General features: G+C 39.0%; 3 protein-coding genes across 5 annotated transcripts in view; 1 reads left to right on the top strand and 2 right to left on the bottom strand.

Annotated features, from left to right (window-relative positions):
• Nucleotides 1-4,973: 4,973 nt before the first annotated feature.
• Nucleotides 4,974-19,596, bottom strand: LOC139709306 (platelet-activating factor acetylhydrolase-like). The gene is made up of 10 exons (XM_071621256.1): nucleotides 19,519-19,596; nucleotides 16,762-16,873; nucleotides 16,284-16,438; nucleotides 15,152-15,317; nucleotides 13,883-14,027; nucleotides 11,375-11,488; nucleotides 10,159-10,250; nucleotides 9,108-9,287; nucleotides 8,077-8,225; nucleotides 4,974-5,684 (listed from the first exon to the last, which is right to left on the bottom strand). Exons 2-10 carry the CDS (start codon nucleotides 16,863-16,865, stop codon nucleotides 5,419-5,421), a joined length of 1,371 nt encoding a protein of 456 aa, XP_071477357.1. The 5' UTR covers nucleotides 16,866-16,873; nucleotides 19,519-19,596; the 3' UTR covers nucleotides 4,974-5,418.
• Nucleotides 19,597-24,631: 5,035 nt separating this feature from the next.
• On the bottom strand, nucleotides 24,632-43,810 carry LOC139709307 (GA-binding protein alpha chain-like). The gene is made up of 11 exons (XM_071621258.1): nucleotides 43,793-43,810; nucleotides 39,427-39,557; nucleotides 38,465-38,612; nucleotides 37,181-37,265; nucleotides 36,428-36,508; nucleotides 34,576-34,695; nucleotides 30,541-30,744; nucleotides 28,961-29,008; nucleotides 28,265-28,387; nucleotides 27,219-27,411; nucleotides 24,632-26,250 (listed from the first exon to the last, which is right to left on the bottom strand). Exons 2-11 carry the CDS (start codon nucleotides 39,501-39,503, stop codon nucleotides 26,058-26,060), a joined length of 1,272 nt encoding a protein of 423 aa, XP_071477359.1. The 5' UTR covers nucleotides 39,504-39,557; nucleotides 43,793-43,810; the 3' UTR covers nucleotides 24,632-26,057.
• A 19,338-nt stretch (nucleotides 43,811-63,148) lies between these two features.
• Nucleotides 63,149-72,089, top strand: part of LOC139709303 (uncharacterized) — a 17,411-nt gene continuing 8,470 nt past the window's right edge. For 2 of the 3 annotated variants that reach the window (XM_071621252.1, XM_071621254.1), the window contains exons 1-2: nucleotides 63,149-63,186; nucleotides 68,969-69,208. In XM_071621252.1, coding sequence (XP_071477353.1) covers nucleotides 69,019-69,208 — 190 coding nt within the window. In that variant the 5' untranslated portion in view covers nucleotides 63,149-63,186; nucleotides 68,969-69,018. Of the gene's footprint in view, nucleotides 63,187-63,613; nucleotides 63,952-68,968; nucleotides 69,209-72,089 lie in introns of those variants that run through there. The other variant, XM_071621253.1, reaches the window with a different exon arrangement.

Here is a 72,089-nt window from a genome sequence, read left to right on the forward strand (position 1 = left end):
ACACTTGAGCAATTTTAACAATACATTTCACTTGACCTTTGACCCCATGGCAATTTTTTTTTCCCTACAGAATCATTTCGCAGTAATGCATGTAGGTTTATACGTAGTTTGATTAAAGGGGATGGCTAGTAACCGATCAGTGGGAATCAGTGGGAATGCTGAGGGATGATTATTCCAATCCTTGTGGGATTCATTTAAGAGTACATTATATATCTACTGTTGTGTGAAAATCATATGCTTCAAACGGTCTCATATTCAAGTAATGTGCAGATTAATGCCCCGTCACTGACCAGGCACGCTAACCTGGAAACATTAAACTGCACATTACTTGAATATGAGACCATTCTGAAGCAGATAATTTTGACACAATAGATATATAGTGTACTCTTAAATGAATCCCACAAGAATTGGAACAACCATCCTCCAGCATTCCCACTGATTCACACTGATCAGTTACTAGCCATCCCCTTTAGTGTTATAAATTGAGAAAGATCCATGGTATGGACAAAAAGTGTAATTTCAGCATGAAATAAAGCACCCTTGACATCTGACCCAATGATCCCCAAAAATCCCAAGAGCATCATCGCCAGGGAGTCTGGGCATTATGTACTAAGTTTCATGAAGATACCTCGAGCCATTTCTGAGATATGGAAAAAAATGAAATTCTAGCATTTATACTTCACCATTTACCTTATGACCTCATGGCCCCCAAAACTTACTCTAAAGAATCTTTATTTGGTTATACATGTATACACTAAGTTTCCAAAGAACCTTGAAGTATTGCATAAATATGGGGGGGGGGGGGGGGATAATGAAGTTTTAAGAATTTTGCCATAACCTGTCACCTTTCACCGTGAGCATTTGCATCCAAAAGTTGATAGGCACGACTTCGTCCACTCATACATGAAAATCAAGACATATCCAAGTTTCATAAAGATACCTGAAACGGTCTTTAAGTCCGCAAAATCTATTACGGACGTAAAGACAGATGGAAGGACGGATGGATGGACAAACGGACAACCCAAAAACATTATGCCTCCGGTGACACCTCGTGGCGGAGGCATAAAAAAGGGATCTCACTATGCATTTAAGATCTTTCCATCTCAAAGACCCAGTATAGCCTTGGGATATAGGTTAACTACATTACTGACCTGTCTGGTTTGTTCTTCATTCACTGCCTACCGGAGTACATTTGAAAACTACGAATATCGCAGTGATCACCGATCATGTTCCACTTCAGTCAAGATTCTCTGCCTGTGAGAGACGCTGATACCTCATCCCCTCCCCCTCCACCCCACCCACCCCCCCCCCCCCCTGCACACACAATCACACTCACACACACACATACACACAAGCTTTCTATTTTCACCGTACAAATGGGTGATGAAGATGTCAAAAATCACAAAATTGATTATGATACATAAAACTGTGCCTTTGACAATCACTTTAAAATAGTACATAATATACTGGTAGGGGAAATGTCAAACATAATAATGGCACTCTATGCTAAATGGTGTTCAAAGAACAATGCGTACTCCTCTCATTTATTCGATACTTGGCAGGTTCAATACGATTGCATATTAAACACTTGTGAAATATGGTCAAAAGTGAATATAACAAGATGTGAAAATATGACTTTGATTGACAATGTATTACACTTTGCCGCTTATAAGTGACAGATGAAAAGACTTAAAAAAGAATAACAATACCAGACACAGACTGATACAGCAAATTTTGCTTTTCTGTACCATCAAACTAAAAAGTAGATCCCTTTCATCAGTACAGTGTAGTTCTTCTCCCAAATCACTGAAGCTGGCCTTCAACTGACATGGAATTCTCACTTTCCACCAAACCCCATCGATGCAGAATAAATATATTTACAAATATTAATTGATGTACAGTAGTAATCGCCTGAAAGTATGAACACGAGTCATACACTTTCTGCTACTTCTCATCTTCTCATTCCACTGTGCTTTAGACAGCACATGTCCATAATAATACTTATCTCAGAACATGAGTCACACAACATGCTCATCATCATATTATTACCATAATTACACCCTGTTAAATTGAATTAAAATCATGTTGGGATTAACATGTGATGTTGTGGCATTTTGACCCTTTGTCATAGTCAAACTTTCAACTCAAAAGGGCTCACAATGATGACAACCGAATACATGGATGTGTGAAAGGGTTCCTAGATTTTTTTTTTTCAATAATACATATTGTATATGTATATAAATTATGCTAAAATATAAAAACCATAATACATGTATGCATACATAAGTACATACACACAAACTAAGCTCATCACATAGCAATTATCTGCATTGCATTGCTCCAGAAAAGTAAATTAATACATGCACATTGTACTAAGTACCTGACCCTTCTCTCTAGTATAACATTACTAACTTAAAAGTTGCACACAACTGTAAATACTGCTAATAATGCTACTGAAATTAACAAAATTGACAAGATAAATGATAAACATAGAATGTGCAAAATTAAAACACCAAAAAGCTGCAAAGGTAATCATGTGATTTATGCATTCAATAATGATATTGGTTAGGACTGGAACTGAGTGAAAGGGACATCAAGGTTTTAATGATGTCGATATAAGAAGTGAGAGATGGGTGAAAGAGATAGTTCTAAGGACCAATACCAACAAAGATGGGAGAGAGATGGTGAAAATGGAGCAACCTGCTAGGAGAAAGAGATGAAGGACGGAGATGAGGTTTAAAGAGACGGGAAGAGAAGACAAAATGGCTCGAGTGGAAGAGAAGGATTGAGAAGAAGGATTGAGAACACGGATTCATGGAAGTGACCCTGAAATTAGAGAAACCATATGAGATATAGATATAACCCGCGGTGCCGTCATAAACCAGGGTACGACGTTGTGTAGCGCAATCTCATGTCCATCATCACACAATTGTGTAATGTTGTCATGGCGACCATTTTCTCATCATCAGCGCCGGTATAAATCGGCGTGGCAATAACGATCTCAATGCCGAACATTTTCCTTCCACATCAACTTGTGTAATCTAATTCGTTACTATTTGCATGCATTAATTGTTACATAATCAAAAAGCAAGAAAACATTTCAACAATAATACTAAAAAAATATTTGTACACATTTTTTGATAAGCCAAGGTACAGCACTGAAAAAAAAAAAGAATAATAATTCAACAAAAATTGTGAATTTTCATTTGGTACCCAAGGGTACCGAATATTGCATCATAATAAAGATATATATGATAATAAAGTAGTTTGAATTTGTTCATCATGATCAAAACTCAGTGATACACAAGTCAGTTACCAGGACTTGGTGATTAACTACCTCTACCATTTCATGATTTCACTGCGCATACTGATACCACAATATGGCTAGTGTAATATATGACCAAGATTCTACAGGGCATGATTGCCATGATTGGTTACAGGATGCTCTGAAGTGCATACTTTGCAAAGATTATCTCTATTAAAAGACCATCTGCTGTTAACCAAAGGAGTAAACACTTGACAGATAATGTGATCGAATGTTTATTTTCCTTACACACCATTATCAGGGATGATATTGAGGTTCGTTGAAAAAATTGGAAGTAAAAATTTTCAGGTGAATTTAATACATGGAAAGAGCAAAATGTGTACGGACTTGAGAAAAAAAAATCTGAAATCAGATTTAAATCTACAGAATATCATGCCTGCATTATTCCAGGATATTGTCTATGTCTCTTTGTATTCAATCTTGTGTAAATCATGTCTAAAAGATATGGTCCATTCCTCTGCAAAGTTATGATCAAAAGGAGGAAAATTCACACTTATAAATACTTTTAGCAAATCATACTAATTTTCCTTGCTCGAGAGAACAAACATGGCATTATAAGAATACAGTTCATGATCATGGGGCCAAAACCACTTTTCCAATAAAACTATACAAGATAACTCATGGTCAATATATAAATGACATCATGGCACATTAAAAGCTTTTTAGGTTTTGATACATATCTACCCTTTAATCCTACTAACATGGCAAGGTGCATCCAACATTACAGTTTCATTTCGTTCAAAACATTGGTCAGTTTAAAAAAAAAAAAAAAAAAAGATAATAATATTGATAATAATAATAATAATTTCCTGAAAACCACAAGGGTGATAACACAGTACAAAGACTGTGGAGTTAGCACCATTCTTGTTTTGGTTAGAAAATATCAAAAGCAGTCTAGTACCGTCCTACTTTGGCATAAGGAAGCAAGTCAATAAAAAAAGTACTTCTAAATCTTATAAATCGGTGGAATGTATTCCGTACTTAATTCCGGCATCACAGCACTGTTATTACCCAAGTGCTTGGAGATCTCTAACCTAAGCGGGTGGCCTGTGCTCAAAATGAGACATTAAAATAGAAAAGGGCAGGTAAAAACTAGTATCACCACTGATATCTCAGCTTCGGATGATATGCCTGTCAATTCTTGTCATCAAAGTAGAGCATTGTAGACATGAGGTATTTTCTTGAAAGAAGGCTGCTTTCTGGAGGAAAAAATAAATAAAAAAAATCAACCTGTCGATTGATATCCCTTCAAACTTTCACAATTGTAAAAGCAGTTACACAGTATGATTCATAACTTTATAAGGCAGTCCACAGACAGGGAAGCTACACCTTTCAATTTCATGGCATCTAGAAAGAAACTATGAAAATTCTGGAACTTTTTCTTTTGTTCAACTAGTTTTCCTACAAGTCTTGAAATTGAAAAAAAACAAACAAACAAGAAATCAACAGCATGTATAGAATCAAGATGTGCCTAATTAAACAGTAAATCTGTGCAAGCATAGAAGGCCAACAGCTCTTAAAACTGTCTTAGTACAACCGCCAAATGTTATGAATTTGTATCTGTTCCACATAATGTTCCAAGGCACAATATAAAGATATCAAAGGGGTCTGACACTCGTGATAAATAGATGTATTTGTTTCACTAAAAACACTGCTCAGTACACACCTCTGTACTGAAAATCTCTTCAAAATAAAAATGGAAGATGGAAAAATAAATTACATACTCTGATACATTTGCACTTTCAATTTAAATTTCATGTCCAATCTCTATTGATATCCATTCCTTCCTTTTCATTGCACACTAATATACATTCTCTTTCTATTCCTCTACATCATTTGATTCACCGACCACTGTAGAAATCCCTTGTGATTGTGAATCTTTGACCTCTTCTACATTTCCTGCTTCCTGCGTGTGAGTTTCGATCCCTCCATCACTCGCTCTTCTTTTCATGAATTTTCCTCCAATAAGAGTTTTGACTTTCACTTGGAAAGTCCTCTCTACGCAGCCAGTTATTCGTCTCCTGTTCCTCTCTCTCTGCCCTTCCGGGCTCTGCTGCATTCACGCAACAGGCTGGGATGTGTCTGCATTCACTTTAGGTTGTGTCTGCAGTCACCTGGGCTGTCTCTGCATTCACCTGGGCTGTGTCTGCATTCATCTCAGCTGTGTCTGCATTCACTTTGGCTGTGTCTGCATTCACTTCAGCTGTGTCTGCATTCACCTGGGCTGTGTCTGCATTCACCTGGGCAGTGTCTGCATTCACCCTGGCCATATCTGCATCCAGTTTTATATTGGTTCCAACCATGATGTGCTCACTGATCGTCGTAAGGGGTGCATCTATATCATCACCAGCAGCAAGTCCTACATTTTATGAGAAAAGAAAGTACTCTGCTTCAAAACAACAAACAAACAAACAGAATTTGAACTAAATGCAGGCATAACCAATATATGACATGTCTTGATACAAAACATTTGGTAAAATCTTACGTAGCCATAACACCATGACCAGTCCAACATATCACATAAAACACATAACACATAAAACACATTGTTACTTTCAACAAAATTGAACACAATTTTTCTTCTCCAGAAAAAGGCTCTTCGTATATGCACACATTCAAATTTTTTGGCTCACACTGATCCCATATTTTATCGCCTAAAAACATTGAAAGCCCATGATATACATCTATACCTAACTGCCATATTTATGTATAAACACACTCGAAATTTATTACCATTTTTTCATAATACCCTAGTAACCAATGACCATATTCACTTATACCCTACCCGTCGTTCCCATGATTTTCATTTAAGTAATCCGAAGCTTTTACTTGCTCAAAAGTCAATTAGACATCAAGGTCCGGATACATGGAACACTCTTCCTGAGGAGTTGAAACAGTGTGCCTCCTTATTTTCATTTAAAGCAAACTTAAAGAAGTACATTTTATTACAGTATACAGTTGAACCTCTCGTATCCGGACAAGTCGGGACCAGGGCTCATCCGGATAAGGGATTTGGCCGGATATGGGAGACTCAATGCTTTATACATGTACATACACATACACATGTACTGATGTAGCCCATTGTAGTACCACATGTAGTAATGTGTATACTGCAACCTTTTCATTGTTACACTCAGAAACAGACCCCAAAATAGAGGTTTGTGTTTGCAAGAATGAAATCATTTTCTTTTATAAATTCTTGGGATGATTTACCTAAATGATTATTAAGAAATGTATCAAGTATATGTAATTCATGTGTGTTTGTGTAGGAGTTCTCATGGGAGTTGGGAATCCCCCTTTCCTCCCGTAATTATAGTATTAAAAAAAATCACGGCGAGATTGCGTCCGTATAATAGAGGTTCAACTGTACTTCAAATACGAACTAAAAACAAACAAATTATACAACTAATATTGGTCTCCCGATAGCAAACAACGCATATCGTCCCATCTTTCAGTAAACCAATTTTATTATTCTAAATTCCAGCCTATCTGCCATTGTGCACCTTCAAGCACCTGCACACACATTCACCACCACCACCATCACACACTAGAGTTTATTTTCCCCTGCTACCTTCGCAGCAGAATTTATATTGTTACGAATCTAGTACGTCCTTATTTTTTCCTTGGGCCGGCCATCTTTTCAAGCAATGCTTATAATGGCGGCCCTCTGCATAATTGTTTCTTAACTATAAATGTTATTCTTATCACTGCTACATAGACATGCATATTGTATATTATATTTCTTTCATATCGTTGTTTATGCAAGTCAAAAGACTGTGTTAAACTTATTTTATATATTTCCTACATGTTCATGATTATGTACTTATATGTATCGTGGTTTATACAAGTCAAACGACTCTGCGTTAAATTTACTTTGTATATTTCCTGCATCTTCATGATTATGTAACTTATGTATATTGATTTGCAGAAAATAAAGTATCTATCAAACAAACAAATTTATTATGTTTTCATATATAACATATACAATCATTTCATGTATAATAATCCTACAGTTAGAAATTGCACATGAACTTCAATGTAGTAATAGCATTAAAATACCTATTAGGATATATCCCATGCCACTTTGTAAACATGTACCTTATCCCAAAGTGTAAGAATTGTGTATCCATTGAAATACTCATTTTCAGTGCTGTACTTCTTCAGAGAGATGTGCCGTGCAAAACATCATGTTTGAGTTGGAAGTAAAGACGTCTGCAAATACATTCCAGTGAGGCACATCGTGATTGACTATTCTTCAGGGTTGTATTGTTCTCCATGACATTACGAAATTTGGAAAAGCCACAGTCACACAACACTTTGGGGGAGGCCATCTTGGCTTTGTATCCAAGCCCACAGTGTAATGGTGTCCAGAGACTGACTCTGGATAGGTACATGGCAACAAAGTGTGTACCATACAATACAAAGCGGAAGCCATATTTGTGTGGAGATAAACCTTTATAGAGAAGTTGGAAAGTGAGATCCAAGATAGGTGGAAGGAATGTTTTGGTGATGATATGCAGTCACGATCACAAATCCTTATATGTACTGAAAGTTGCATTTTCCTTCTTTGTTTATTTGTAAAACGTCATTTCTGAATGAGGAATGGAGATAAATGAAGAATTTACTCAACAATATGACAAGATACACACAAAAGGCCCCTGTGATCTATTTGTTATATCATAAACATGCCCTTGCACAGCATAAAGCTGAAAACTGTTGGCTCATTCACCATAAGTGCCCACAGAACTCACCAATGTAGTTTGAGAGGAAGTGGATGGCAGCCTGGTTGTTTGCTGCCATGGCAACGTGGGGGTCCAGCTCTCCCCGCATGCTGGCCACCTTGCAGAGGAACTGAGGGAGGAGGAGGCTGAAGTCTGATTGGCTCTGATGCACTGTCCCTCTGATCATTGTCCGCATTATGAAAAGAAATATCCCGCACATATGAAAACAAATGAAATATTACATGCATATAAGCCTTTGACTGTGCACTATTAAAACAAATAGCCCTAGCAAGCTTCACACTTTCGAGGTAAAACATAGTTCTCGTGCGCCTGGAGAACTGTTAAATTTCCCCAAAAAATGTACACATACTGTATGCCTAAGAAATGTGTGGAATAATGCTGTAATAACAAGATATTCATTGGGTAACAACGAAAATGCAGAACATTAGCCAAAAGGTTCGCTGGAGTCACAATGTTATAACTTACCCGATCAGGGTCAGACTAACTCGGACTCAGGGACAACTCAGCCTCGCTTTGACGAAGGGCCGAGTTGTCCCTCTGGATTGTACAGTGTTGTACTATGAAAATGCTTCACGTTCTGGCTGGTCGCAGTTAGGGGCCGAGTTAATACAATGCGCGCATAAACGAACCTCTTTGGCGTGCATAGAAGAAACTCTTTGGCGCGCATACAAAATGAACATGTGCCTATAAATAAAATATAGCGATCACGAACGATCACGAGTTAAATTTTCTGAAATAAGGCCGAGTTGTCTTCGAGTCCGAGTTAGCCTAAATCGTCCCTGGAATAGAACTTGGTATCTGGTATAACGACTTTTATTATTCTTCACTTTTTATCTCAATATACTCCAAAACACTACTCATCATCCTGGCAAATTGCATCAGCAGGGTACGTTTCTCGGTAGACCTTTACGTTATATATTGCAAGCAAATATGAAATGGTGCAAGTTGGGTTCTCAAACCATTTCAGAACTACATTTTACCTTTAATCGTCCATTATTCGCATCATGTCTAATGCAAAAGAAAAGCACAGGTTTTCTCACCTAATAGTTACCATCTGCCGAGGACCCGATGTGGCCTCCGCGTCAGGGAGCAACGTCATAATTGCGGCAATGTTCTTCTTCCACTGGAACTTCTCTGTGTTGACGAAGAGGACAGGCTGGGTGAGGGTCAGGTGGCTGTCGTCCAGCGGGTACATCCACGCATCAAAGCACACACCACACCTTGGGTGGACAAGATGAGACAAGATGAGATAAGAGAAAACATTGGACAATCACAGCACTGTGCATGCCAAGTTAAAATCCCCATTCCATTGACCATCGGAGGCTCATCTGATCCCCAAAATGCAAAATTTTCGGCATTTTGATGAGTTCCAATGAAATTTGATCTGACAAGCTCCAGAGATTCACACCACAGCTCATCAAGGGTGATACCAATGCCAGAAGACCCCTAAAACCTGAACTCAAGTTAATCTGTCTAATAACTGTTTAATCATCGGACACTCAACAGACTTATATATGATGCTGGCTGGACACACCAGACAGCCACACAACACAAGTCTGACACACATCCAACTAGCTCAACTCTCATTAGACTGACTGGACACGTATCTGGCACTCAGTGTCTGATGGCAAACTAAGCTCTGAACTTAGTTCCTTTATTGGATGATTTCGCCAAATCAGATCACGCCCAACATGTCTGACATTGGCCTAACAGTCAACCAACACAAGTCAGATTCATCAGACTGCGATCCGATACACTTGGATGGATGGCCGGACACAAAACTCTTTGCTTCCGACCAGTGACTGATGAGAAAAAAATCTCTGTGGAACGGAGGCATTACGTTATTTTCGTCCTTTGAAGACTTTGGAAGAGGGCAACCTTACGAAAAAACAACAACAACAAAACATCAAAGTTGGGTCGCACATCCACTATGCATAATTACCAGTGCGATTGCGTATACATTCTTACATACAAAAATACATGCATTGTTTAATACAATACATTATATACACAGACAAAGAGACCAATATGTGTACATAAATTATACACATCAACACAAAATCAGTTTAATTTTTTCAAACTCAAACTCACTTGAAACGTCTATCCCGACTGAGGCAAGCGAGGGTGGTAGCCCCACCAAATGAATGCCCACAGACAGCCATATCTTCCATGTCAAGGTGGTCCTACAAGGTCAAGAAATTGTACACAGCGTATCAAAAAAAGATAATCCAACTTTGGAGGGCTATCATTTCTTCTGATCTTTTATGGTCCATAACCTTTAACATTACCACCATTGTTGATAACTTGGTCACTACCACAAAGGCTAACCCATCATCTATTTTCTCTCTTCATATTCAAGACATGATTTCTCGCTGCGAGCTTCGTGTTGAATATGAACAGAGAAAAATGGACTGTGGGGGTGACCACGTTATCGGACAGGTGGCCCATGTTAAAGGTTATGGACCATAAAATGTTAGAAGAAACCCTAAATACAAGCCTACATTCGTACAGGCTGGCCTGTTTATGTGATCCCTTTCATTGACAGATCTCATCCATTCATTGAGACATTCATTGTTCCTTCATGTAACACTCAAACTTAGAAAAAGTGCAGTTTGTCATTGTTGCCTTTAAAGTTCATGTGCTCAGTCATGCATGACAATTGTCAACATAATTCATGTATCAATGAAAAGGGGAAGTGTACTTCTTTCTTCACAATCAGAATTGCACTCTCCATAGCTGACAATTATAAAATGGTAGCCCTCTAAAGTTGGATTGTCTTTTTTTATACACTCTGTATATACAGGTGTGAAAAAAAAAATTCATGACAATCAAAATCTTTTCCTAAACAAATTTTTCTTTATTATGCACGTATAAACTATAAGATACAGTGCTCTGTATCTCTTCCACTCTTTCTCTCTCTGCTTCAGTACAGGTTCAAGTTTACACAGACCTCGTCAGAATCTTCCTATTAAATAAATTTTTGTATCACTGGAAAAGGTATAGTTTATAATCACTAAACACACTGATGTATCAAAGAATTCCTCTGTAGTGATATCCTCCAAATTGGCAGAAAAATGTTGGGACGTAGATATTATGTTCATAATCTAATCTTTTTCTACAAAACCTGCACCAAAGAAATTTGGAACTCTGCTGTGGTGCTTTTCATTTCACAGTCAGCGATAGGGTAACTGATGTTCAGACATACATTATGTACGTACAATATTTGTGTTCCTGAACTAACAAATCTATCAAAACTTATATGGAGTAACTTGAGATTACAAAGTCGCAAGAGTGACAGGTAAGTTACCTGAAATTGAGCCAGGTCAAAGTCTGGGTCAAGATCATTTTCAAGCGCTGAGCCATCATTCAAGTCTTGGAGGTAGTCTAGCACTGCTATACATTCATCTTTTCTCTGGTTAACCTGAATGGGAAAAATCAAGGAAAAGGAATTGCTTTTTATAAATTGTGAAATTACTCATCAAAAAGACTTATCCATTCACATCTGGTTGAGAATACCTCACATAATCATACATGTTTTATCTTCAAGGAGAATGCAGTGAGGAGGAAGCATTCTCCTCAGTATGTGACATCACATTAAAAAGAAATGTAATTTTTGCAATATGACATCTCCATTCATGGCTTACACAAATAAAAGATAGGCAGAAATTCACAGCCCTACAAGTACGTACATGTAAAATACCTTCCTTCAGTCAATCACGTAGACAGTAGTACAGTGTTGGGAACTTATCTCAATGAAAAGCAATAAATGCTAATAATGATACTTAAAGTGTACAGAGAACTAAATGACTGAATCATTCGCAATGGTTTTTGCAACTACAATTGTATGATAACAATAATACAGTTGGATACAATTTCCGTATTAAATATACGGCACATACATGCATACATAATTAGTAATGTGAAACTTCAAGTACTTTGACGTTGATAAAAGTTACAATAAATTCCTAGTACTGCTAGAAGAAACAGGCAAACAGATGTACATGTAGCTAATGAATCACAGCAGCATATATTACATAGTTTTTGTTTGTGTTTTCTTTTTTTCTCTTTTTTTCTTGGGGGGGGGGGGGGTGGTCTATCTGCATGAATGCCGAAAAACCATGATACCAACATTTCTGTCCAAGGATTGAATGCCTCCTAGTTTTGTGTCATACCACAGTGACTGATGCTGACTGATGCAAAAGTTTAAAAAAATTAAAAAATAAAAAATCATCTTTCTTGCCATGATTTAGCATTTACTGGTGACCTACATGAACAGACGTCCAAGGTCAATTAACTGAGATACTTGAGTAAAATGCGATAGCAAAGTAGCTTGAGTAGTAGGATGACAAGAGTCCACCAAGTTTACTATAGGGACAAGGGGGAGAAGATCCTATATCTTCAGATGCTTTTTTTGTGTGATGATTTGGCTTAATGACTGTATGTGCAATAGTGAATGTGTGCACGTGTGCATATGCGTGATTTGTTCAGTCCAGGGTTCAACACTGAAGTGTATCAGCCTGCTTCCAACAGTACTGATAAAGTGCATTTAATCTCAAAAAACAAACACACACAGACAGTGCTCTTCTAGTGACCTTCACAGTTTCTTGTAAGACACTGATCCTACATGTATGTGATTTCAGGAGAGCTGTAGCTGGATCAAGAGACTACTGTAAAACCAGATCAATTTGCGGGATGAAACTTTCGCAAATTGGAGCCAACAGCCTTTTTCGTGGCATGATATTTTTGAGAATTGCCACTGGCATTCAATGCATACAACTGACAAAAAGAACTTTCATGTGCACATTTTCATTTTGAGAATCTGGGCTCTTGCAAAATTTGTGAAATTAAACTGCCCACAGAAATTTCTGGTTTTACTGTACAGCAGTCCTCTTTGCTTTGCTCATCAGTATGGTAGTACAGGGGGGCATTTCATGAAGTGCTTTGGTCAGATATTTTTCTGACAATCTGTTACAAGCTACTGAAATCCTTGCATCTGATTGGCTGAGAGCAAATTTGTCCGACAACTTTGTCTGCAAAAATGCTTCATGAAAGGTTAGTCCTTTTCTCCTTCTCTCATTTCATGAACTTTACTTCCTCATCCTGTAAATTGACATAACCCATTGACTTGGGTCCAGTTAAAATACACTGTATAGTTATTATACATTTTTGCAACCACAGTATTACAGAAAAGCAAAATGAATAAACACCACCAAAAAATAATACTGCAAAAGTGGAAATTTTAGCATCAATAATTTTTCGTGTTTGGCGGGGTGAGATGAATTTTTTTGCATGTTTACAATTCACAGACGATCACATCAATTGGCTAAGCACTTCAGACAGCTCACCATTTCCATGGCGGCTAAGGGGTTTGGCAACACAACAGTGAAAGAAAACTGGTCCACACTGTGACAGCAAATTCACTCATGCTGCAGGACTATTGAACACGAAGGAAACTACAAAGAGCATAGCAGTTGTACTCCTAAAATATACCTAACTTGAATTCAAAAGATGTAAAATAAGATTACATATAACAAGCAAACAAATGGCACACTTTTGTATTTGTGTTTATAGTTTCATGTCGTGCAAATGAGCTGAAACTGCACCCTGCGTAAAGTTTCATTTTCATAGTGCTGGTATAGTAAGTTAAAAGCAGAATTGAAATATGCACGCATATGATGTATCAACTTTTTTATGACATCAAAAAAGATCATGATATTGCTGTTCAGGATTGATGTACTGAGAGTGATGACATATAGTGTAACCTGCCATTCAGCTTGCAAGCACACACAAACACACAGTTAAACTAAACACTAACCTGTCTTGTACGTAGTTCCTGGTCCTCATACGGGGCTCTATGATACTCAACCCATTGCTGACCTATATGGTTGGTGTCTTTGCCTTTATCAGGTGAGTTACTGTTGTTATCATTGATGATAAATGAGCAACATGCTGACTTGTCCCTGCAATGAAAGAGCAAAAAAATAAATATAAGGATATATACAGTGCACTTCCGTTACAACGAACACGGTTACAACGAAATTTCGTTATAACGAAGTAAAATTTCTGGTCCCAAAATTATCACCATTAAAGTCTATGGTACGAAATTCGCTTATAACGAACACGGTTATAGCGAAATTTCCGTTATAACGAAGTCTTTTACGAGCGCCACAGACAAAGAAAAACAAGAGAAATGTGCTCCGTTATAACGAAATGCTAATTGCTTTCGAAAATATGTAGCGGAACAAGCATTGACAGCGTCTCTGCATGGGCGAATGCTTCACATCACAACGCGTTCGCTCCTTGTGTCACGCACAGTTTCTGTTCGAAGGGAGCGATTAATATTGTAATACAATAATCCCAAGGCACATTTCACATAGCTTTCCAGTGTATGTTGAGGATTCAGCAAACAGAATATGATATATATATGCATGGTTTCCTTGTTTTTGTTGTATATTGTATTGTTCGGTTATAACGAAATTTCGTTATAACGAAAGAAAACTGTCGGTCCCAAGCATTTCGTTATAACGGGAGTGCACTGTATTTTAAATAGACTTTTCTCAGAAGGCATGAAAGCAGAAACCATAAAACAGGAACACACACGTGGTTCAGGGTAGCAAACTGTTTTGAAATGCTAATTTTGACAACTTTTTTCCCCAAATTATGAAATTCTGTATTGAAGTAAAAAACAACAACAATAGTTCCACATACTCAGATTTATATGGTAGTACACAAAACTAGCCAGCCTCTCACTTCCATGTTTTGTTTTGTTTTTTATTTCTAACATGGCTTGAATTGACTGGTAGGTGATGTCGATACTTTGAGAAGGAAAAGCAGGAATTCATGCAGTGATACAACAGTTTCCTTCATAATGACAATTCACAAACAGGGTCTGCTGAATACTTACAGCAGCAAATTGACGTGAAAATGGTCAGTTTCACACAATTTCAGGCAAAACAGGTGAATGATATCACCCCTTGTACTTGCCCCAAAGAGACTGACCAATAGTCAGCATAACAATATGAAGCCTGCGTTGATGTGACAAACAAGAAGAAACAGAAGGGGGAATGTAAGGGCAAAGTGATACCTGTGCTCAACAGCAGCCACCACACAGCCCATGGAGGCAAGGTCAATACATATACTGGTGTATGTGGTCCGGCATCCCCCCAGGCCGTGGGAGTAGACGATGACTGGGTATTTACTTCGGCTGGAAGACAGCTGACCGTGCCACATCACTGGCAGGGTGAACTTGGCTGCAAAGATTGAGATATTGGTGCATCTATAGGAGTTTGTACAAGGGAGCAGAACTCATTCACATTGACTAATAATTTATCTGCAGCGAATATAACTCAGGTCTGCCAACATTCCCACATTCAAATCAGGGAGATTCCACACAGCAATCAGGGAGAAATCTGCTTGTTACATGCATTTCAATGGGCGGAAATAATTTCCAAATCAGGGAGATTTTAATAATCTCTCATTAAAACATGAACAGATTTTGACATTTTCAGGGAGACTCCTCCAGAATAAGGGAGACTTGGCAGCACTGATAACTTCCTGTCAGACCAAGTAATATGTCAGGACACTCTTGATGTGCAACATTCTGAATTTTTGAGTTTTCGCTAGCTACAGCAGAGGGGATCTTTCTTCTAAAAAAAAAAAAAAAAAAAAGCCACATTTGAATCACCTCTAACAAATCTCTGTGATCTGCCAATTGGTACTGATATCCTTGGTATTAGTCCTTCCAACATTTCTTTTCACTGCGCAACTCATCTTGTCTTCTTTCATTTTCCTTTAAACTGTCACTGTCTAACATTTTAGTTTTGTGTTGTTTCTTGCATTATTTCTCCCTTTCATTCTTCCTTTTTTGTCATCATTTCTTACTTTCTTCCTCTCTTCTTATAATTTTTTTTTTCTCCACATTTCTTCATACAATGTATGATTGATTCTTTATCATTTCATCTTTTTGCCACTACAACTCTGCTCCTTTATTTTTCTTGCTAATGAAAAAAAGAAACGAGGAATTTCTGGCTGCTCTGAAATTCAAAATTGTTTAGGGCTGATAATAGACTCCTAACAGCACAACATACAACATGTAATTAATTCAAAAATGTTTGAATCTAAATAGAATTAGTCAAATGTATAATTCAGCTGCATATTATAATAAACATGAGCTGGTGAATATCTAGACACACATACACTTGAAAAAGAGGACTTACACAGGAGAAATTTCAATGTCACTGCTACAATCTTCTTTCCCATCACACTCCCATAGCCTTTGGCATATTGGTTGCTTGGTAACCAGCTCGGTCTATTCTGCTGTGGAGGGCCATCAGCCAGCTTTTCAGTAGGATAGTATAACCGGAAGAATACCCTGTGAATGGAGGAGAGGCAGGAGTGTAGTATAAAGTTTTTGTAACAGGGATACACAAAACATGCTTTGCTTAATTTCAAACACAATCTGATTCTCAGTGATATTGTTGCACATAGAGAAAACTCCTTCAGCAAAACCTGAATATTTGGGCTGATGTTTTCATCGAGACAAACTTCTTTCTTGTGGTTCTTTTTTCAAACTGATCCTCAGCACAATGGAAGTTATACTCCTTTTAGCTGTCTGCTACAGCAAGAACACGCCCATCAAGAAGAGTGACGAGGAGCTATTAAATTACAGTACAGTAATTGCATTATCATTTTTACCCTGATGTCGACAGCCCAGCCATCACATCCGCACAGCCGACTCCATAAGGCCCAGGTCCTTCTGGGATACCACGAGGGGTTTTGTTCTTGGCTGAGTTTGGCATGTTTGAACCTGGAAAGCAGTGATAGGCACAAATAGAATGGTCATAGTATTGTAAATAAAAGAGGTGCAGAGTTAAATTGCTCCAGGGATACAGATACTATTCAACATCATGGTGGCTGAACAATCTTAGTGATCACACACATTGAACAAAGTTTACTAGAGTAATCAACCCTGTTTGCAGCGGGGTGCCTATTTGTGGCCGAGGCAGTTTCATTCATCAATAAAACACTAATGAACATTATGTGTGCTTAGTCCCACTTTCAAACACAAGCAGGACTAAACTCGCAAGTGTTCCGGGAAGTGAAGTCTGATGGGCATTTTCATCATCATGAAACGGCCCCTGCCACAAATAAGCATGCTGTACAAGGTTTGTCGCAAACAGTGTTGATAGAGCTCTGTAATTCTAAATGTACACACTTTGATATGCACATGTTCACATTGAGGTGGTCTCTCAGTATGTTTCAAGACAAGTGGTAGCATGTGTTGCGTTTGATGAGAGTCCCTCAATCAGTTATATTTTTGTTATTGATTTCAAAATTTAAAAAAAAAACAGTGAGAATGGAGAGCCATGTAAGGAAATGAAATTGTCTAGAACAAGGTATGAGAAATGAGGTTATATTTTCTTCCTTTCATGAGGAATGTGGTGGTGTGAGATGTAAATTGCACATTGATGTGGCTCTATCCAGCCTCTCTCTAGCGTCTAGCGTCTAGTAACACATGTGTGTGGCTGTAGTTTATGCACTGCCTATAAATCGAATAAAGGACAGATCTATCTAAAGTACAATTTATTTCTAATTGTTAATTTCTGATGGCACTGGATCTGGAATGAGTAATGGTTGGGTGTCTAATGTTTTTCTATCAATAGATACTTAAAGGACAAGTTCACCTTCATAGACATGTGGGTTGAGTGAGTGCAGCAATATTAGTAGAACACATCAGTGAGAGTTTGAGCAAAATCGGACTATCCATTAAAAAGTTATGAATTTTTGAAGTTTCTGCTCAGTCACTGCTGGATGAAAAGACTACTTGTGATGTCACATGACTACGATATAAAGAAAGAATAAAGAAAATTCAACATATTTCCATTTTTCTCGCACAACAAAAGAACACTCGACTTCTCTCTTTCAGAAGGCAGGGGGAATAATATTACCCTTAACATACGTCAGTAGCAAGTCAAAGAAATGTGCACTTTATTCAAAAAGTAAAGTTTTGTGAAATTCTCTTTTTATTTTCCTTATATAGTTGTACACATTAACATCATACACTGTAGTAGTCTTCTCTTCCAGCAGTGACTGCGCAGATATTTAAAATATTCGTAACTTTTGAACGGATTGTCCAATTTTCCTCAAACTTTCACTAATGTGTTCTAGACTTCTACTAATATTGCTCCATTCTCTCATTCCTTCTGTACATGTATATGAAGGTGGACTTGTCTTTAAAATATCTTTTACAATTTGCCTGAAATTTTACTCACAAGTCACATGTATAGAAACTACTCTGAATTCAAAAGTACACATATATAGTGAAAATGTGATGTGCGGTAAACGCTCCAAATCAAGATACATGTAACTGCGTGGGTTGTTATTTTGATGCACTCAGTTGTGCTGTACTTTGAAACCAACACACACACCTTGCCATAGAACCACTCACAATTGAAAGATTGATTCAAATGACCACCAATCGATCGATGAACAGGCCCAGACCTACTAGCGTTGATGGAATTAAGTAAAGTAAAGTAACACCCCTACCATCTATTGACAATACATGTGAAACACATGAAGTGCTTTTCCAATGTGCCATTAATAGGCCCTATAATCTACAGAAGACTACGGTATGACATTGTTTTGCTGCTGATCTTGTTTATCAGTTTCTCCAGTAATATTTTGACATCATCATTGTTATTGATCATCAAATCCCCAGTAAAAAAAAAAAAAACATGCAAAACCACTGGCTACTGCACATGCACGTACGTAGTCTCATGCCCAGCCATGGTCGACATGGATGCATTTGAATGTTTGTCCTGTAAAATTTTACACGTACTGTAAGTGCAGCTGTTGCAAGTGTAGGCCTACACACAATGCAACAAATAGAATCTAGAGGGGGTCGGTTTCAATTGACAGTGTCGAGGTGTTGGACACCTTCTACCGAGTCTACCTGTATTCAATCTAAATCTAATAATTAAATTTATAAGATTTAAATTAAGTAGACTAGTCTAGTAAGAACCTTGAACCCAAGTTCAGCAGCTCCTTAGCTTAGTAGACCTTGCTTGGTTGGAACTGTAGTCTGTCCCGGGAAGACAGGTTTGCAACTGGTATTGTTGTTGACACATTTCTCTACATAAAGTATTGAACTCTCCCTAGATTACGTTAGACTTATCATCAACCTCGTCACATCTGAAATCAGAACAAGACAAACAACACATTTATAAACGTATGGGACCACGCTAATCTCGCTGTCGACGGAGGAAGAGTCGTAGGCCTGGTAACCGGTAAGCGCAGGCAGCGAAAACATGGTCATATACCCATGCCATGGCCATACTTTCAGCTCAGAGCTGGTTCGTTGGGCGTTCCAAACAGACAACATGCCCGACCGAGATAAATGCAATTAAAAACCAAGCCTTTAGATTGGCTTTACTTCAAAAATAAGTATTTTACCTTTTCCTTTATTGACCGGCTTCTCACCAATTTCTTAGAACACGTCAGTTGGTTTTCAGACGATCTCATTCATCGATCGGCAGCCGGTCCTTCGTGCAGTGGTGATGGTTCACTGCACTATAACGGCTGTACCATTGATACGATCTTTCGTCGTTCAGAACAGCTGATGGACCTTTTTGACTTCCGGGGTACGTACCTGCCTATTTTTGGCACGATTGCGTACACTTCCCACCCCATGACGTACTCAGTACATGTATTCGTTAACTTGTTATCGTCTGCTACGTTGCCTGTAGGCCTATAGCTAGGAGCTAGGTCATTTGAACCCATATCTGTAAGGCCTATCTGCCTGAAGATAGCGAAATCCGATGACAATATGGACAAATAAAGATTTTGACGACCATGCATGATGAGATGGTTAGTCTACTTCCTATAACCATCGATAATAAACCACATGAGATAGATAGTGAATACTGTACAAGGTATTGGGTCTCTTTCAGTGTGTTTCTATTGCTGCAAACTTAATTCCCACTCAAAGTCAAGATGTACCTTTTTCAGCATTCGCCATAAACTGCTTTGACTTAATGTGCAAATGTCCGCACAATTAAAAAAAAACAATGTAATCCCATCCCCACATCCCCAAAAAGGAAAAAATCAAAGAAATATCTGTTTTTATGCACACATCCTGATCGTATATCCACTCACACACACGCCCCTCACACATGCACATACCCACACACACATATAATTATGTACACATGCACAAACACAGATGTAGGGCCTATATAGACCAGGGGCCACAAAACCAGTGGGCCTGGGGGCTGCAAACATTCTGTAGCTCCTGTACAGAGAGAGAGATAGATAGATAGATAGATAGATAGATAGATAGATAGATAGATAGATAGATAGATAGATAGATAGATAGATAGATAGATAGATAGATAGATAAATAAATAGATAGAGATGGAGGGATGGAGGGATGGATAGATAGATAGATAGATAGATAGATAGATAGATAGATAGATAGATAGATATAGATAGATAAATAGATAGAGATGGATTGATGGAGGGATGGATAGATAGATAGATATAGATAGATAGATAGATAGATAGATAGATAGATAGATAGATAGATAGGATAGATAGATAGATAGATAGATAGATAGATAGAGATAGATAGATAGATAGATAGATAGATATAGATAGATAGAGATGGATGGATGGATGGATGGATAGATAGATAGATAGACAGACAGATAGATATTGAGAAAGAGAGAGAGATTTACAGAAGAATATAAAGTCTTTCTCTCTCCAAAAAAGATAAGAAAATAAATAACACAAAATCATATATGTCCATTTTATCCAGTGAGTTCTTTAGTATCTGGAAGAGGCATACCACAAATATAAACACAAGAGGCTCTTTCAAAATGTCTGAAATTTATGTACATTGTATTTCAATTACTATATACAAAGCTCACTCAAATTACTGCTCCAATTTAAACTAAATGGGGCACAGACATAATACCAACAAATATCTTACAAGGCGCTTTTCCGCAATCATGTTCTACTTCTTCTTTTCAGTCGGGTTCAGCTCATGTTTTAAATGAGCAATACCACCATGTCATAAGAGGACAACACAGTAGATAGAATCAAGTGTGTCTTCTTGGTTTCGTGCATACCAAGCCCAACATAAATGGCATAAGAATGACGCCTCTATTGGATCACTTCACAAATCGGTCTGTCTATCTGGGTCAAAGTACAGCACAGATTACCATGCCTTTGTTGAGTTTCGTCTTCCTCTTCTGTTTTGTTTGTTTTTGTGCCTTTTTCTACTCAGTGACTTTGGGCAAAGGAATGGTAAAAAAAAAAAAAAGATGATCAGTAATTATTCCCAGTCAATTGCTTCCATTCAGGGAGAGGTACAATATACTCTTCAAACAACATGCCTACCAAGGCATTTATGATATATTTTTCATGTGTTTGTGTCTTTCTTTCTTTGTTTATTAAATTTATTTGAATGCATGCTTGTTTTGTCCCAACATGCAACATTGCATACATGTATAAATAAGAGACTTGACTTAAACTAAGAGCATACTGTCAACAGCTGTGTATGGAAAATTCAGTATCTTGGACAAGTTTTGGAATGCTTAATATCCATATTTCACTTCAGCCTAGACAACATTACTACACAGGGACCGCTGAACATATTTTAGGATGGGGGTGCGAGGGTAAAGGGTCAATGGTACCCTATGTCATGCATTGTGTTATTTCTCATTTCCTATTTGTCTAATTTATACCCCCCTCCCCCACCCCCGTTCGGCAACCCCTGCTACTAGTGTATTACCCTGTCTTTGGTTGTTCTGATGTGCATAGGCCTACCCATAACCATGGTAATCCCATAGTGTAACTATGAACTGATGAATGACGATGCAAAAGGCATACTATGTGTTCGAACTGTGTGACTCCAAACTGAATCTTTACAAGTTGCTGGAGGTTTACCCTTCTCAAACATAATGTCCAATAATGGGATGAGTGTGTCATGGTATACTCTGCATAAGTTGACCAGCAGGGCCAACCAAAAAACATTTTACGGTGTGATACACATCAAATTTTCCATTATGCTCCCTTTCCTCTGGCTGGGTTATAACAATGGTGAGATACAATGGGCAAACATATACACCAACAATATAACCATTCTCCCAAAAGTTAGTTTCCAACGATATTCTTCAGAAGCAAAATCTGTGTATAAAGTCATTTGCAGAATAAGCACATAGGACTCAAAAAAGATGCACAGACATTTGATAAACATTGCCCATTGTTTTCCAACAGCCAATTTTGGTCGTACAGTCAAATGAGGTTATGAAACAATAGATTTTGGTAATGTCTTCTCTGATGTTTTGTGTGCATTTAGGTGGGCTACAAGATATACGATATATTTCCTTTGCATACAACAGCTGGGTAACTAAACCGTTTATGCCAGTTTAGTCAAAAGGCTAACTAAAGTTGTAAAGTCACAATGCAGCCCTCGAAATTACAAATTAATTGCTCAAGGGTTCTAAGCAAGAAAATAAATACATTTATTTAAAAATACACAGAAGGATAGCAAAGATAATGCTGACTAAGATCATTGCTAACAATGATGATGACATCATTAAAAAAATAGAGATGTTGCTATGGCAACTGGTATGCCTCTGCCGTATCACATGGTTCTCCTGATATGTCCATAGTAGGTCCTGGCTATGTGAGACAATTTCACATGACTGGTCAAAAACGGAAATAGCATGCTTTAGAAGAGTTTGGCACCACCAAAAATGTGTAGAGTGTTTACATTCCTGGAAACAGGTTTCATTTTGATGGCTAAATTGTTAAGAAAGCAAGTATTTGGAATATGAGCATTTTTCACTTGACCTTTGACCCTTGGTCTTTGACCACATGGCCTACAATCACTAATCGGTTGCATCCTATTTAATTTTTTTCATAAGAATACTTTAGACTATTCTCAAAATACGCAAAAAAAAACAAACAAACAAACAAACAAACAAACAAACAAATATTAACTCGACCGCTGATGCCATGGCCCAAATCTTTCCCTACAGAATCATTGCGAAGCATCAGTAACACGTGCATTGAGTAATCACCAAGGTATGGTACCCAAAAAAAAGGTGTAATTTCTGCATTTTAACCCTAACTAGGCCGGGCTATTTAGGTAGATGATAGAGCCGGGGGGGGGGGGGGGGGGGGGGGGGGGGGCCTCCCAGGCCCCCCCTCCGGATCTCGGCCGTTGACCGCGCGATCGCGACGAAAATTGGCACACGCATTGCCTATGATGTAATCTAAAGTACCAAGTTAATTTTTTCAAAAATTATCATTTACACTAAATTATGCTAATTTTTGCATAATGATGCATGAAATCAGACAATTTGGTATAAATCACTAAATAAAGCTCAAAACAGGAACATTTTAGGTGTAGATATTCTTTTTAGTGTCCTTAGCAAATGTACGAGATGAAAATTGCACAATCAGAAAACATTTCCGAAGTATTTTATTGTTTTTTGAATTTCTTATGTATTTCCTTGTTTTTTCGACTTTATGTTTTTCATTGTTTTTTCGATGAAATTTGTCCGTGACATTGTTCCGAACAAGAAAATGCGTTATTAATTCATTTTAATCAATAAACCTCCAAAATAATCATGCTTTTATGAAATTTGCCTGTAAACTCAGTTTGCATTGAAATTGTACACAACTTCACGTTTTTTAGCAATTTTTGGTCTGACATGCACGTGCATATTTATGTGCAACTTCGGAACCGCGCACCCGGGCATCGCAAATTTGGTGTCAAAAGATGCGGGAGACTCGAAAGAAAAAAGTCATGAAACGTTGCGGCGATAGCTTCTCGCGATAGCGATACATCGCGCGAAACGTCGAGGGGGGGCCTCAGAGGCCCCCCCCCCGGCCTAGTTAGGGTTAACATATACCTTTAACCCAAGACCCAAAAATTTCACAGAGAATCATTGTCAGGCAGTACATGCTTATGTGCTGAGATTTATGAAAACACTTTGAACCACTTTTGAGATATATGGAGAAAAAATAGATAATTTAGAAGTGCTCTTGACCTCTGAACTTTTGACCTTTATCCCCTGGTCCAAAACTTTCCCTGAAGAATCTTTATCTGCTAATACATGCATACACTAAGTTTCAAGAAAATATCTTAAGGTATTGCATAGACATGGGTGAAATACTGTCATTTTAAGAATTTAACCTTGACCTTTGACATTTGACCTCATGCATGTACACCCAAAATTTGATAGGCATAACTTCATCCACTCATACATACATATGCCAAGTTTCATTTTGATACCTCAAATGGTTTTTAGGTTACGCTATCCACAAAATCGATTTACGGACTGAAGTAAAGACAACCAGAAAACATAATACTTCCGACGACACTTTGTGGTGGAGGCGTAAAAAAATACTGATGATAATCAGAGCAGTAGTACACATAGTAGAAGCAGCAACAGCAGTAATAATAATAATAATAATAATAATGGCTACACTACTCATGATATTATCATCATCATCATCATCATCATTATCATAAAGATTAGCAATGCTGGAAAGAGAGAGAAGACAAACAAAAGGAGAAACTACACAGAAATTATTCAAATTCATAAAATTCTTCCGTCGAATGTTTTCAATTTACCGATTGACAAATTACCCTTCATCGACATAAATACAGATATCATATTCTTTATATTTTAGGGGACATATCGCACAGAAACTCTAATCTATGGACCCACAAGAAAATAGGATGGAATCTGTCCCAAGTCTCAGGGACCTTTGACCCACAGCTGTAGGTAAACCAGCTTCCTGTAGCCACTATGTTGGACATGCATAAGCCCACTTGTGCATATCTGTGTGAGCATTTTCTTATTTCCCGTTCAATGAGACAGAGGGTGCAGGTAAGGATAACAATGTATTACCATTTTGAGAAGAGAAGCCAAAATATTGAGTGACAGGCAGGCAAAGCTTAATCATCAAGGCTCTCTGAATTAAATAACATCTGCCATCAATACACAATGCCTTGTGAAACATACTACATACTGAAGCACCAATCATGTGCGCTTTCTTATACACTGTTTGTTGAATCAATCAGAGATATCCTTGTTGTATATCAATCGCTGACCCAAATTTGGAAGGTTCGTGTGTGAAGGGTTTGGAGTTTCAGCACGGTTCACGCCACCATATCTCAAGCACAGAAGCAATCCAGTTTGGATAATATTAACCCGTTCAGGACGGTTTGATTTTGCTACAACATGCATTTCCCATAGACACCTGTCCGAGTATACTCGGGACTCATCCTCCACGGGTTAATCGATGAGTATGATTTGCCAGCCACAATGAGGGAACAGAATTCATACAGTCACAGTGGCACATAGCATGTGTATGGTATATCATTATATTCCAGTAGCATAGGTTGAGTTCATAGAGGCATAGAAACATGATATCCCTGGACAGTGCCTCACTTCAAATCTTCCGCGCAATGTCACAAGTTGGCATCCAGCTTCTCCTGAGCGGTAGCATGAGAATTCATGAAGCGGGAAATGCTCATCACAGTTCGGATTTATTCCAGAATCCCCACAATGAGTTGTGTACAGCTTAATTACTGATCTCAATGTAAGCACACACACAGATGGAGAGTCTCGACTGGAGTCGACCATTACCAATGAGTGGACGCTTCGGTGCAAGTATCTGCTGAGTGATGATATTCGTAGTTTTCACATTTACCCCGGTGGGTATCGAATGAATGGAGCCATCCATGAATCCCCATGCTACACTATCTTTAACACACTCAACATGAGCAGCAAGCCACGGATGTACACTGGAAGTATTGCTTGTGAGTCAAGTGCCAAGTATCTCAAGGATGGCACATCCTCGACAATCAGCAAAGGATGGCAGGCAGCCAATCAGCCGTGCCGGACAGCATGACTCTCTCCGGGGGGAATGACGGTTGACAAAAGAGTACCACTCACACACCACCACAACTACCCGCTCGTGATTACAACTGTGCTTGCCACGACATCCTCATCCCCTCGCACCCTCTTCTCCCGGCATTCTGTGACCAGTCTGTTCAGTTCTGCCGCGGTATATCCCAGCAGACTTTTCAGGTCACACACAAACTTGTAGACAAACCTCTGGCCATGCACCTTGGCTATCATGTCACCATCGTAGTAATACCTGGAATGGAAAAATTGTAAAGAATTTGTTCATATTACCCCAATGTTACACTCCTGAGTTCACAAATCAAGAAATATCAAGTCTGGGATAATGTTTGCAAAATAATCTGATCACAAACATTATAAGCTTGTTTGTCATTCAATAGATCACTTCATTCATTCAGCTTCCTTAACAAACTTGTAACATTTTAAACATGTATAGCCAACTATATATATGCCAGTGTTCAGTCATGTATGATGACTCCTTGCCAATCTCTCACTGATCATGACTGTGGTCACTTGTTGAATATGCTGCTGACATTGCAGCGGGCAAAGGCTGGCCAAAATGATCTTACCCCAAATAAGAATCTAGTCAAAAGAGCAAAAACTGTTTTCTCTACAAGCATGTTGCTCCACATGGTAGTCAGTGGATGTGACACAACGAGTTACAAAGTATATCAGCAGCACAATACTGCTGTTTCTTGCAAGAGTTTACCGGTATTTTCTCATATCAACTTCTGAGCAGACCAAAGTGTGGCTGAACAAGAGGCACAGAAACTTTCTGGGGCACATAATCAATGTAGGCAGAATGGATGCAGGTCCCACAGCACTGGCAGGAAACAAATATCATAGTTATCCAAATTTTGATGGGGTTATATATATCAATTTTTTGGAAAGAAAGGTACACCGGGACTGTCCAAGAGGACAATAGGTGCAATTCATGCGCAATTCAGGAAATCAAGTATTACAAGAAACATGTTTAACCGCTCAATGTTGAACACTGTCTCACTCCACGTGCACAGACTGTCATGAACAGAGTAAAATCATACATTTGAGTAACACAGGACACAATCATCCTGGGTGAGTTACACCAATGAGTCTTGAATTGGTGTAAAGACGGAAATAGTCACAATAATTTTGTTGTTGTTGTTGTTGTATTTTTTTTTTTAAAGAAGTCAAAAACTCAAGGAGAGACAAAAGAACACTTGCCTCAGTGCTCTGCTGAGCTTTTCGTAATTCATGGACGGCTTGTTCTTCCTTTCTCCCCACTTCTGGGCCACCAGCTCGGGGTCGTTGAGGCGGAATTCCCCGTCGGTTCCGACCCAGGAGATGCAGTCCAGCGAGTCCTTGTCGGTCAGCAGCTCCAAGAGGAACTGCCACAGCTGGATCTGACCGTTGTTTCCTATGGGGGCAACAAGGACACTCTAGCATGGATGGTGTCACCCCCATACAATATCTGCACACTATGAAGCCATACATAAATTTTAGCCACAAACATACTGTATAAGCTGTTATTTTCACGAGGGTTTAATTTTTGCAAATTTCGCGAATCAGTTGGGCCACATATTTAACAACACGTGAAAATGTCACCATATGCTAAGGTAGTAGTGCACTTATAGAGGCCACTGTGTCAATTCGCGAAAACAACATCTCACGAAAATGTCCACGACCTCCTCATTCACGAAAATATCTGTACGCGAAAATAACAGTGTATACATTACTGCTAACCCTAATCATGTCCTCACATCAAACTATACCTCAAACCCATCACAATCCTAGATTAGGATTAGGGTTGGGGTTAGGGTCGGGATAAGGTTCCAGATTAGGATTAGGGTTAGGGTCAGGGGAAGGGTCTGGGGTAATTTTCCAGGGGGTAGTTGTCCGAGAACCTCTGAATCCTTCAATCTCTTGATTCTGAGGACACTTTGAGAGTGAAAGAAAACTAACTCTGGGTTGATGTTGAAGACAGGGGGCCAAATGTAGTTGTCACTAATATCACTGTTTCATGAATACATGTGAAACTATAAAACTTCCAAGCAATTTCATTAGCATTTACATTTGCAATTATAGAGTACAGTAATGACTGGAGAGAAGTATGTGTGAACATCGCATTCGTGCCAGGATCAGAGCTAATGTTTTGCATGTTGTCAGATTCCAAAATTATAGCACCCACCTCGCAAAAAAATAAATAAATAAATAAATAAAAAACATAAAATAACATAAAAACCCTGCAAAATATATGCTGTACACTTTACCTGTCCTGTTACCGGGGGAGTACTTGTCGTCTATGCTGTAACTCCGTGGTCGCCGAGGTGCAGCACCCGTTTTCGCTCTGGCAGATGTCAACACTTCACCATTCTCAGACTCTGTGACTGACTCTGTCACGTAGAGACAACAACCAGCAAAATATAAAGGTATTAATGTAAAATTCATGATGCTAAAAGTTGAAATACATGCCTTATATGAATTAAAAGGTTTTGAGAATGAAAGGATTATCAAGAAGGGTTCTGCCGACCGAAGACTTTACAAAGGAGCTTTAAATGAAAAGGTAATGCAAACTGTTCTGCAAAATGACAGGTTTTCCAAAGGTTCTGCAAATAAAATGAATATTAAAGAGTTCTACAAAATAAAAGGGTTTCAAAAAGTTGTCTAAGTGAAAGAGTCTACAAGGGAATTTCAAATATAGGCGTTATAGAAACAGTTCTGCAAAACAAAAGCCATAGTGCCCATTTTTAACATGTATATTTCATCACTGTACAAATAGCATCTGTCAAGGATGAAGAAAATTTGACCTTGCATTTTGATCACGGGAAAATTGGGCCCCAATTTGATATGCGCTCAGGGCCCACAATGGCTCAATTGAGCAGATGCTTGAGGTGTGATAAAAATATGATAGTAAATCAATAAGTACAATACAAAGACAAAAAATAAAAACAAAAATACAGACGAACCTTCTGCTCCAACTGCTATGGCAGTAGCCCCACACTGATGAGGAAGAGCTGAAATTGGACATTGAGAAAATAATCCAACACAAATGGTTACACCCTGTATCAATATCAACAGATATGCCATATTTTCTCTCACCATATCTCTCCTTTGCAATGTGATATAAAACATTTCATATTTACCTTATACACATAGAATTATTTTACAGGGATGGTGCAGTTTTGGTTGAGAGAGGGATTCAGATATGGAACATTTGTGAGATGATAAGAAACCACTTTTGTAATATTAAAGAGCATACAATTCTTTTTTTTTTTAAATCAACATTTATTTGATAAAAATTGGTTGTGAAACAGCTGAGATATCCACACCAAAGTCAAACAAAGTGATCCTATAAAGGTGAGTCTCACCTTATCATAGGATCTCTTTGTTTTAGCTAATTCAGCCATTTCAAAACCAATTTTCATACAAAATAAAGCTTGAACTTTTCTAAGAATTGTATGCTCTGTAATATTTCATGAGAGGCTTTTTATTGTCTCACAAAAAAAGTTGAAAAAGCTGTAGTCACATCTCAACCAACGCTATACCATCCCTTTAATACGCAGAGATCTACAGGTTTGAAAGCTGAAAGCAAAACATACTGTGAGCAAGCATGCCTGTGGTATGTTAGGGTGCCAATTTTTGCAGATGAAAAATGTACTCCTCCACACTAAAAGACATACTTTGGAAGACAAAAGTGAGTGTGCAGTTATAAATAATGGACACAATAAGCATGCAAAATCATATTTTGAAAGCATATATTTTTTCCTTCAGACTGCTGCTCACTTCCTTGTTGTTGTTTTTTAAAGAAAACTAAGTTTCTAAGTGGTGTAAAAACTCAGGGATAAGCAGCAATATAACTCCTCATGGACAAGCTGATTTTGCTGGTTTCCCCATAGAGACCTGCCCAAGTATACTTGGGGACTAGGGATGGTATTTTGAAAATCTTCGTAAGTTTCTTCCTACGTTTCTTCCTAAGTCAGAAAGTTAAGAAGTGCCTAGGAAAGACAGTATTGGAATTCTGAAATTTCTTCCTCGGCACTTCTCAATGCAAATTAGGCCATCCTTATCCCCGCCCACGTCCTTTCTTTAACCAATACGAAATGCCGTATCAAAAGGAACCAACCAATGACAATTGCACATTATTGGGACGTAAGGTGAAATATATGTGACTGTGCGCGGCATGTCTCCTTTCTCATGCCCATTTCGTGCTTCAAAGTACATGTTTCGCGCAATGAATGACAAGTGCCTATCACAATGTACATATCTTAACAACGTACTTAGGACAGGGGTGGGGCTTTCCTATATATCTTCCTGAAATTCTTTCCTAAGTGCATTCCAGAATACCAACTTCTTCCTTTGTCAGAAATTTGCGTATCTTCCTAAGTTTCTTTCTAAGTTTAGGAAAAAAAGTTAGGAAGGCACTGAGGAAGAAACTTAGAAAGATTTTCAGAATACTACTTAGGAAAATATCCTGACTTGGAAAGACATTTCTTCCAAGGAAGGATTTCAGAAAACCACCCTAGGACTCAGCTGGTTCATGACATACTTCTCTTGAGGAGCTCAAGGTGGGTCCAGAAGAGCTCCGCGCTCTCCTTGGGAAGCCGGGCGAGGAACTCCTCCTTGGTCAGCTGGCACATCTCCGCCCCCGTCATCCGGATGTTCTTCACCTGATGGAGAGCCTCCGTGGCGAACTGACCGGACGCCCAGACCAGCCAGTGCCTGGTGTCATCTTCTGTCCACATCTCTGGGTCTATTTCGGAGGCAGAATAAACATTGCAATACAACATCATTGGCACTGGTAGAATTATCTTTCTTGTCTTTTTTCTTTTTGTTTTTCTAAATCCCTTTCTGAGAGGACTGTAAAAGTGGATATTTCCACATGAGTCTTTTTTTTCCCGCTCAGCTGAGTAAGAAGAATTTTGCATGTTTTTAATTCCACACAATCAGGACATTAATTACTGGAACATATGGCATGGAAGGATGCAAATATATCAACATCATTTCATTTTATGCACTAGCTTCAGGTTGCACAAAATGTGCAAAACTTTCCACTTTTACAGTAAGTGGGATGGGGGATGTAAAAACTGCTTGGGGGATGTCATACTGCTTTACTGTTTTGGTCCTCATTCTCCACCCTTAATCGCAACAAACCCAGTAATCCTCTTTTTTTCAATCTGCAGAGTATTTGAGCATGATTTTCGAAAAGTCATTCATAAAGCCCACAAAAGGGAGACAGGAAAAGTGGTCTTTATAGGCAGGTGGCCTTTATGAACAGATGGTAACTGAAAGAGATTTGACTGCATTTTAATTTATAGGATAGGTCCAATGAATAGTAGGTTCATTTACAGAATGCACTGGATTCATCTTGATTTCAATTTTGGCAGGTTATTGAAAGTAGTCATATCTGGAATGCAACATGCGGACATCATTCATTGTGCCATTAGTTCACTATTAAAATCTCAAATAGGCAGAGTACAGTATCACCAAGGAGGTTCTAGAGAATGGAGTCACAACCGTCTTATTTCCTTTGCTAGATGTTCGAAGCCGCCGCTCAAAAATATTTGAAGCATGTGGCAAACTGGATCTACCGCTCAGATAGGAAGACAATTGACTCGTGTCTCATTGCATAATCACCAGCCACTTTCAAAGGAAGATATGTCTTTGTGATGGTAATTACTTTTCGCTATCCCTTCTTATAAAAGGTAGCTGGTACAGACACGAGGATGCGCGGATAGAAATTGAGCAAAACTAGAAATATCACTTAAGGTGATTAATACCCCCGCCCCGTGACGACAGTCTTACCCAAGGAATGATCTTTCCTTGATTTTCTGCCATTTAAATGCCGTTACCATGGCAACGCAGCTTCCGACACGTCCAAAAAATATGTCTTCCACATCTTCCCACCAAGACTATTGTGTGTGCCACATTTCATAAGCTTTTGTCAAAAACTGAGGAAGTAGTTCAATCCACAAGATCTTTCCTTGATCTTCCGCCATTAATATGCGGTTACCATGGCAACGCAGCTTCCGACACGTCCAAAAAATATGTCTTGCACATCTTCCCACCAAGACCAATGTGTGTGCCACATTTCATGAGCTTCAGTCGAGTACAGAGGAAGTAGTTCAATCCGCAAGATCTTTCCTTGATCTTCTGCCATTTATATGCCGTTACCATGGCAACGCAGCTTCCGACACGTCCGAAAAATATGTCTTCCACATCTTCCCACCAAGATCAAGGTGTGTGCCACATTTCATAAGCTTTGGTCAAAAAACTGAGGAAGTAGTTAAATCCGCAAGATCTTTCCTTGATCTTCTGCCATTAATATGCCGTTACCATGGCAACGTACTTTCGGGTACTGTCAAAAAATGCGTCTTGCACATCTACAACCAAAGGCACACATCTGTACCAAGTTTCATGGAAATTGGGCAAAAACTGAGGAAGTAGTTTGCAACACAAAATTTTCCATCATTTTGGCTCATAATATGTGAGCTGTTACCATGGCAACATACTTTTTGTCACTGTCAAGAAATGTGTCATGCTGACCTATATCCTAAGACAAACATTCAATATGAATTCCATGAGAATTGGAAGAACACTGATGAAGCAGTTTTGCCATGAAGCATTTTGCCCTATATTTTACCAATAACATGCCGTTACCATGGCAACGCACTTTTTGCCACTGCGGAAATATGTGTCTTGCACATTAACATATTCAGATGAACATCTGTACCTAATTTCATAAAAATTGATCAAAAACTGTGGGAGGAGTTCGCGACGCAAGATTTGTACCCATTTTTGCCCATAATATGCCGTTACCATGGCAACGTACTTTTGGGTACTGTCAAAAAATACGTCTTGCACATCTACAACCCAAGGCACACATCTGTGCCAAGTTTTATGGGAATCGGTTGAAAACTGAGGAAGAAATTCGCGACGCAAGATATGCAACAACGGACCGCCCGACCGCCCGACCGACCGCCCGACCGACCGCCCGACCGTCCGCTGATTCCTATATACCCCCTTCAAACTTCGTTTGGCGGGGGTATAAAAATGCTGAAATAAAGATGAAAATTACTCGACTGGGCATACCCGGGTACTAATCTGATATATCTATCAATAAAGAATTATACTTGAAGATTATTCCATATTAGTTTCATTTGTGGAAATTAAGCGGAAAAGTGATAAAAGTAGCTTTCCAGGATGGTACAGTTATAAACATTTTCACATGATACAGCTCTGATTTACACTTTTGCGCAAATTTCTGGACGGAATTGACTTTGGTTTTACATGCTTTATCATTGCGTAAAATTTCATTTCATTTAATAAATAAATAAGCAAGATATGGCCAACATCATGATTACGTTCAAAATGAATCTTCAGATTGCTCAGCAAGACGGCGGCTTGGAACATCGATCATCAAAGGCACAAGTGCACCTGTGGAATTCTTTTGTAAATCAATAGAAATTTGATAACTGTTTGAATAATTGCAGCCAGTCGGAACTCCAATGTATTAAACCTCCTTGGTATCACAGAAGCTGAATTGATATACTCGTAATAAATCAAATCTCCCCTTTCGTATGGGAATGGCATTTGTTTGGAGGAGAAAGAGAGTATGTATAAGAAATGTAGGAGCGGTAATTTGAACTACAGGTAAATCCGATATAATATCGTACTTTGACTGGATTGTAAATAACGAAAAATTCTCCGAAACTCTCATGACGAAATGTTTGCAGCTGTGATTTGAAGCACTCAGAGGTATTTGTTCCTTTCAGAGGAATAGAGCATCATGAGAAAGCTCGTCCTCAATATTTTTCTGTGTGTGTGTGTGTGTACACAACACAGGGCATCAAAGTAGATTCCTATGTTACTATTGCACATCTCCAATGGAAGATATAATTCCTGTAAATATGATTGAGTCGTATTTATTCATAATTGATATATTTTCACATCTGAACCCCATTCTTTAACTTCTGATGAGATGTCACTCCCGCTGAGCTCTGAAACATATGCGTAAAAAGATTCTCCAATCAGAGAGAATGTTGGAACATCAATTCATTAGGGCAGAATGCATGACACACAGTTACATGATTATGAAGTTTCCGACATTCCTCCACAATAGTGATGCCAATTACCATCATACACACACACACACACAAAAAAGATAGGATGTTACTGAAGTCATAGCCTTGTTAGTTTCCCAGTTTAACTGAAAAATTCTGAGACTTTCCTATTCTTTATCCAACTTCCATGAAACTTTGCACTGATTTGTATACTGTATACAGCATATATTTAGCAAGTCTAAATTTTCACGAATCAGGACTTCCTGACGATTTCACGAGTGGTTAAAGTTACAATCCTGGAGTGCAGTCTTAGATAGGAGAAATGAATACATGCATGTCACATTCATATCGGGATCAGAGTCAATATTTTCGCCTGTCTTTGAATTCATGAATAGCACTTGACTCACAAAATTGGCAGAAATAAAAACCTGGTGAAATATTTGGCTTAATAAATATTTGACTGGACTGCTCTCATCAGAGTACACTTGAACTTTTAGGGTGGATTCTCCCTTTAAGTTTACCATAAGGCATGGACAGCCTGTCCTGCTCTTCCCTGTAGTTGCTGCAGACAATCCACCTGGTGGCATGCTCCTCCTCTCCTCCAATCTTGACCACCTCCTCCTCCATGCTCTCCACAGGGACTGGCAAAGTATTAAGGATGCAAGAGGCAATATTATTATGTACAGGTCACTCCCCTTTTAACCACCTCCTCAGGATTATTACAAAGTTAACCTGTTGAGGACGGGCTGATTTTGCTACAACACGCATTTCCCACAGACACGTGCCCGAGTATACTCGGCACTCGTCCTCAACAGGTTAAGGATGCAAGAGGCGATATCATGTACAGGGCACTCCCCATTTATCCAAGTCCTCTAGACTATAACAAAGCTAAGGAAGCAAGGGGCAATATTATGTACAGGCAACTCCCCTTTTAACCAAGTCCTCTGGACTGTAACAAAGTTAAGAATGCAAAAGGCAATATTATGTACAGGCCACTTCCCTTTTAACTAAGTCCTCAGGACTAAAACAAACTTAAGGATGCAAGAGGCAACATTATGTACAGGCCACGCCCCTTTTAACCAAGTCCTCAGGACTATAACAAAGTAAAGAATGCAAGAGGCGATATTATGTACAGGCCACTCCCCTTTTAACAAAGTCCTCTGGACTATAAAAAAAAAGTTAAGGATGCAAGAGGCAATATTATGTACACGCCACACCCCTTTTACCCAAGTCCTCATGACCAGCTGTTCTCTTTCGTTATATCAACGTTACATTATAACTCTTACTTCATTGGAACAAAATTTGGTTTTAACCATGTTCATTTTAACAAGTGTTTCCTGTAGTGAGGGGAGGGGAAAGTATGTCTTGTATTCAAAATAGCTCTTTCGTAGAATGGTGATATAGATCCTAACCAAATATTTGTTTCTGTACCTTTCATTCATTTTTGACAGTACGTCTATGATCACGATACAGCTGAATAAGGTAACAATCATTGCCTCACATAATATGGTGTTCTTCTGTTTAAGTGCTCACTGTGAAACAGATTCTAAGAGAGGTAAAACAAAACATTTTTTGTCTTGATGAAATAAATATCTGAGCTGAAACTCATTTTGTGGCAATTCTACATGATCAATATATTCACTGTTCTCAAATATTCAAAACAACCAAGACAGAGATGCCAACTTCTTGACATAGAAAAACAGATGGAATATCCACCAAAAAAATCAGATTTTTGAGAGGAAAATTAGATTTTCATGAAATCTTGACACCATCACTAGCCCGTTGATTCTGGGCAAGTGAAATGTCAGAAAACAATGTTTCCCCGGTTAGAACAGGCATGTAAAAATGTTGCTACTTCATCAACATTAATGACAAAATTGTAAAGCATTCGTGCATTTCCCACCCATTTAGGCTCGTCATTCATTGCTTTTGTAAGGGTTGCAGGTATTTAGTAGTATAAATCTTTCTATGTGATAATGCTGTTTTCTGCAGTTTTCTGTGGTTGACATTGGCTTCAATTTAAATTCTACTTGATAGATGAAAAGTCGTACTTTCAGGAGGCAATATCGTATTACTGTAAAAGTGGATATTTTTGCGTGACTAATTTTTCGCACTTGGCCGGGTCGAAGAGTTTCGCGTGTTTTTAATTCCGCGGAATCAAGACATCACGCACAGGCACATATGGCAAGCAAAAATATTTGCGTGCTTTTATTTTCGCGCTAGTTTCTGGTTGCGCGAAATGCGCGAAAATTTGAACACCGCGAAAATTTCCACTTTTACAGTATTGTATTTTACACTGTTTATCGTACTAAATACTATAAAATCGGATTGGTTGGCATCTCTGTCAAGACATACTCCTGGTCTATAACTTACCTTCATCAGTCACCATGGGAACCTCCACTGTTTCTATAATTGGCTTGACAATGTCTACAATATTTAAACGAGGTTTCACACCTGCAAGAGAAGAGGGACAAAGTCACCATTTTAAACAGCTTGGATTTCTGACAGATGAACATTACTTGTCATATCAATTCCTTTTACAGGTTCTCCTATCAACTGCATTTAGTCTATGCTGGCAACTAATAGATTGTTGTTGACATATCTCACGACAAGATAATATTTCAGCATTTTCAGATCATGACAGCAGCTTTTCTGGTGTTGTTCACGCTATAGCATAGCAATATGTCTGACTTCCTTCACAAAGTGTTTCCTATAGTTCTTGGACAATGACACACACTGTACCATGCTTGTGTCATTCATATTTTTGCATTTGGTAATGCACTGTGCGACACAGTAATAGCAACACTTTCCTATGTAGTCACGACAGGTACAATCACAAGACTGTAAATATATGCCATATATTTAGTGAGTCTAATTTTTCGCGAATCAGGACTTCCCGACAATTTTGCAAATGGTTAAATTCACAATTGTAGAGTACAGTACTGAACAGAGAAGTGTATGCCTGCATGTCACATTCACATGTCGGGATCGGAGTAAAATTTTTATGTGTTTTTAAATTCACAAGTAGAATCCAACTCAAGAAATTTGTGAAACTAAAAACCTCACGAAATATTCGGCATATACAGTATATGAAGGAGGATGGAAGAAATGGTCAAAAAGATTTACCTTGGTTTGAAATGACCTGGATGCTGAATTGTACAACACCATCTGCTGATATCCCCTGCTCCAACAAACTCTTCTCTTCAATAAGCTGCAGAAATACAATGCCACAATAATAAGTGTCCAGCTTACCATACTCGTTTACAGAGCAGCATATATGAGTGCAAAAGCCAGTAGAGTAATAATCTATACTGACACATGGAATACCCCTCATCCCTCTTTAGATCCTTCTCTAATTCTCGAATATCCATGAAATGTCATCTTCATGCGATAATTACACATGTAGGCCTGTGGATTGCAATAATTCCCATTTCTACATCAAGCCGACAAAGTCCCGAATCGATGCAAACGTGATTGCAGTGCCAAAATGTGAACCAGATGGATTGCATGCCATGCTCAGCAGCTGAAATTAGACATACCTTTTGAGTAGGTTATCTTCAACAACAACAACAAAAAAAAAGAAATGTTTTGATTCCTTGCTTTTGTGAGTGACCTTCTCTGGAGGCTCTGCAAAATCATTCAATAAAACCTAGATGGGACTTGAGCAATTTAATTTTTCTCTTGTCTGCATTCATTATACTTTCCATCTATGATAGTATTTTAAGCATATTGTCGCTGGGGTGACAAGACCTCGCAGCTACAAAATGTCAAATGTTCAGGAGAGCAAAACAACATGGCAGCCAAACCACTATATCAAATGGGAAGCCTTTCCTTCGACATGCCGTGGTGGCTTCATTTTGGGGGTAAGACAGCTAGGATTTGGACAGGACATCACTGGACTTATTATCTGACCATAAATGAAAAAAACAAACAAGTCTTTTTCACCAAAATCTGAGATACAAGGTCTTGTCACCCCAGCAGTGATATGTCATTTCAATATCATACATTTTAAACTCGCAGACGCTGTTAGTCTTTATGAACTGAACTGGATGAGAGTTGTTTATACAGTTGCCTGAAATGATAATGCATCAATGACTTTCAAATAAAATCTGCAACACTAATCCTTTGACAGCTCAAAATGATCATCCTTCAGTACTTCCTCTGACACACAGGATAAACACCATTTGCATACTACACTGATACTGTCTTATTTGCATTTTTGACATTTTTGCAAACAAAGGCCAACACCTGAGTAAAACTGTCTGGCTTGTGAACTGATTTTAAGGGAAACAGTGGCTGTATATTGCACTTGTATACAACTCAGTTGTGGTACATATTTCACTTTTATCTAGACATTGCAAAGGCACTGCCAATAGCATATTTTGCTACCCACATTTATGTTGTACTCACCGTAGCAGCGTTCTGGAGATACATCTCGTGTTCATCAAGACTGCACTGTAGCCTCTGTTCAAGCATCTTTTTCAGTGTTGTCAAAGGCTGGGCAATGTCCATCATTTGTGTAATCACATTTTGAGATGCAAGAGTAACATTGACAGCACTGTAAAGAAAGAAAGACATTTTTAAAAAATGTGAGCCTGATTTACACTTCTTTTGGGCTGTTATGAATATTTTGTGAAGGTACATTTTATCACACCACTAAAATCAGTAATAAATACACACATAAATGCATACATGCATGCACACACAAAAGGGTAATTTCAAATCAGACTGACTGGTGATTGGACAACAGCATGTACACATCTAACAGCTTTAAATATATGACTGAACATACAGGAAGTTCCAATTTATATATAAATATATGTATATATCACCTAGGTGTTCGACTAGCAAGTCAAACATGAACAAAAAAAAAAAGGAAAAGAAACAAAACTGCAAGTGCAAATGAAGAATAACCATGCACAATCAAAGCCTATGGATGTCCTATTATGTGAAGAATACAAAGTGGTAGTACACATGAACCCAATTCTCATAAGTCAATATCTTATGTGAATAAAACAGTTACTAGGCCATTTGGGCACTGAGCAAAATAAATGTCATAGCATTAATTAGCAAGTTAAAAAAAAAAAAATTAAAAAAAAAAACTAATTATTAGAAATATTAAAAGTACTGGTATCTGAAATGATTTCATACTCCAGACTAGAAGAAGAACATTACAATGAACAAATTATCCAACTTGACAAGCCCATTCATCATGATATGGTGATTTCCATTTTAATACTAGGCCTACATTTGACAGACAAATTTTGATGTCACAAACAAGGAAATATTATTACACCACACAGAAGAAGTGTACATACACTGCTGAAAACAAAGCAATGCAACTACAACAGTATGACGGATCTCAAACAAACCTTGATACATCACTTTTTGTCCTTTTGCTTTTCCCCTTCTTGGAAGGCGTCTCAACGCCTCCACCCGCTCGCTTCATTATGACTCCCGGAGATGCTTTCTAGCAGTTATTGAAGACTACAGAAAGGAGGTCCTGTGTGCGATAAGATCATGTGACAACAAAAACAAGCAGACACAGTGTCACAAATTATCACAAAACTGTTGAATATGGAGAAAGGTTGCAAGCAAAATACATTCAAACACAACTGCAATAGATGATACATTCTCGTAACCTTTCTATAGATTACAATTTTCATCTTAAAGAAATATCAAAATCTTGACAATTATTACTATCATTGGCATTCTCAAATTACAAAATGAGAGTGATCAACAAGGTAGTCCAGTCATTGTCTGAGAAGTATATATCTATAAAGATCATTAAAAAAAATAAAAACAACAAGAATACACAGAAATACACTTACGAATATGATACCTATCAAAATTGTTACTTGTCAGTCCAATTTCAAAGTTCTGGAATCTAGTGTAAAATGAACTGTGAGGGGTCTTTCTCTTTTTTTTTTTTTGGCTTGTGTGTATGTTTGTTTGTTTGTTTGTTTGTTTGTTGAAAATGCTTACATGATATTAGTATCCCAGTCTGCTTAAACTTTAGAACTCAACTTTTCACTCCCTGGTTTAAAAACTGCATTCAATTTCACCATGACAGTCACATTGTGGTCATGAAGACAGTTGTTCACTGTACACAGCACATCTTTTTTTTTCAGCAGCATGGAATACTGTCCAATAATCACTGAATCATTTCCCCTCATGACTAAGATTTTATATAGAACTAAGCTGAATAATTGCCAACGGGCATGTTAAAACTAGACTTGCAAATGCAGACTCAGCCTTTTGAAACTCTGATGCATAATGTTCTTCAGGGGGTAAGTCCCTACTGATTGATACATGATTTTGTTAAGCTTGAGAGAGAGCCAATTTCGTACAGCACGTATACATGTACAGTTCAACCTCGATTATCCGCCCATGTCGGGACCGGCGCTCATCCGGATTTAAGCGAATTGGTCGGATATGGGAGACACAATGTTAATGTATATAATAGCTGCCGTCCAAGCTGCCGTCCCAGTGCAGTGGCAGCTAGGCGGGTAGCGTACCCCGCAACGGTGGTGTAATCTATGCTAGCCTGTTCTTATGGTGAATTTATAGATCATGACTGCTTACTTTTATGATGATAATGTGGTGTGAATTTATGTTAGTTCTGTCGAGAATATTGCAGGTAAATCGTGCGAGTTTTGTAGAAATTTGAATTGAGTTTAAAGTCACTGTTTTTTCTCAATTTTTGGATGAAAAATAAAAGTCCTTCACTGCGTGAACGCGTCCAGATAATAGAGATTTCCAGACAAAAGGAGGCCGGATAATCGCGGTCAAACTGCAGTTGAAAAACTACAAACCCCTATTGTACTTTTGTAGTGACCTGTTCAGCATACCAGTCTACTTCATATGAACTGGAGGCATTGAGATGACATCAGAATACACGTCTTTATACATAATTTTGGATAAATATGCTTCCCCATTAACTTAAAGAGAGAATCACTGATTGTAAACATGATTTGCACTTTTGCTTAGATAAGTGCAATTAGACAGAATCGGCGATTGTAAACGCACCCCCTTGTGCATTTTGAAATCACCATTTATCAAAACGAGTTGGGACGCAACTGTGTTTTTAACTAGATTAGAGTCTAGACAAGATATTTCAAAAGCCTGATTATGGCCCCCAACTTATAATAATAATAATAATTGTATCACTAGTTATGATAATAATAACAATAACAAATAAAAGTTAATAAATAATAAAGCGCATTTCACACTTGTCAAGTGTCTCAATGGCAAATGCACTTTACAAACAACCGACCCCGGTCAGTGGATACATTATTTCCAACCAGCACTGACAGTGCTCACTCTCTACTTCCTGGGCATGTCCAGCCATGCAGTCGCAGTCATTTTACAGGCACGCACATGTGCATACTGAAGGGCAAATGAGTGTTGGACGTCGGGCTTCGCATATGCCAGACTAGCCCGATCAGATCAGATGCCCTGCGAAGCATGGTGGCAACACTTGTGTACAGCGACAGGGCTGTGTAGACCCTATAGTTAATGCCAGACGTCATCATCACTCATGTTATTCAGAGACGAGCGCTCTTATTTAGTCTTAATTCATTAGCATTAATCTTATGATTATCAATATCAACCATATGATTTAGCCACTACACCTCCACATATGCATAAATGCTTTTTTGAATTCACAAGTCTAGACCCAGTCTAACTCCAATTCATATCTAACATTAGATCTAGACTCTAAAAGGTCTCTAGTCTAGTCTGGTAGCTCTACCTAGTAGTTTAGACTTTCATTTAGTAGATATGTCTAGACGTTCTACACCTATAATATAAACGCAAGCAAGCGAGTTTGACTTTGAGCTCCTTTCTGACTGAGCCTTCATCATGTTCATATTCACATGGGTGTATGCAAGGGGGCGGGGGGTCTGGAGGGTCGTACGACCCCCCCCCCCCCCCCCCCAAAAAAAAAAAAAAAAAATCAAAAGGTCCTCTTTTTGTTAAAGACATTTTTGTTTTTTGAGGGCTTTTTACCCTATATATATATACAACAGGAAAAAAAGTGACCAGGTGGTGTTCCAGCAAATTGTCAAAAACCTCGTAAATTTCGTAACTTAGTAACAACGACAAGAATTACAAGCTGATCTGGACTCCCTTTTGGAATGGTCCTCCATTTGGCAATTGCAATTCAATGCCAAGAAATGCAGTGTGCTTCATCTTGGAAGTAGAAGCCCAGAGGAATCCTACACACTGGGAGGTACAGCCTTGAATTCAGTAGAGGAGGAAAAGGACCTGGGTGTAATCATAGATGCCAACTTAAAATTCCACCAACATGTAGCAATAATATGCAGTAAATAAGGCCAACAAAGTTCTCATCTATCACGCGTACATATCAATGTCACGATATCTCCACCATCCCCAAATTGTACAAAGGATTAGTACGTCCCCTCCTTGAGTACAGTAATGCAGTCTGGTCTCCCCGCTACACTTCAGCAGACATCAAGACAGCGGAGAGAGTGCAGAAGAGAGCAACCAGGATGATCCCCTGTCTCAGACACCTGCCTTATACAGAAAGGCTTAAATTCCTCAACCTGCCACCCTTGCATACAGAAGGCGAAGAGGAGATATGATACAGGTGTACAAGACCTTAGATCATACATGAGTGTGACAGGATAAACCCTGATGACTTCTTTGTACTGGCAGACACAACTACATGTACACAGGGCCACAGGTACAAACTTTCTAAGCCGAGATGCAGAACAAATGTAAGGAGGGATATATTCACACATCAAGTGATAGAGGACTGGAATTCCCTGCCGGAAGAAGTAGTGGAAGCTCCATCTATCGATGCTTTTAAGACTAGGCTTGATCGGCACTGGGAAGACCAACGATTCCTGTCCCCCTATTCCCAATACTCGATAGTCAATTCTGATGTGTGATGAGCAGTAATTACTGACTTGCCTTCTTTTGAACTGATGATAGATGAGGATAGACCTGGAAGCTCGACTGCTGCTACACAGCAATCTTCCAGTATCTTCAGTAAAGCCAGGTAAAGGTAAAGATTAATATGCCATACCTTATTTCTAAGCCGCACAGCCATGCCGAAAAAGTCACTTTTGTATGCACCAAAGCCCCATTTTATGATATAAAATTCAAACACTCCCTACCGTGGGAGGGGGGACACACCCTCCCCCCGCTCGGTCGCTCTGCTCCCTCGCAAAGGTAAAATAGGTCCAAAATTTTTTATTATGACATGACCCCCTCAGAAAAAATCCTGGAATCTGGACACCCCTGATAACCAATAATTTAACTTTTTATTACCACTACGGACCTGGTGTTCTTTTCTTTGTTGAAATTGTGATGCTTAAAACAGGAATCTACGACCCGACCCCATCATCGCGATCCCATTACCTCATCTGTTGAACGACCACGGCCTCGTGAATCTACCACTACGTCTGTAAACCTACCGAGACTAGATCTACTGCAGTATATCCAAGCGCTAGCCGAGTCGTCCGTTTTTGTTTTCAAGTCCTTTTGTTTTCAAAGTCAATACAGAGATGCCAATAGGTGGGACTGTGCAATGACCGTGTCGCTCTTTCCTCATCAGTCAGGGCAACACAATCTCAACAGTATTAAACAAGCTTTTATGGGCTTTAATAGGCGAAGCTGCATTGCATGAAATAAAAGGACAAGAATTTCTGATACACTCGACCTAGACTAGTTTTGTTAAGAACATCCCAAATTCTGAATCACAATACTTACGGCCACGATTGTTTGTCTTCACATTCGGCTACGCATCTTCCAGACTGACAGCCCCCCAAATCCCCCCCCCCCCCCCCCCCCCCCACCGGCAGGTCGGGGACCCCTGTGTCTAAACAGGGAGGTATATACAATGTAGTAACATCTCTTCCCACATCCCTGTGATGTAGCTAAACACTTTTTTGGGGGGGTGGGGGGAGGGGGGCAATCGCTTCGAGCACCTCAGCAGCTTGTCTGCGGGAAGGTTTTTAGTGTGTGTGTGTGTGGAGGGGGGGGGGTGGGAGGGTAGTTGGTGCCAAAGAGCGCACTTCAACGCTCTTGGTTGGTACAGGGAGGTGAGACTCTCGCATGGGCGTCACCAGGGGGGGGGGGGGGGGGGGTGCGTTGGGTGCGAACGCACCCCCCTTCAGACCCTAAAATAAATAATAATTTTTTTTTTAATCTATTTATTTCTGTTTTTGAAATTTTGCATCGGGGACAAAAAAAAAAAAGTGGGCAAAAACAATTCGCACCCCTGGTTCTGGCAGCACTGATTTTATACATAATCTACAGTGCACATGTTTACTATTTAGATAGATTTTGGACATCCTTCCCATGCTTGGTCACTTCGACGCCACCTCGCTGGTCATACCTCCCCCAGTCATGAACATAAACCGACATCCTTGATTACCAGTGGCGGATCCAGAGGGAGTATAGCTACAAACGGCAGTTGTTGGACTGTAAAATGTCAATCTTTTTCAAGCTCACTCGCTCCGCTCGCTGGCATTTAGTCGTAATGTCATTCTCCTGAAGTTGCTGCCAGTAATATGCCGGCAGCTCCACCCGGTGCGCCCCCCCCCCCCCCCCCCTTACTGCAAAAAAAAAAAAAAAAAAAAAAAAAAATATATATATATATATATTTTGTTTGAAAAGATTTTATTTTCTGCATTTCATATTTTCTTTCAGAATACAAAAATAACAAAGGCAGGTTCAATTACACAAATACAATTCTGAAAATTATTGACATATTACATAGTAAGTCATATTTTGTATATAAAGACAAATGAAACGTTAAATAACATACAAAATGTTTATATGGCCAATAATGACTTGATTCACAGTACAATATATAATATATACATATAATGCAGAGGGCCGCCGTTATAAGCCGTGCTTGAACAGACGGACAGCCAGAGTTAAATTACCATTTTTTATTGTAGTACTTGAACACTAATACGGATGGGCCATGTTAAAATGCGTGTAAATCCAGTTTTATACAATTACTTGGTAAACAGGAGTGGTGCCTGTGAGTGCGTGTGCAGGTGATGAAGCGCGAAAGTGTTGATGGTCAGCACTTCTAAGAAAATGATTGAATATGTTATAATATGGGCGAAGGGTCAAGCAGCAAAGTAAAAGAAAGGGAAAAGGGGGTGGACCAAAATATTGCCTTGTTGTTGAGTATAAGAGGTACATGTTTAATGATTACTGTACCGTATGATATTGTGCCAAGAAATATTTCTTTGTATTTGCCTTAAAGGAATAGAGAGATGTGCACTGTTTTATGTGGAGAGGGAGTGAATTCCAAATATCAGGCCCGTTATGCCGAATTGATTTTTGAGCTAATAGGAGTTTAGGGTTATTCAAATGGAAATCATTACGATGGCGCGTGGGGTAAGCATGGACATCCCTGTTAAGGGAAAATGCGTTGTGGAAGAGTGGGAGTAGATTTTGCGTGTATTTGAACATAAATATTGCTGTTTGAAATTTGTGTATATCGTCAACTTTAAGAACTTTTAGTCTAAGGAATAATGGATCAGTATGTTCTAAATAATGTGAGTTAGTACATATTCTTATTGCCTTTTTCTGTAAAAGAAAAATAACATTTACTTTGGTTTTATTACAGTTTCCCCAGACAACATTACAATAATTAATATACGGTAAGATTAATGCATTGTATAACATAGTGAGTACTTTTTCCGTTACAAAATATTTTAATCTCCGAAGTATTCCAATGACTTTAGATATTAATGTGGTTATATTATCAATGTGGTTATTCCAATTTAAATTGGAGTCAAGGGTTACCCCTAAGAACTTGGTTGATTTTTTTCCAATAATGGGCATACCATCAATAATAATGTTATTAGGCATTATCGGTTGCAAATATAAAGTATTGAAGTTTATGAAACACGTTTTATCTATATTTAGTGATAATTTATTGCATTTAAACCATGTAGAAATTTTTGCAAGCTCAGAATTAAGTATATCCACTAGTGTGTTTAAACAGTTGTGAGAGTAGAAGACACTGGTATCATCCGCGAATAATACATAGGTGAGAAGGGTTGAGGAATTTATAATATCGTTAATATATATAAGAAAAAGTAGAGGTCCTAAAATGGATCCCTGTGGTACACCGCAAGTAATATATGACTTAAACGAGGTACTTGAATGAAATGCTACGTATTGCTGACGTTGGGATAAATAATCTCGGAACCAGGAAAGAACTATTCCTCTTATGCCATAATTATGTAGCTTTTTTAATAAAATTCCATGGTCTATTGTATCAAAGTATACAATAGACAAAGTATACAATGTATATATATATATAATGGCAGTTTTGGGACTATTCCATGGTCTATTGTATCAAAGTATACAATAGACAAAGTATACAATGTATATATATATATATAATGGCAGTTTTGGGACCGTATGTCACAGTTTTCAAGCTCGCTCGCATTTAAATTCTCCTGATAATGCTGCCAGTAATTGCCAGCGGTTCCGCCCGGTGCACCCCCTTAATTTCGAAAGCAAAAGAAAGATATAGCTTCAAACGGCAGTTTTTGGACTGTAAAATGTAAAAAAAGTTCGCTCGCATTTAATCTTTATGCAATTCCCCTGATGTTACTGCCAGCAATTGTCTGCAGTTGCGCCCGGTGCGCCCCTCCCCCCCCCCCCCCCCTTAATTTCCAAAGCGAAAAAATATGGCTAAGAACGGCAGTTTTTTTACTGTAAAATGTAACATTTTCAAGCTCGCTCGCATTTAATCGTTATGCAGTTCACCTGATGTTGCTGCCAGTAATTGCCAGCAGTTCCGTCCGGTGCGCCCCCCCCCCCTTAATTTCCAAAGAGAAAAAAAAATATGGCTAAGAACGGCAGTTTTTGGACTGTAAAATGTAAAATTTTCAAGCTCGCTCTCTTCGCTCGCTCGCATTTAATCGTTATGCAATTCACCTGATGTTGCTGCCAATAATTGCCAGCAGTTCCGCCCGGTGCGCCCCCCCCCCCCCTTGATTTCCAAAGCGAAAAAATACGGCTAAGAACGGCAGCTTTTGGACTGTAAATGGTAATGTGAATGATTTTCACAAATCTTTACAAGACAATTTCATGAATGGTTGATTGAGTTTGCCATCCAGGAGTACAAGTTATAGAATGATAAATTTGTTTCTCCCATTAAGGAAAAATGTTGGTTATATCCTGGGGAATAATTGTGAGTTGTATTCATGTTTAATGGAAGCATAGTGCGCTCTTCATTTCTACACCTATATCAGCTGACTACTGAATTTGTGTGTTGCAATGAAATGCATGAATATTCATCATCCTCATGAATATGCATGACTCCCAGGGTAGTCATTCAAATGTGAACATAAATGTTCATACATCACAAAAACTAAGTTCTTTGGTTGTGTGTTCATAAGTTTGTAGAATTATTGTTTTGTAAAAAATGATTCATCTGTATATAATAGTTGATTTATATTACAGAGTTTATATGAAACAGTGGAGTTTTAGAGTACAATGCAAAGAAGTTTAATTGTACAAGATGAACTGTTCACTCTGTGGAGTAATATGGAACACTGGGAGAGCTCCAGTAGTAGCCAAGTACTGAGAGGTGGAACCTCCCAGGAGCTCAGGAGAGCTGAATGAAGGACTTGGTTACTCAGCTGGTTGGAGAACCAGTACGATGAGGAGACAGTTGGGGGTCTATTGTAAGGACAAGGTCTCTTCTCTTGTTTAGAGGTCATCTCTTTTACGAGTGAACAAGGTCTCTTTTAGAGGATCATCTCCTTTAGTGGACGTGGTCTCTTTTAGTGATCGTTGTCTTATATTCGTCTTTTAGTGGACGAGAACTTTGGATGTCAACTTTTAAAGGACGCAGTCTTTAAATGGACGTCGTCTTTAAATGGATGTCGTCTCTTGTGTAAAGGAACATCTCTTTTAGAGGATCATCTCTTTTAGTGGACGTGGTCTCTTTTAGAGGTCAACGTGTATACCATAGTGTTCAAGCGGTCCATTGCAGCTTTCGAAACAGACTTTACCACAGCGTTTACCAGTTCATATGTTTGACAGTCGTCAACACAGTCTTAGGTCTTTGTGTTACAGGTTTTGATCCAAAGTTTGTTGTTATCAAATTGTAAATAAATTCAGCTTATTCAGTTATATCCTACATGCGAGTGAAAGTGTAGTGGTTTTACCGTCCCACGTGAAAGCCGGACTACGACATTGGTGTCAGGAGTGGGATATAGACTGGATTGGTTGATAAGACACAAGACAACGTTTAAAATGCTTGAACAAAGTGATGAACAGCGACCCTCAACTGTTGGAAATCTTCGTCGGTGTTGACGATAGACGATAAGGAATCGTCGGGATAGTCGTCGAGGAAGAGACTTTGTAAACATTGTACAATTGTGACTAGTAGATACTTGAGTCATTAATTGTGTATTTGATACTCTGTGTATACAATCGTGTACTGTTATTTCTCTCCACGTAAATCAGCAGCATGCCTCGTGATACTGATACTGGAGGAGTAGGAGCTGGAGATGCTAACAGCTCTGGTATTTCTGAAATGATAGCTGCTCTCACTGGAGCTTTTCAGAGTCTTTCTGCCACTAGAGTAGTTCCTGCAATCAAACTGTCCAAGTTCAAAGGTATTTCAGTGAAACCTGGAGACACAACGATCACTGAATGGCTTGACGAGTTCGAAGAATACTGCTCATTCTATAAGTTGCAAGGCAGAGAGAAGGTACAAGCATTGGTATCTCATTTAGCTGGACCAGCAAAAGATGAAATTCTCTGTCTGGAGCAAAATGAGAGAGAAAACTATGAATGCCTGAAATCCGCTTTGAAGTCTAGATTCGCTCTTCGAGAAACGGTGCAGTCTCTTACAAGTCAGTTGCACAGTCGTATTCAACAGGAAGGAGAATCGCTTGCAGCATATAGTAGTGCACTGATCAAGATATACGATCGAATGGAATCGGTTGCATCCACTGATGAGCAGGCAGCTTTGTGTCAATTACGTGACAGTACACTACGGGAAAGGTTCATCCAAGGTGTACGAGACAAACAAGTAAAGAGGGAAATCAGACGAACAGCACTGGATACCGCAGGGAAGTCATTTCTTGTCATGAGAAAGGAGGTGCTAGAACTGTTCCAGGACGACAGCATTTCACCATCTACAGTTAGGATCAGGGAATGTGAGGTAGAAGCGGCAAGGATCACATCACCTGATAATGTGTGCATGCAACACCTACAAGACGAAATCTCGGGACTAAAGAAGACACTACAAGAAGTGGTGAAAGTAGTTGCCGAGATGAAGCAGAACTCAGGTGTTCAGCAGCGTCAGAAGAAACAGGAGAAATGGTGCTCCAACTGTGGACAGAAAGGGCATGTCAAGAGTGACTGTCAATCACCCACAGTTTGTTTTGGATGCAGAGAAACTGGGCATATCCGTCGTGACTGTCCAAAGGAAGTTAAAGATGAGAACAAGAGGAAAACAGAAGCAGAGGTGAAGGCGGTACATGACACAGGAACAGGTGATGTCATTTCTGACCTGATTGTTGAAAGTCCAACGATGGAAGCAACAATTGCTGGTGTATCTACTGGGTGCATACTAGACACTGGAGCAGAGACCAGTCTAATTCCAGTCAGCTACTATGAGGAAAAGTTGAAGTCCTCCTTAGGTCCACTCGATGGTACAGGCAGTGGAGTGAAAGTGACTGGAGTAACTGGAAATATCATTCCCATAGTGGGCTATGTGAGAGCTCCAGTGGTCATTGACGAAAAGGTTGCACAAGTAGGATTCTTGGTAGTAAGTGATCAGGTCTGTTCCAAACAGAGAAGTGAATTTCCTGTAATTTTGGGATGTAATGCCCTAAAAGCCCTTATGGAGGACAGAGGGGTAAAGGACATGCCAGGTTGGAATCTGGTTGAAAAGACCCTCGAGGCAGGAAAGAAATGTCACTTTCTTCAGGAGGAAGTCAAACGCCATGGACATGTCGTCACATCACAGGGAATATCTGTGGATCCAGAGAAAGTTGAGAAGATAGTCAAATGGCCTGTCCCGACAACCGTGGAGGAATTGCGGTCATTCCTCGGGTTAGCGTCTGACTATCGCTGCTTTGTTCCAGGATTTGCTACCATGGCAGCACCTTTGCATGAGATAGTAGGTGGTTCACAGAAGTCTACGTCAAAGAAGGTCAAACGGCACAACACAAAGGGAACAGGGATATTCAGATGGACAGATGAAGCAGAAATCTCCTTCGATGGACTGAAGAGAGTATTGTCATCTGCACCAGTGTTGAGTTATCCTCAGTTCGGTAAGGACTTTGTGGTTGAAATTGATGCTTCTTTGAAGGGTCTTGGTGCTTGCTTGGCACAGTACGATGAAAATGGACTTCTACACCCAATTGCGTATGCGAGCAGAGGACTGCGAAAAACTGAACGCAATTATCCAGACTACTCTAGTTTCAAGCTGGAATTGCTTGGACTTAAGTGGGCCATAGCGGATAAATTCAAGGAGTACTTGATGGGTAGTCATGTAGTTGTACTGACTGATCACAATCCACTTGCCCACTTACAGACAGCCAGTCTGGGTGCTACTGAGCAACGTTGGATGGCCCAACTTGCACCATTCGACTTGGACATCAGATACCGGCCTGGAAAGACTAACCATTGTGCAGATGCACTGAGTGGACATCCTGCTAATGAGGTGGATGATACGTTGAGTATCAGCATACAAGCAGCGATGGTGGGAAGTGCAGTACCAATGGAGGTAGCAGCACATACGAATGAAGGGCATGAGGATCACAAGAGTGACTTTGTTCCTGGCATTTTTCCTTCACTTAGTTTGGATGAGTTAGCCAAACTGCAGGAGAAAGATGATGTCCTTCACGTTGTGAAACAATGTGTTCAAACTCATTGGCAACCAGGAGATGAGTTGCCAAAAGAGTCACCAGAAGTAAAAAGCTGGTTGAGAGAATGGAACAAACTTGTACTCATCGATGGAGTGTTATATCGACAGATACAGGCAAGTGATGGTGACACATTGACTCAACTGTTGGTTCCAAAAGACATGCGAAACATCATTTTGGAGGCAGTTCACGATAAATGGGGCCACCAAGGAGTTAGTAAGACAATTGCACTACTCAGAACAAGATGCTTTTGGCCTGGGATGCACAAAGATGTTTGTCATACATCTGTGAGTGTTTCACCTGCACAATGTCAATACATCGTTAAGTGAAAGTAGTGATGACGAACAAGACAATGAGTGTCCTTTTGTGGTCTATCCTCTGCCAGAATGGCAAGACATTAGAACTTCGGATGAAGTAACTATGAAATCTCTCAGGAGATCTAACAGAGCAACTAAAGGAAAGCATAGTAATCCTACAAGATTACCAAAGTCAGCTCTGAAATAAGCCTGTCAGTTATGTGTGTTATTATACATTTGATGATTCATTTGATATTGTACATAGATATACTGACATTCGCGGACGAATGTTATTTGTCAGGATGGATTGTGGTAATGTGAATGATTTTCACAAATCTTTACACACTGCAAAAAGTCCGGTGTTAAATAGTGAACACCAAGCTGGTGTTAAATTTTCGGTGCTCATTTATGGTGTTAAATTAACACCTCCGGGTGTCATTTCCAAATTTTAAACTGTTTTTTGAAGAGTTTCTTAGTAACTGCACTTCTTGTTGATTTTTAATTTAAACAAGACGATCAAGAATTTGACATTAAAATACTAGATTTTTGAAAAAATGTGGAAATAAATTTACACCAAAGTAACACCAGCTGGTGTGGTCTCTTATTGAAGCTGGACGGGTGTTAAACCATTGATATTAACACCAACAAGTATCAAATCAACACCATGTGGTGTCATATTTGAATTAACACCAGTACAGTGTCAAAATAACACCAGGTACAGTGTCAAATTAACACCACGAAGTGTCAGGTGAACACTTTTCAACACCATCACAGTGCATTTTTAACACCTGTGGGTGTGGTCCTTTATTGAAGTTTGGTCGGTGTTAGATTTAACACCCGTGGTGTTAAATCTAACACCGATGTTTTTACAGTGCAAGACAATTCCATGAATGGTTGATTGAGTTTGCCATCCAGGAGTACAAGTAATAGAATGATAAATTTGTTTCTCCCATTAAGGAAAAATGTTGGTTATACCCTGGGGAAGATATAATTGTGAGTTGTATTCATGTTTAATGGAAGCATAGTGCGCTCTTCATTTCTACACCTATATCAGCTGACTACTGAATTTGTGTGTTGCAATGAAATGCATGAATATTCATCATCCTCATGAATATGCATGACTCCCAGGGTAGTCATTCAAATGTGAACATAAATGTTCATACATCACAAAAACTAAGTTCTTTGGTTGTGTGTTCATAAGTTTGTAGAATTATTGTTTTGTAAAAAATGATTCATCTGTATATAATAGTTGATTTATATTACAGAGTTTATATGAAACAGTGGAGTTTTAGAGTACAATGCAAAGAAGTTTAATTGTACAAGATGAACTGTTCACTCTGTGGAGTAATATGGAACACTGGGAGAGCTCCAGTAGTAGCCAAGTACTGAGAGGTGGAACCTCCCAGGAGCTCAGGAGAGCTGAATGAAGGACTTGGTTACTCAGCTGGTTGGAGAACCAGTACGATGAGGAGACAGTTGGGGGTCTATTGTAAGGACAAGGTCTCTTCTCTTGTTTAGAGGTCATCTCTTTTACGAGTGAACAAGGTCTCTTTTAGAGGATCATCTCCTTTAGTGGACGTGGTCTCTTTTAGTGATCGTTGTCTTATATTCGTCTTTTAGTGGACGAGAACTTTGGATGTCAACTTTTAAAGGACGCAGTCTTTAAATGGACGTCGTCTTTAAATGGATGTCGTCTCTTGTGTAAAGGAACATCTCTTTTAGAGGATCATCTCTTTTAGTGGACGTGGTCTCTTTTAGAGGTCAACGTGTATACCATAGTGTTCAAGCGGTCCATTGCAGCTTTCGAAACAGACTTTACCACAGCGTTTACCAGTTCATATGTTTGACAGTCGTCAACACAGTCTTAGGTCTTTGTGTTACAGGTTTTGATCCAAAGTTTGTTGTTATCAAATTGTAAATAAATTCAGCTTATTCAGTTATATCCTACATGCGAGTGAAAGTGTAGTGGTTTTACCGTCCCACGTGAAAGCCGGACTACGACATAAAATGTAAAATTTTCAAGCTCGCTCGCATGTAATCGTTATGCTCTCCTGATATTGCTGCCAGTAATTGCTAGGAGTTGCGCCCGATGCGCCCCCCCCCCCCTCTTAAATTCCAAAGAGAAAAAATATAGCAACAATCGGCAGGGTTTTTTTTTTTTTTTTACTGTAAAATGTCAAAATATTCAAGCTCGCTCGCTCCGCTCGCTCGCATTTAATTGTTATGCCTTTCTCCTGATGTTGCTGCCAGTAATTACTGGCAGTTGCGCCCTCCCCCCTTTATTTCCAGAGCGAAAAAATATGGCTCCAAATGGTAGTTTTTTTTACTGTAAAATGTCAAAATTTTCAAGCTCGTTCTCTTCGCTTACCCGCATTTAATCGTTATGCCATTCACCTGATGTTGCTGCCAGTAATTGCCAGCAGTTGGGCCCGGTGCGCCCCCCCCCCCCCCTTAATTTCCAAAGCAAAAAAAAAAAAAAAAAAAAGGGCTACAAACGGCAGTTTTGGGACTGTAAAATGTCAAAATTTTAAAGCTCGCTCGTTCCGCTCGCTCGCATGTAATCATTAAGCCATTCTCCTGATATTGCTGCCAGTAATTTGTCGTTTCACACCGTCATTCCATAATCCATTTATAGGGGGACAACCCCCTCCCACAACCTCCCCCTCGCTCTCTCCGCTTGTTCGGGCTCGGTCGCGTTCATGACATTAGTGTAAGAATTATTACTAGAAGTTTATTTGAATTATACCATTTATAGGCAAATTGTTCAATATCAATTTACTTCAAAAAGTACTGATACCTTAAACAAGTGGGACTGTTTCAAATCGATAAAACACGCAAAATACCTGCATCAAATTGCACCATTTACAACATCAAAATGCAAAAAGTGCTCACCGTGGGAGGGGGACACTCCCTCCCACATCCTCCCCTCGCTCACTCCTCTCTCCTATGCTTGGCCGCGTTCATGATACTCAGTGTAAATATTAAAACAGGACGTTTGTTTGGATGATACTATTTTATAGGCAAATTGTTCGATATTAATCTACATCAAAATATACTGCTTTAGGCGTACTTTAAAGAAGTGGGACTGTTTCAAGTCGATGAAACGAGCAAAACATGCATCAAATCCCCCCTCGCTCTCTCCGCTTGCTCGGGCTCGGTCGCGTTCATGACATCAGTGTAAGAATCAATACAAGAAGTTTATTGAAATGATATAGTTTGTAGGCACATTGTTCAAAAACAGATTCCATCAAAATGTACTGCTACCTTAAACAAGTGGGATTGTTTCACTCGTCGATAAAAACACGCAAAAAGCCTGCATCAAATTGCACCATTCACAACATCAAAACGCAAAAAGTTCTCACCGTGGGGGGGGGGGGGGGGGGGGGGGAGGGACAACAGGCACTTCCACACGCCCTCCCCTCCCCCCCGCCTTGCTCGCTCCCTCGCATACTAACACACCACCCCCCCCCCCCCCCCGCCCCAAGATGAAATCCTAGCTACGCCGATGCCCTTTCCCCGCTTGGTTTCCCTCAAAAACAGTAAAAGTCTAGGGATTGAGAGCTTTTTTATATTCCAAATGTCTGTCCAAAAAAAAAAAAAATATCAGTACATTAGGGTCAAAACGCACCCTCCTTGAAAAAAAGCTGGTGACGCCCCTGTCTCGCCTCCCTGGTTGGTACCACCACCACCACCGTACCACCACTACCAATCCACCCAACTTTGATGGGGAGTATTCGGGACAGATAATACTCCGAAAATCGTTGATTTTGTCGGTTTTGGGGTTTTTTTTGTCTGTTTGTTTGTTTGTTTCATTAGTACTATTAGCTTCTGATCCTCCTTTTCTTTTCTTTTTTCTTTTTTCTTTTTTTTTGTGAAAGAGCCAAAAATGTTTGGGCTGCAACCTCTAGCATTCAAATAATCATTCTGTTCCAGGCAAGTAATATTCTACCCCCCCCCCCACCCTCCACGACACCTGGCCCATACACAAACATCGGGGCACCTATATAGGCCTATAATAATCGACAGTAGGCCTACTCTTTCATCTGATGGCTGGGATCTTGTACGTCGAATATATCTCATGGTAGAATATTGATTAAACATGGGTGCATCCTATAGGAATCGTCAGTAAAATCAGATCAAGATTTCGCTTCCTCTTTAACATGGTTGAATTATAGTTCCTCTCCTTTCACAAAGCACGATGAACCTGGCAACTATGATTATGGTCCTACTGCTTTACGTATTTACTGGTCATTTCAAAGCTATAATAATTTTATGATACGAGTATACTGGAGGGCATAATATCACTGATATAGGCCGTAGCCTATCTCCCATTGACCGTGCCATAGGAACCTACACGATCAGCCCATCATGTCCAAAAAAAACAAACAAACAAACAAACAAACAAACAAACTATCGGACTTTCATTGTAAATATTTTTAATAGGCATGATATATAGGGCCTGTGACCACCGGTGTATTTTCACAAATTTTTAGAGTAACCTCTCTTTTGATGTCTGTGATCCATCAACGTTTGTTTTTAGCAAAAACAGATTGCAACATGAAAGATAGACACAGTTTTTACGTAAAATTTGCATCACGTATTAAGAAGACAAAAGTCCGTTTTATTCTGAAACTGGCCATTTTGTGTAAATTTTGCACGTATTTACTGCATTTGATGAGTCCACTGAATTTTTCTTCAATATCAGATATGCAGTGATATTCAGAGATGCCATTTTAATAACAATAATCAGTGATAATTCTTACCTCAAATTCCTTCTAGGACTTGATGTGCTATATATAGCATGTCTTTTATCCGCATCACTGTGAGGACGAGGTTCACAATAACTGCATAATATATAGTCGTAATGAGCAATGGTAGCATTGTCACAGTCATTATCTACACATGTTCGTGGTATTGATTTAATTTCATTTCCATGTCATTTTTAGAACTGACTCGTCGAATTGTTACCCTTTTGTATTTTCCTTCATCTTATGGACTAAATCTAACCTCCTCATGATTGAATTGAATATTGAATTGAATAACTGAAACTGCACTGGTCTTGCACTCGAGACACAGTGAACAGTTCCAGCACGTTTATTTTCATATTTCACTTGACATCAAAATACATCCAAAAAAGAATACAAACCAAGCAAGATACAAAATATGTCATACGTCGGGACATGAACAGAAAGTGTGTCAGCATTCATAATGTACATAAGACTATTCTCTATAACTTGTGAAATATGATGGAACCGCAAAAGCAAAGCTTGTAAACGCAGGTTCCATGAAAAAATACCGGTGTAAATTTGCTATGCAATCAATGGAGATAGGACACAAAGTAATAATGACGAAACGATATGAAAGCTAAAATATTAAAGTACAAAGGGAAAAGGAAATAAGAGAATAAAAAGAAAAAGGTAAAAAAAAAACAAGAACCCAAAGAATAAGAACTGAGTGAAAATATGGCATTGATAGGTACACAAGTATATACGTGCACATTATCTATAATCAACTTCATAATGAGTTCAAAATGTTGATACAAATACGGATGCAGTGATTAACGGGAGCATATTTTTAAAGACATTTACAGGGGCGGATCCAGAAATTCCGTAAAGCGGGGGGGGGGGGCGCAACTAATATTTTTGGTGCCACTCCCGGGTTTCATTTCGTTTTGTTTCTTTTTATTTCTTTTGTTTTTAACGATAAATAAAGGGGGCGTGCGCCTCTTGCGCCCCCTCTGGATCCGCCACTGATTCACGACAATAACACGAAAGACTCTTTGCCGTGGCCGATGACTGGACAAAGCAGGAGCGTAATATACTCGGCTTGTTGTCGCAGTCAAGTGATTTGCACAAAATGGATAGAATTTAATATTCTCCATCAAAATGCCCGTTGTTATTTCAGTGGATTATACACGCACTGGTCATTGAAAATAAAATGAACTCCTAAATCATTTCAAGCATTGTATGAAAAAAAAGAGTGGTATTCTCAAACTTTTCTATAGTTCTATATGTATAGTGTACATTGCAGCATATTATCGCTACTTACACTCCAAAAAAAAAAAAGTCGAGTGAAAATATTCACCCTTGAAGGAGTGAATACAAAGAGAGAATGAATTTTGAGTGAAAAATGTTCATTTTCACTCGTTTTAGAGTGACCTCAGGGATCACTCGAAAATCTTCGAGTGATCCTTGAGGTCACTCCAAAATGGAGGTGGGAAGAGACTTCCCACCTCCCTCGTGTGACTATCCTCCATGGTTACTAATACTTGTGTTTCCGTTACGTCACCTGTTTCCTATCACACCGGCTTTCGGAATGGCGTATTTGCATGGCAGGGCCAGACGACAACAGAGTGCAGATGCTCGCACATACCTTTTCTTTTCTTTTTTCTTTTTTTTTTTACGAAGTGAGCACTTTGACTTACCCTCTCCTAACAAAGGCAAATCAATTTAATTCAAGTAACATTTACTTAATTCAACAAAACTATATATGAATGGAAATTGAAATGCTGTGCTATTTTATGTTACATTCAATTCAATTTAATTCAATTATTTTCATTTTTTTCAACAAAACATAAGACAGAAAAAATCAGGAATTATATCATAAGGTGACCACATTCGATTTTGCACAGGATAGTGATACAGAAAAAGATATACATGCATACCGGCAAAACTACAAAGATATATGCTTCGGTAAAGAGGGGGAAAAAACTAAGAGGTCCACTAAAAAGAGCATTCTCGTATATTGTGAACCAATAAAAAAAAAATATATATATATATATAAAAAATAAAAATTGAGCTATATATAGGACGTGGAACCAGAAGTACAATGTGTACTTGCAGCATGTATCGGCTCCAGTATATACAACGCATATCATGTACAAAATAACAAAAAAAGGGCATAGTCATTAAATTGTACACGTATAAGGGGCCTCCTCGACGGCGTGTGTGTGTGTGTGTGTGTGTGTGTGTGTGTGTGTGTGTGTGTGTGTGTGTGTGTGTGTGTGTAGGCCTGTACTAATATCTGATGCCTTCAGTGATTGGAGAAAAAAGTCTGATCCCTTTTTCGGATGTGGTTGAACAGCCCCTGCCTCTTTTATTTACAACTTTCAACTTCTTGTTGATGGTCAATTAAAATGGCTTATAAAAATGTTCATGATGAGTTATTAAAAATGAAAATGAAAAAATCTTTTGTCTCGTTGCTGCTATTTGAAACCTCGCATTTGCACGTCTCATTAGTGCATTGTGTTGTTCCTCTTCTCCTCCTTTGTATACACTTTAATTGTGGAATCAATGGACGGAGTTAACCCCCCCCCCCCCCCCCGGAAAAAAAAAAAGAATGAGGAAAAAACTAGCTTCGGTTGGTCCGCTTTAAAGGGTGTGTACAGTTCTGGTCGAGGTGAAGATTTAGCTTTTAACGTTTTGTGAGATATTCCGAAACCACTCTATGACAACGGCGTAGCCAGGATTTCATCTTAGGGGGGGCGGTTAGTCTGCGAGGGAGCGAAGCGACCGAGCCCGAGCGAGCGGAGCGATCGAGGGGGGGGGGGGAGGGGGGGAGGGGGGGTGTCCCCCCTCCCACGGTAAGAACTTTTTGCATTTGGATGTTGTAAATGGTGCAATTTGATGCATGTTTTTGCGCGGTTTATCGACGTGAAACAGTCCCACTTGTTTATGGTAGCAGTTTATTTTGATGTAGATTATCATTGAACAATTTGCCTATAAAATGGTATAATTTAGATACACTTCTTGTATTAATTCTTTTCACTGAATATCATGAACGCGACTGAGCCTGGGCGAGCGGAGCGAGCGAGGGGGTAGGGGAGGGTGTGGGAGGGGGGTGTCCCCCCTCCCACAGTAAGAACTTTTTGCATTTTGATGTTGCAAATGGTGCAATTTGATGCATGTTTTTGCGCGTTTTATCGACGTGAAACAGTCCCACTTGTTTATGGTAGCAGTTTATTTTGATGTCTATTATTATTGAACAATTTGCCTATAAAATGGTATAATTTAGATACACTTCTTGTATCAATTCTTTTTACTGAATATTATGAACGCGACTGTACCCGAGCGAGCGGAGCGAGCGTGTGGGTATAGGGGAGGGCGTGGGAGGGAGGTGTCCCCCCTCCCACGGTAAGAACTTTTTGCATTCTGATGTTGCAAATGGTGCAATTTGATGCATGTTTTTGCGCGTTTTATCGACGTGAAACAGTCCCGTTTGTTTAAGGTAACAGTATATATGAGTGTAGATTATTATTGAACAATTTGCCTATATAAAATGATATAATTTAGATACACTTCTTGTATCAATTCTTTTTACTGAATATTATGAACGCGACTGTACCCGAGCGAGCGGAGCGAGCGTGTGGGTATAGGGGAGGGCGTGGGAGGGGGGTGTCCCCCCTCCCACGGTAAGAACTTTTTGCATTCTGATGTTGCAAATGGTGCAATTTGATGCATGTTTTTGCGCGTTTTATCGACGTGAAACAGTCCCATTTGTTTAAGGTAACAGTATATTTGAGTGTAGATTATTATTGAACAATTTGCCTATATAAAATGATATAATTTAGATACACTTCTTGTATTAATTCTTTTCACTGAATATCATGAACGCAACTGAGCCCGAGCGAGCGGAGCGAGCGAGGGGGGAGGGGAGGGTGTGGGAGGGGGGTGTCCCCCTCCCACGGTAAGAACTTTTTGCATTTTGATTTTGCAAATGGTGCAATTTGATGCATGTTTTTGCGCGTTTTATTGACGTGAAACAGTCCCATTTGTTTAAGGTAACAGTATATTTGAGTGTAGATTATTATTGAACAATTTGCCTATATAAAATGGTATAATTTAGATACACTTCTTGTATTAATTCTTTTCACTGAATATCATGAACGCGACTGAACCCAAGCGAGTGGAGCGAGCGAGGGGGAGGGGAGGGTGTGGGAGGGGGGTGTCCCCCTCCCACGGTATAAGAACTTTTTTGCATTTTGATGTTGCAAATGGTGCAATTTGATGCATGTTTTTGCGCGTTTTATCGACGTGAAACAGTCCCATTTGTTGAAGGTAGCAGTATATTTTTGTGTAGATTATTATTGACCAATTTGCCTATAAAATGGTATAATTCCAATACACTTCTTGTATTAATTCTGTTCACTGAATATCATGAACGCGACTGAACCCGAGCGAGCGGAGCGAGCGAGGGGGGGAGGGGAGGGTGTGGGAGGGGGGTGTCCCCCCTCCCACGGTAAGAACTTTTTGCATTTTGATTTTGCAAATGGTGCAATTTGAAGCATGTTTTTGCGCGTTTTATTGACGTGAAACAATCCCACTTGTTGAAGGTAGCAGTACAAGTATATTTTAGTGTAGATTATTATTGACCAATTTGCCTATAAAATGGTATAATTCCAATACACTTCTTGTATAAATTCTTTTCACTGAATATCATGAACGCGACTTAACCCGAGCGAGTGGAGCGAACGAGGGGGTAGGGGAGGGTGTGGGAGGGGGTGTCCCCCCTCCCACGGTAAGAACTTTTTGCATTTTGATGTTGCAAATGGTGCAATTTGATGCATGTTTTTGCGTGTTTTAACGAGTTGAAACAGTCCCACTTGTTTAATAAGGTTGCAGTATATTTTAGTGTAGATTATTATTGAACAATTTGCCTATAAAATGGTATAATTTAAATACACTAGTCTTCTTGTATATTCTTACACTGAATATCATGAACGCTGTCTGTTCAGCAATCAAACAGAAAAAGCATGCACACGAGGGTGTAGATAGGGGCATATCCCCTCCCACACGAAGGTGATTTTGCGTTTGCAGACCTGAAATTCAGCGATCTGGTGCAAATTTTTGGTGCAATACTTTTTCATCGAAGTGTTAAAATCACGGAATTTAGCTCTTATTCCGAATGTGCACCATCTGTGCGTATGTATAAAGTCTAGTGAGGTAGAGCTTAGGGGAAGGGGGATTCCCCCTCCCGCTCGCGGAGCTTTTGCGTTTTTAGAATTGAAATAAAGCGATCTGGGTATAGCCACAGTCTACTTCTTTGCATGGCGGGGGGGGGGGGGGGGCGAGCAGGAAGAAGGCGTGGGCGAGTATTATCTCCACCCTTCCCTTCCGATGGAGCTTTTATCTTTTTAAGGTTGAAATTGAGATATCTCGCAAACGCATATTTGATGGAAGCAACATTTGGGAAATCACACACACACACACACACACACACACACACAAACTGATGGGGGGTGGGCTGAGGGAGGAAAGGGTCGATTAGAAGGGAAATTCCCCTTATACATGAGGGAACCTTCAGTTTTCGGAATATATAGACTTCTGCACCCAGAATTATTCAGAATTTTTTGTAAATCTAAAAAGTGTACTTAGCTAGGGAAAGAGGCACAGAGGGGGAGGGTTTGGGAGGGGGATACCCCCTCCCAAGCACGAGAGATTTTGCATATTTTGAATTGAAATTCAACGATCTGGTGCACACTTTGAGTGAAATATTAAAAAAAAATATCTTATTTGATGAAAGGTTGCAAAGGAGATCCGCTTCATGTGCATGCATACAGTATACACGCATTTTTTTTCCGCCTCCCAAATCCCCGGTCCAAATCTTAGGGGGGGGCGACCGCCCCCATCGCCCCCCCCCCCCTGGCTACGCCAGTGCTCTATGAGATGTCAAAGAACATGCAGTTCTAAGTGGTATCAAAAGTTTATTCAATGAAAATTGGTTTTGAAATGGCTGAGATATCCAAAAACAAAGTGAAACAAAGAGATACTAATAAAGTTGGGGCATGTCGCCTTTTATTATTAGCACTTTTTTGGATATCTCAGCCATTTGAAAACCAATTTTTATCAAATAAACGTTGAATCTTCAATAGAATTACATGCTCTTTCATATTTCATAAGAGGCTTTTTATTATCTCACTTAGGAATGTTCAAAACAGGAATCCCTACCTCAACCAGTACTGTACAGTCCCTTTAAACCCAAAAAATTGCTGCAGCCCGTTGACCTATAGCTGCATACGCTGTGATTCTGAGGAAATGAATTTCATAACGCGGGGGCCCATAGGCTTGTTATGCCGCCTCAAACCTATCCTAGACAAGACAAGCTGCCACTCGCCCCCCCCCCCCCCCCTGTTAGAAAGAAAGCGGCCGTCACGCAGGCCTAAATCATGTCCGTATTGACATTTCACTGTATACAAGCAGGTCTTCGTGTGCGACAATAATTATAATATTATTTTCTCTTCAAATGATGTATATTCAGTGAGAGATTTTTTTTTTTTTTTGCTTGCTTATTGACTTTCATTGAGGGTACAATATACCCCCGTACAGGTTGTTAATATTAATCAATAAAGCCTTTCTACCTAAACAGTTCCTAACTTTATCGATTACGTATAGCATTGTATGTATAGATATACCTTTTGCGAAATATTTTTGATTTCAATTTGTTGGAAAGATTGGCAAACTGAGTATGCACTCTGAATAAAAACAGAATTGTATAAAATAAGTAATCTCAGGGAATAACAATAATGTATTATTTTTACAATGTCTTAATTGGAAAGGAGATAACAGTGAATTTTAGTATTCGTAAGTCTAAAAAATAGTTAGTCTAGATAGTTATACTTGTCTGCTTTCTCCTTTTTTTTCTCAAAAAGTAAATCGAGCCAAATACCTCCACATGATACTGCTCATGGTCTTATCTTTGTAGTGTTTACTCAAACGACATTTCAAGAGTATTTTCTGAATTTTTCACCTGTCACTGGCTTATTACACAAAGTATACCACTAGTTCTCGTCTATACCCCAGCAGGACAGACAGTCCCGAGTTGCCGATACACCATGTGGTACCATTCGAAAATGCCGCTTATCTAGCGCCATCTTGTGACGTCAATGTAAATTAAAAACTGGGCTGTGTCCGCTGACGTGTACGTACGTGTCCGTAATTTTCAGGTAAATTTTTATAGATTTGTATATTTATGGTAGTGTAATTTACTATGTATACAATACTGTTATATACTCCGTGAAAATGCGGTCGGGATTGTTGAGCTTTATTGGGGATTTGGAGTTGTTTTGTGCATACAATTTGGTATTTACCTGGACGTGTCCGTCGATGTGTTATGTCTGCGGGAAGCTGTACGACACACACGAGTGCTTGAAATCGCCCATATGTTTGTACAGGGCGCGCGCCATGTTAAAATGATAATTTCGGCGTGCCCCCGCCCCGCGGGTGTAGGGCTCAGTCGCGCGTGATAGCATGTACAGGCTGGGGCTTTGAAAGCATACATTATGCGGGCAAGATGCAGACTACGCAGTAGTATGCATGTGAAAGGGAAATAGGCTGATGTACTGTACACTGTGCATGCTGTACATGCGTGCAATAGACTTGCGTGCGTATGCGTCGTCTCATGTATGTCTGACTGGACGAAACGACCGGCGGCACATAATACAACCGTGGGAAACTTGTAATCTTGTCGTAAACAAGTCGGACAGACCATTCTACCATTGACTAACGTATCACTAAGATTCTGCAGATTATTTTTCTTCGTTTTAAGCAATGATTTACCCCTAATTGTCACCCGACCACCATGACATAATCTGACTCTCTCTTGGGTCGACTGAGTAAAAATGGTTCATGTTGGAGGGGAATGTGAAACCACGCTACGAACGATGGCCGATACATGTCAGTGTGGCTGGGGTATCAATTCAATCAGGGAGGTGAGAGGAAACGTGCAACGTAGAGGACCCTACCTACATTGTACCAGTATTTACCACTTCCAAACTAACAATGTTAGTTGTCCCTCATTGACATTGATGTTGTGGCTTTCGAAACTTTGCTTAGCAAACTGGCCTTGTTGTATATGAGTAGAAGAAATATGAAATAGGCCTAGTCTACACTGAATGCCATTGAAAAATTGGGCAAGACTTCCATATGTACCCCCGCTATGCATCATGTATGATGTATAAGTAACAATCGCTAACATGAATAAGTTTAGGTGGCTTTGGGATTAGGATTAGAGTTTACTCAGTTTAGGATTAGGGTTAGGGTTAGAGTTAGGGTAACATTGATCTCGGTGTCCTAGGGAAATGTGGACTTCAGAGAAAGCTCATACAATGTAACTATGTTAGATCTAGATTGTGTCTAGGTGCATAATAGTGGGGGGGGTACATTTGGAAGTCTTTCCAAAAATTGATATCAAAATCGGTTTTTGATTGCAAAGGGTGCTGGGTTAAATTGATTGATTGATTGGATAGATCTTTAAATAAATGCATGAGACATTAAATTTATGAATAGCCATCATTTTGTTCATACAAATATTGTCATTTAATTATACTGGGCTGATCATCACTTCCATGAAATGCAAAAAAGAAATAGAGAATTAGAGTAGTCTAGAATCTGTTGTTTCTATGGCTATTATATGGGATTATATAGAAAAATCTTTGATCTACAAGTGTGTATTTTACTGTATTGTCTGTTAGATTGCCCAGAGGTATAAACTTAAATCTGCTAGTACTAACGGCTACATAGTACAACCTACATAGACAGAAGATTCAAGACATTCAATTTTTTGCCCAATTTTTATTGGTGCTGTGCATTGCACCTTGACCTCATTGCTGAAGGTGGCTAACTTGGAGGCATGCAAGTACGTATTACGAGAAACGAAGTCAAGCCGTCCATAATTCAACCATATTGCACCTCCCAATTAATGTAGAAACTTGTCATGTGCTTATGCGTATGGTTGAATATTTGCAAGGGCTGTTGGTCCTTAGTACAGCCTAGGTTCTTGCTTTTTTCTTGACCTAATCCAATCATGGGATATGTACTGTATTGACATTTATTAAAAAAATATATATATATTTATCCATACAAGGTACTTTTGGAAGATTCTTTACAGATTTCTCACTTGACACCTTCAAGATGTACAGTAGATCTACATTTAGTGATCTCAATTCTTCCTGGGCTGTAATTATCCAAATTATTGACATGAACATTGCTATCTGGGATGAACACAAAGATTGCATTCAACTTGATTGACTGCATACATGTACATTCCATTAGAGAAGCACTCAGCATGTCTCTCTTAGTAGGAGGTACAAAAAGAAGAAAAAAGGGTGAAGGAATCTTGTTTATTCGTCTGTCATCGAAGAGTGTTAAAAGCCACCATATTATGTTTTACCTTGGCAATGTGCTGTTCTTTAACCCGTTGAGGATCGGGCATATGTCTATGGGAAATGCGTGTTGTAACAAAATCTAACCGTCCTCAACAGGTTATGTATCGTGGCCACACATCAATGCCCTTGCACAAATCTGGAGTGTAGCAAGCGCATAGGATACATATTGCAATTTCTGTGTTCATCCAGCAAAGTTTGAAAAACGCAGTAATTTCACCATATATTATGGTCAAAGTAGGCTTATGATGATGAGATTCCAGGGAAGCTGGAGAAATGTGTATTAGTTTAGTTAACTCTGTTTTGTATTAATGTAAGTATCGATAAAGAGTCCGTTGGAGGTCAAATCTATGTACTTAGCTGATAAACTACTACTGGTAGTTTCTACTACAGCTAAGAGTGTACCAACACTGGTATCTTTCATGGGCAATTAACAGCACTTGGTGAAAATTAGCCTTGTCGAAAGTGAGGGAAATTCATGACATTTTATCATGCACATTCAATTTTTTGAAGCGGAGAATGGTAACAAATACCTTAGCATATAAAGAGTATATCCTGTTGGAGAAGACTTTAATTCTTAGCACATCCATACTTTGTTGTGAACTTGCCTTAGAAGCTAAAAATTTTGTGTTTTGTACAGTGTGTAGGTACTGATAGGCTGTGGAAACAGTGCACTGCCAAATTCTTTTCAGCTGAGTGTGAAGAAAGCTATACAGGATTCGCGATGTTCGTTCACTTCCAAATTTGCACTATACCGTATGTCCCAAAAAAATTACAATGGGGCCCTATGCAATGATATCTTTAAAAATATTGCATCAATCTAAATACAAATTCAGGGTATGAAACTATAACTCATTGCCCACATCTTCCAGAAAACCCCATTCGATTTGCTTCAGTGGTCAAAGAGAAATGAGGAATTTTGTAGAGGATGTCGGGAATCTCTTTTGTCCAAGTTCTGTCTATTGTTTACACATAAAATCATCGAAGTGCTAAACTTGGAAGAATCAGACTCATGACATGATTTACTACAATCAACATTTCTCTATGACCGCTTAACCAAATCGAATGGGGATTTCTGCAAAATAGACCTAAGATGTTATATTTTAAGAAACTGAAGTAGCATTGAAAAAAAAATAATCATATTGGATGTTATCAATGCAAAAATCTGATTGTAATTTTTGTGTGATATACTGCAGTATGTCCCCCAAAAATTACAATCAATTTTTCGAATTGGTAACATCCAAAATGATCCACCTGTCTAAGTACTACTTCAGGGTCTTAAAATATAACATCTTAGCACTATTTTGCAGAAAACCCCATTCAATTGGTTAAGCGGTCACAGAGAAATGTAGACTGTTGTAAAGCGTGTCATGAGTCTGATTTTTCCAAGTTTAGCACTTCGATGATTTTGCGGGTGAACAATAGACAGAACTTGGACAAAAGAGATTCCCGACATCCTCTACAAAATTCCTCATTTCTCTTTTACCACTGAAGCAAATCGAATGGGGTTTTTTGTAAGATGTGGGCAATGAGTTATAGCTTCCTACCCTGAATTTGTATTTAGATTGATGCAATATTTTTAAAGATATCATTGCATAGGGCCCCGTTGTAATTTTTTTGGGGACATACTGTAGAGCATATCTAGTGGGCATGACTCTTCCTGTATTGGATAGTGGTACACTTGTAATAAATATTGAAAATACACACACTCACAAATGATGTTCAACCCTGTACTGTATTTGTCGATTAGCACTAATGCTGCACTATTTTCTTCCTGAAGTGATTTGCAAAGCGGTATGGAAAACTAATTGCCAGTGAATAGAGATCCCTTATCCCCATAATCCCTATTGTGTCACCACGACCAGTTGGTGTATTAAGGCACATTGTTTTGTAGCACAGAGTAGGGTGGCAAACTTGGAGGAATTCTCTGAAAGTTGATGAAAAAGCACAGCAAGTTACAGCTAAAAGTGTCTGGGCATATAACGGGTTAATACTGTTTTGCTGGTAAATTGCTGTCATGTGCGCCCAGTAGTTTTGGCACAAATGTATCATTTCACTTCCTTCTGAAACAGGGCGTAGTGAAAGTATTATTTGCTGACTCACATACTATGTAAGTGCATTGCATCTTTGTTATTCTTGTTTTGTTTTCTGTTTTTTGCTGATCTAACTGAGGTTTTGCATTCATTAAAATTCACTTGAGTGAAAGACAAGTCTGTTTGGAGTAATTTCTACATTGTAATTTCTGCATTTTGTGCCTCAATTTTGATACATAATATTGCTCAATTCATTACAAAATTTATCCTCCATTGGTCTTGCATATTCCTTAGATTACAGCACTGTACTCTGTAGACCAGGTTCCACTGCCTACATGTACCAATAAGAGCTTCTGTGAAGTGACTTGAAATGTTAAATTCCATTTTTAAAAATACAGTTGAACCTCTATTATCCGGCCTCCCTTTATCCGGATCTCTCTATTATCCGGACGCAATCTCGCCGTGATTTTTTTATCTTTTTTTAAGAATTACGGGAGGAAAGGGGGATTACCAACTCCTTGAGAACTCCTACACAAACACACATGAATTACATATACTTGATACATTTCTTAATAATTATTTAGGTAAATCATCCCAAAAATTTATAAAAGAAAATGATTTCATTCTTGCAAACACGAACCTCTATTTTGGGGTCTGTTACTGAGTGTAACAATGAAAAGGTTGCGGTATACACATTACTACATGTGGTACTACAATGGGCTACATCAGTACATGTTTATGTATATGTACATGTATAAAGCATTGAGTCTCCCGGTCCCGACTTGTCCGGATACGAGAGGTTCAACTGTAATCATTTACAGCCCGTCCCTTGTATAATTTTCAAAAAATCAGATCTGAAAACAACATCTGAACCATTGTAGTGATGCACAGAAAACTTGGTTTGCTACATGTAGTATATATGTATGGCCTCAAAATAATCATTTTATTTTGGGGCAGTCATACAATGGTATCTAGACTTTCAGAGAATCCTTAAAAATTTGAGACGGAGAAATGTAAGAAAGCAAGTGACACCTTGGGTTCAAGCAGTTACTGTACAATACTGAGTACTGTTTTGTAGATCGATACAAACACTTCTCTGTGATGTTCCTGTAAAGAAAGTATTTAGTATCCTGTATCACTGTATCCTGTATCACTGTATCCTGTATCACTGTATTGTTTGGTATGCAACCAAAACTGGTTTGCTTTACCCAGAAACTAATAAACTGTCAATGAATTTTAGAGTAGGGGTGGTTACATGGGTTAGCACAAAGACTTTGTTTTTACTGGTATACATACCTCTGCCACGTGCCGGAGGCATTATATTTTGAGGTTGTCTGTCCTTTCTTCATATTGTGGATGGCGTAACTTAAGAACCGTTTGAGGTATCCAAATGAAACTTGATATGTATGGATACATTATGTATGTGTGGACGAAGCGATGCCTATCAGCTTTTGGATATACACAAAACTTTGTTGAGACTTTTTTTTTTACTTTTTTTTTTGATTTCCTCTATTTTCTATTTTTGTTTCCAGGCACTTATTTCCACTCAAAGGTTAGCCAGTAGTCGGTATCAAATTTTGCCATGGAGACCGACGTTCAGGTCAACAAGGACCAAGCTGGACCATCCATCTCTGATATGATCCAGCCCGTTGTCACGGCGGTGGAGGCAGTCCCTGTCATGGACGGTGGCAAAGAGATCTCTAGCGTCAGTGGTGTACCCGCAGGGACTACCATCACGGTTGTCGACGCCGGACAGACGTCTGATCTTGGAGGTATGTGTATTTAAAACAGTAAACGAGAACTAATTCAAACTTATTCTAAACCTTCTTAACTATATATCATTTTTTTTTTTGTAGCTTTTGTGTGTGTGTGTGTGTGTGTGTGTGTGTGTCTGCGTTCTTTTTTTAAAATTCATTCCTGATTTTTATCCACGTTACAAAGCGCTTTCATTCGGACTCGACAGGCAAGAGTGATAAATATCTTTCTTGATCAATGAATTCTCCCCCCCCCCCCCCAAAAAAAAAAAAAAAAAAGAATTCCCGTCCAATCCAGTTTACTTACTACTGATATCAGTAAGTATTTTACAGGATGGAGAAAGAAGAAGCTTGTGTGAATTAAACCATGTTCCCAGGCAAATTCAACCATCAAGTATAGTAAAGACTGATGGTTCAAGCCTTCAAAAGCCAGCAGAATGATAGGGCATAATAAAAGTCTCAGTGTGTGTACCTGATTTCATAAATGAGAAATTGACATACACCTACAGTATGTATGTCTGGCACGTTTGCTCTTCATTGCACGCACCCCACTCCATACTTTGTGTTTTGTCAAATTCTAACAAAATTAGAATTTAAACTCCTTTTGTTAGTGCATGTAGGCACTTGTTATAGTGTTCCAATACAGTACGTAGCATTATTTGAATAAGAAAATATCACTGATTTTTATGAATGGATGTTGGAGTCAACAACATCTAACATTTTCTCCCTTAAAAGCCATTGTTATGGAAAGGAAACAGATTTTGACTTTTGATGTAAAAAAAAAAGAAGGTAATTTAATGAAACATTGTGAGATGTAGGTATTCTGTACAATGTAGTTACAGTAAGTGACTTCTGAGGCTGAAGCGTTCAATCACCCCTGGAATCTAGGCACAAATTTACACACCCAGTTTCAAGATTATCATACTGAAAATAATGACACAATAAAATTAACATTTGACAGTAACTGGTGACATGCCTGTGATCAGTCCAGTCAGCTCTTTTTACCATCTATCCTTTGCAATGAAAGCAGCATTGCAGTGTAAAAATCATTAAATATAACACAAATTCTTAGAAAATATACCATGCAGCGGATTGATTGATTGATAAAGCAAAGTTGTACACTGGCACTGGTCTGACGGTTCGGGACCAGTAAAAATCACTGTCAGACCAGTAACTTTTTCAGGAATGAACCAGTAAGAAATGGAAAAACTGGGTACATACTGGTCCAACAGACAAGTCAGACTAGTAAGGGGAAAAATGGGTTAGCGTGCAGCTCTGGATAAAGAGTATTCTTAATCACATTATGAGACACTGAGCACATACGGGCCTGTAGTACATTATAATTGTACCAGTGCATGTACATGTACATGTACTATACTTTACAGCCTAGGCAATTTCCACTGCATAATGGTATAATTTGTGAGTAGTTTACTCTCTCATTTCGATCTGTCGTTAACCCTGTGTGCGCTGCATTAATTTACTGTTTGTAGGAATGTAATGTGAAAATAGTGCACATTTGACCCGTTGGCCACAGAATGGGTTAACCTGATGGTTTTTGCAAAACACTCACTTCCTGTTATTTACTTTTCTGTGTGCACTGAAAATGACCTACATCAAGTACATACAGCATTTTGCATCAACGTTTGCAGACAGAAACACAGTATACACTAAAGTAGTCTCCTTCGTGCATGAAGTTATTAGAGTTATTTTTCTTCTATGGACCGAGGTTTGTGTAAGTTCTTTTCTCTCTATCAGGTATAGGGCCTACATACATTGTACATGCATGCATTGTCGGCAGAGCAGAGAGGTAATTTATTGATGGTACTGATTACAATGACACAGGGCTGCTATTGTTTCATCACTTGTACAAGTGTACAATGTACATGTATAAGGTGCAGACTGGCAATTCAATTTGAATGCTTTCAAGTCTGAACGGTGGTACTCATCCAAGCTTCATTTCTTTCTTTCTGTTTTTTTTTTTTTTTTTTTTTTTTGGGGGGGGGGGGATAGCTTGTTCGACATCAATTACAGATACAAGAAAGTTCATTTTGAATCTTTATTTGCTGTAATGTTTACATAAACGTATTCATGCCTTATTCAGGGCGACTACAGTAATAAGAATTACTGATTCTATCATATGTATACAGTACGTGCATACTGTTTACTGTAGCCTGGGCAGTGCTCTCACAGCAATATAGTCTGTACAATACTGCCTCTCCTTCACTTAAAAGACAGTAATTTGTATTTTTAGTGACACACTGTACGTTGTACATGTATACCAAGTACCAATACAGTATAAAAATGTTGGTTCAGGTTTTGTTTGTTGTTAATTGTGTGTGTGTAGTTTTAAAGTTATGCTTGCAATTTCTGTTCAACTTACTGGGATGACACAGGAGTGCAAATGTCCCTACACTCATCAATTAATTTTATTCCTTTCATACTAATATGTAGCATTTTGATGTGCCATTGACATTGTGCAGTACTTGGTATTTCACGCACGTAATGACACTGTCTATGTACACTAGCTTGACAGTGAAGAAACATGCATAATCTGAAGTACAGTATGATATTTTCCTTCAGTTGTTGCACATACACATTTTAACCCGTTGAGGACGGTTTGATTTTGCTACAACACCTATTTTCCATAGACACTTGCCCGAGTATACTCGGGACTCGTCCTCAACGGGTTAATGTGTGTACAAATATCTGGTTGTTCCACTTTTTTTCTACATGAACAATTGCATGTACAGTGTATCATACCTACAATGTACATGTAGTGTCAAATATGTTTACAACGTTTGCAAAGGAACATTACATGGTAACATTGTAAATCTGGCCAAGGTGTATGCTTTAATAGTAGCGTACATATGTATCTGTGTGTGTCTGCGTACGTGTCTAT

The sequence above is a fragment of the Diadema antillarum genome, unplaced genomic scaffold, assembly GCF_040938485.1.
Source record: "Diadema antillarum isolate AM-2024a unplaced genomic scaffold, OU_Dant_1.0 seq00001425_RagTag, whole genome shotgun sequence".
Lineage (NCBI taxonomy): Eukaryota > Metazoa > Echinodermata > Echinoidea > Diadematoida > Diadematidae > Diadema > Diadema antillarum.

Coding starts and splice junctions, on each gene's coding strand:
- LOC139709306 (XM_071621256.1), bottom strand. CDS start 16,865: ATGCCAAACTCAGCCAAGAACAAAACCCCTCGTGGTATCCCAGAAGGA. Junction 15,318..16,283: donor GACATTGAAATTTCTCCTGT/GTAAGTCCTCTT, acceptor CAATCTTTGCAG/CCAAGTTCACCCTGCCAGTG. Junction 5,685..8,076: donor CTTCCTCTCAAACTACATTG/GTGAGTTCTGTG, acceptor CATAAAATGTAG/GACTTGCTGCTGGTGATGAT.
- LOC139709307 (XM_071621258.1), bottom strand. CDS start 39,503: ATGAAGCGAGCGGGTGGAGGCGTTGAGACGCCTTCCAAGAAGGGGAAA. Junction 38,613..39,426: donor ACAAAAAGTGATGTATCAAG/GTTTGTTTGAGA, acceptor CTTTCTTTACAG/TGCTGTCAATGTTACTCTTG. Junction 37,266..38,464: donor ATCTCCAGAACGCTGCTACG/GTGAGTACAACA, acceptor GTATTTCTGCAG/CTTATTGAAGAGAAGAGTTT.